Source organism: Coregonus clupeaformis, chromosome 17, assembly GCF_020615455.1.
Source record: "Coregonus clupeaformis isolate EN_2021a chromosome 17, ASM2061545v1, whole genome shotgun sequence".
Lineage (NCBI taxonomy): Eukaryota > Metazoa > Chordata > Actinopteri > Salmoniformes > Salmonidae > Coregonus > Coregonus clupeaformis.
In genome coordinates this window covers 7,522,403-7,594,491 of record NC_059208.1, presented here as the reverse complement: position 1 = coordinate 7,594,491, position 72,089 = coordinate 7,522,403, and the positions used below count along the sequence as shown (strand labels likewise).

The 72,089-nt window shown below is 43.4% G+C and overlaps 1 protein-coding gene across 1 annotated transcript; it reads left to right on the top strand.

Moving 5' to 3' along the window:
• The first annotated feature begins 32,208 nt into the window (after positions 1 to 32,208).
• Positions 32,209 to 57,478, top strand: phactr4a (phosphatase and actin regulator 4a). The gene is made up of 15 exons (XM_045226703.1): positions 32,209 to 32,545; positions 43,725 to 43,895; positions 44,062 to 44,142; positions 44,451 to 44,848; positions 45,413 to 45,872; positions 46,358 to 46,780; positions 48,941 to 49,084; positions 49,868 to 50,471; positions 50,680 to 50,939; positions 51,414 to 51,579; positions 53,229 to 53,284; positions 54,107 to 54,168; positions 54,424 to 54,561; positions 55,458 to 55,534; positions 55,766 to 57,478. Exons 1-15 carry the CDS (start codon positions 32,473 to 32,475, stop codon positions 55,779 to 55,781), a joined length of 3,129 nt encoding a protein of 1,042 aa, XP_045082638.1. The 5' UTR covers positions 32,209 to 32,472; the 3' UTR covers positions 55,782 to 57,478.
• The last annotated feature ends 14,611 nt before the right edge of the window (positions 57,479 to 72,089 follow it).

Here is a 72,089-nt window from a genome sequence, read left to right as displayed (position 1 = left end):
TAAAAACTGTAACATAGAGGCTCAGAATAAATTAGAGGAAAAACAAAAATAAATGGAAAAACTTATTCAAGAAAGATCAAGTGTAATATATTATAAAAATAAAGCAAACTGGATGGAATATGGGGAAAAATGCACAAAATTCTTTTTTAATCTTCAACATAGGAATGCTACCAAAAAGAACTTAATGAAACTGGTTACAATTGACGGAGTCACCCATAATTCACCTAATGATATTTTGAAGGAAGAAACAAAGTATTTTAAGCATATGTTTTCTTTTCAGTCGCCTCCATCTCCTCTAACTGAAGCTAATTGTAGAGATTTTTTTTCTATTGATAATGTCAAATTAACAGCCACACAGAAAGACTCATGTGAAGGTGAAATTACAGAGGAGGAACTTCTGGATGCAATTAAAGACTTTAAGTCCGGGAAAACTCCAGGGTTGGATGGCATACCAATCGAGGTATACCAAACCTTTTTTGATATACTAAGAGGACCGTTATTAGCATGTTTTAACCACTCCTATGTAAATGGTAGATTATCTGACACTCAAGAAGAAGGTCTGATCTCATTATTACTGAAACAGGATACAAGTGGAAAATATAAAGATCCAGTCCATTTACAAAATTGGAGGCCCCTTACACTTCAGTGTTGTGATGCAAAAATCCTAGCAAAATGTATAGCGCATAGAATTAAAAAGGTATTGTCGGATATTATTCATTCTAATCAGACAGGTTTTTTACATGGAAGATACATTGGAGATAATATAAGGCAAGTATTGGAAACAATAGAACACTATGGAAAATATGGGAAACCAGGCCTGCTATTCATAGCAGACTTCGAAAAGGCATTTGATAAAGTTCGACTGGAATTTATATATAAATGCCTGGAGCATTTCAATTTTGGAGTATCTCTTATAAAATGGGTCAAAATCATGTATAGTAACCCTAGGTGTAAAATAGTAAATAATGGCTATTTCTCAGAAAGTTTTAAACTGTCAAGAGGAGTGAAACAAGGTTGTCCACTATTGGCATATCTATTTATTGTGGCCATCGAGATGTTAGCTATTAAAATCAGATCCAATAATAATATCAGAGGATTAGAAATACAGGGCTTAAAAACAAAGGTGTCATTGTACGCAGATGATTCATGTTTTCTTTTAGATCCACAACTAGAATCCCTCCACAGCCTCATAGAGGATCTAGATACATTTTCTAACCTCTCTGGATTAAAACCAAATTATGACAAATGTACTATATTACGTATTGGATCACTAAAAAATACAATTTTTACATTACCATGTAGTTTACCAATAAAATGGTCTGATGGTGATGTGGATATACTCGGAATACATATCCCAAAGGAAATAAATGATCTCACTTCAATAAATTTTAATAGAAAGTTAGCAAAAATAGATAAGATCTTACTACCATGGAAAGGAAAATACCTGTCAATTTGTGGAAAAATCACCCTGATTAACTCTTTAGTATTATCCCAGTTTACCTATTTGCTTATGGTCTTGCCTACGCCTAGCAAACAGTTTTTTAAATTATATGAGAAAAAAATATTCAATTTTATTTGGAACGGCAAGCCAGACAAAATTAAAAGAGCATATTTATATAATGAATATGAATTCGGAGGACAGAAATTATTAAATATTAAAGCATTAGACCTATCACTAAAATCTTCAGTCATCCAAAAGTTATACTTAAATCCGAACTGGTTCTCAAGCAAATTAGTAAGATTGTCTCACCCACTGTTCAAGAAAGGCCTTTTTCCCTTTATTCAGATTACAACCTCTCACTTTCAGTTATTTGAAAAGGAAATAATCTCCCAAATGTCACTATTTCTAAAACAAGCCATAGAAAGTTGGTTGCAATTTCAATTTAATCCTCCAGAAACGACAGAACAAATAATGCAACAAATATTGTGGTTAAATTCAAATATACTAATTGACAAAAAACCTTTATTTTCTGACAGAATGTTTAAAAAAGGTATAATCTTCGTAAATGATATCATCGGTAGGACTGGTGGAGTTATGTCGCACATGCAGCTAACAAAAACATATGGAAATGTCTGCTCTATCCAAAATTACAACCAAATAATTGCAGCCTTACCGCAAAAGTGGAAGAGGAAAGTTGAAGGGGGAGAAAGTAAGGAACTTGTCTGTCGGCCTTGCATTAAAGAACATAATTGGTTAAGGAAAACTGTGATACATAAAAAAGTATATCAGTTTCACTTAAGGACCAAAGGATTGACAGCCGTCCCATATAGATTGCAAAATAGTTGGGAAGAGATCTTTGACGTACCGATCCCATGGCATAGTGTTTATGAACTGACACGCAAAAACGACACCGGATTCAAAAATTAGAATCTTTCAATTTAAATTATTATATAAAATTCTTGCTACCAATAGAATGTTATTTATATGGGGGATACAATCTTCCCAGCTCTGCAGATTTTGCTGTGAAGAGATAGAATCATTAGATCATTTGTTTTGGTTCTGTCCATTTGTAGCTTGTTTTTGGACACAGGTCCAGGAATGGCTAAAGGATTGCAATATTTACCTGGAACTAACCTTGCAGATAGCATTACTGGGTGATCTGAAAAGTCATAGTCAATCAATCAATAATATAATAATACTTTTAGCAAAAATTTTTTATTTTTAATTCACAATCTGTAGAAGCAATGAGAATAGAAAGGTTCAGAACTTTTGTAAAACATCACAGTACGGTTGAAATATATATGGCAAATAGAAATCCTATATGGATGGTGTTAAGAGATAGATGGGAGGTATTGAATAGAGTTGAAGGATGGGACTAATAACAAATAACAACAAATAATAACAAAGATAGCTAATAATGTAAGCATACTGTGTCCATAATAAGTATATAGGTTGTATGTTGGGAGCTTTTGGGAAAGAGCACAGTTAGAAATATATGGCATTTAGAAGCAAACCGGATGGACATCATGAAAATGATCGGAGAGGTTGAGAGTAGAAGAGGTTCAGGAGCAAAAAAATAAATAAATATATATATAGAATTATTGTAAAATTAACTCTGTCCATAAGGTGTAGATAGTAAGTATAGACCGGAAGTAGAGGCCTGGGCGTTGTTGTTCACTAATTTACTCCAAGTAGGGAAAGGATGGTGGGGTTGAAAAGTAATAAAGGGGAATATATATATAAAAAATAAAAATAAACATGGGGGATTGGAAGTGATGCAGACAATTACATTGATAGAAGATACAATCTATCTGCAATATTAAGCTGATCCATCCCCCCCCCAAAAAAAATAATAATAATAATAATAGAACTAAAAATAATAATGTGCAAATATTGTACAATCCAGGTGTGCAAAGCTCTTAGAGACTCACCCAGAAAGACTCACAGCTGTAATCGCTGCCAAAGGTGATTCTAACATGTATTGACTCAGGGGTGTGAATACTTATGTAAATTAGATACTTCTGTATTTCATTTTCAATTAATTTGCAAAAAAACAAAAAAACAAACATGTTATGGGGTATTGTGTGTATCCATTTTGAATTCAGGTGTCACCTCTACCCCCGCTCCCCCACTCCGGCACTCGATGTCACCGGTTTACTAACCGCCGGTCCTGGCCACCTATCATTAGGCACACCTGGACTTCATTACTACCCTGATTTCTCCCCCTTTATCTAGAACTCCCTAGCATTACTCTTCAGGCAGTACTGGTTCTGTCTTCATGTCCAGACGCTTCTCTTGTTTTGTATCGCTCTATGTTGTTTATTATTAAACTCACCAACTGCACCTGCTTCCTGACTCACAGCGTCATTGCTACAGAATAATGCCTCTACAAATGGAAGCAGCAGGGAATCAAGACATCTCCCAGATGGTTGGCGAACAGGGACACCTACTTGGCCAACACCATGACCAGCTGGCGCAACTGGGAACGGCTCTGGATGAGGTCCTCCGCGTTCTTCAACGTCTCAACATTACCCGAGGGGCGTCACATCCAACGAGCGGAGGATTCTCTACCACAAGTCGACCCAGCGAGCCAGCATCCCAGCCCATCCAGTAGTCCGCCCAGGTCAGCGATGCCCGTTTGTCCCTCCCGGACAAATAGGACGGGACTCCATCCAAATGCTGTGGCTTCCTACTCCAGTGCTCCCTCTATTTCGCTCATCAGAAGAGAGCCCCCACCACCGAGAGGTCCAAGGTTGCCAGGTTGCCATGGTTATTTCCCTGCTGACAGGACGGGCGTTGGAGGGCAGAGAGGGGGGTGAGTGCCTACCACAACTACGACAGGATGGCCAGACCGCTGCAGAGTACACCCTCACCTTCCGGACAGTGCCAGCATTCAGTGGAAGGAATGAGCCGGCGCTCCGCACCTCATTCAGAAGAGGACTGCACGAAGAGGTCCAGGCGGAGTTGGCATGCCGAAACGACACCCTCTCCTTGGACGCACTCTTCACGAGGTCCATGAGAGCAGAGGGACGGCCCCGTGATCATCCGTCTCCTGGGTTAGGCGTGAGTATTCCATCATCATCACTTTCCGCCAAATTATATTAATTATTGTATTGTTTCTACAGCTCTAGTGGATTCCAGTGCCGCAGGGAATTTTATTGACCAGTACCTTGATTCCTCCCTCAACATCACCTCATACCCGCTCTCCTCTCCGTTTCCAGTTCAAGCTCTGGATAATCGACCACTGGGATCCCGGACTATCACACACATCACAACACCACTCACCCTCACCGTGGAGTCCATACATCAAGAAAGCCTTCCCTTCCTCATCATCAGTGCACCCGTACACAAGATCATCCTTGGCCTCCCATGGCTCCAACGCCATAACCCCACCATTTCATGGTCGAGGATGACAATCACGGACTGGATACCCGAATGCCAGAGGATCTGCTTTCCCTTCCCCTGTGGTTCCACATCGGTTGAGAGTCCTGTGGTTGCCCTTCAGCCCAACATCCCGGAGGGATATCAAGACCTGCGGGAGGTTTTTACCAAGACCCGCGCCACCTTTCTCCCTCCTCATCGCCCCTGAGACTGTGCCATCGACCTGCTTGCAGGCTCTGCACATCCGCATCTACCCTCTGTCGTTGGCTGAAACCAAGGCTATGGAGGAGTACTTCCATGAGGCACTCCAACAGGGTTTCAGCCGCACGTCCACCTCCCCTGCGTTGGCAGGCTTCTTCTTCATGGCAAAGAAGGATGTAGGGTTACGTCTGTGCATTGATTACAGAGGTTTGAATTCCATCACCACTACATACCGCTACCCTCTCCCGTTGGTGCCAACAGCGATTGAACAGCTTCTTTACCAAATTGGACCTGCGGAATGCCTACAATCTTATCCGCATCCGGGAGGGGGATGAATGGAAAACAGCTTTCAGCACGGTGTCTGGTCACTACAAGTGCTTGGTGATGCCTCATGGATTAGCCAATGCTCCGTTAGTGTTCGAGGCATTCGTTAACGAAGTGTTCCGGACATGCTCAGACACCAGGTGGTCGTGTATATAGATGATATCCTGGTCTACTTGGCTACCTTGAATGATCACATCGCTCACGTCCGAGTAGTGCTGGAACGCCTACTGGCTAACCAGCTATATGTCAAAGCGGAGGAGTGCCAATTCCATCAGGAGGCTGTTTCCTTTTTAGGTTACCAGATCGGCCAACAAGAAGTGAGGATGGACGGTAAGAAGGTAGCCACCATAAAGGGGTTACAACTTTTTTGGGGGGGTTTGCCAACTTCTACCGCCGTTTCATCAAGAACTTTAGCTCTATCGCCTTTCCTCTCACCTCTCTCCTCAAGGGTGGTCCCCATAAATTGGGGTGGAGTCCTGCAGCTGACGAAGCCTTCTGCCTACTGAAGGAATGTTTCATCTCCACCCCGTTGCTCAAACACCCAGATCCTACACTGCCCTTTGTGGTGGAGGTGGACGCTTCAGAAGTGGGTGTGGGGGCTGTCCTGTCCCAACGACAAGGTCATCCTCAGAAATTGTATCCATGTGCATATTACTCAAAGAAACTGTTTCCTGCAGAGAGGAACTATGATATCGGCGATCGGGAGCTCCTGGTGGTGAAGTTGGCATTAGAGGAGTGGAGACACTTTCTCATCCTCACTGACCATCGGAACCTGGAGTACATATGGACAGTGAGGCGGCTGAACCCGCTCCAAGCAAGGTGGGCCCTTTTTTTTCACTAGATTCGATTTTACTCTGACATGTCGCCCAGGTTTAAAGAACACCAAAGCCAATGCCCTGTCCTGTCTCTACGACTCAGGAGAGGTTCCTGTCCTGAGTGCACCCATAATTCCGCCCTCTCGAGTTGTAGCCCCTGTGCTCTGGGACGTAGATGTGGACATTCGCCAGGCCCAGGAGAGGGAACCTGCACCTGCTACCTGTCCTCCTGAGCACACCTACATTCCCACGGGGATAAGGGATCGGCTGCTGACCTGGGTGCACACTGCTGTCGTCGCTGGACATCCAAGTGTCAACTGCACTATTCAATCCATCTCTGGAAAGTACTGGTGGCCCACCTTGGCGCAGGACGTCACTCGCTACGTCAACTCCTGTTCCGTATGTGCCCAAACTAAATCTCCCCGGCACACTCCATCAGGGAAACTCCTTCCCCTTCCCGTGCCTCAGTGTCCCTGGTCTCATCTGTCCATTGATTTTGTCACTGATCTTTCCATCGCTGATGGTTTCACCACCATTTTGGTGGTTGTGGACAGATTCTCTAAATCCTGCCATTTTATCCCTCTCTCTGGTCTCCCTACCACTCACCAGGTCGCTGAGGCACTGTTCCAGCAGGTCTTCCGGCACTATGGCCTTCCGGGGGACATCGTCTCCGACCGTGGGCCCCAATTCACCTCACGGGTATAGAAAGCCTTCACGGAGAAGCTGGGGGTCACGGTCAGCCTCACTTCCAGGCCTCAGTCTAACGGGCAGGTGGAGAGGATGAACCAAGAGCTGGGACGATTCCTGAGGAGTCAATGCCAGGACCGGCAGGGAGAGTGGGCCCGATTCCTTCCCTGGGCAGAGTACGCTAAGAATTCATTGCGTCACTCCTCCACCGGGATGACTCCCTTCTAGTGTGTTCTGGGTTATCAGCAAGCCCTGGCTACATAGACCCCAAGCCAGACCGAAGCTCCTGCGGTGGACAAGTGGTTCAGGTGCGGAGAAGAGGTTTGGAACGATGCCCACGTGAGGCTCCAGTGCGCCGTCTGCCGCCAGAAGGAGCAGGCAGATCACCACCGCAGTGAGGCTTCTGTGTTCCATCCTAGTGATCGCATCTGGCTCTCCACCAGGAACCTCCCACTCCGCCTGCCCTGTAAGAAGCTGAGCCCCCAGTTTGTGGGGCCATTCAAGGTCCTCCGGAGGGTCAACGAGGTGACATATAGATTACAGCCCCCCACTAACTACCGAATCTCACCCTCTTTTCATGTTTCCCTCCTCAGGCCGGGGGTTCCTGGTCCCCTGGCTGAAGCCGTCCCCCACGACACCCCTCCGCCTCCCCTGGTCATCGAGGGAATCCCTGCCTATGACGTCAGATCCCTCCTGGACTCCAGACGTCGTTGGGATCGGCTCCAGTACCTGGTGGACTGGGAGGGGAACGGTCCAGAGGAGTGGTGTTGGGCTCCGGTGGACGACATTCTAGATCCCAACATCATCCGAGATTTCCACCTTCGCCGTCCGGACCGGCCCGCTCCTCGCCCCCGGGGCCATCCCCCTGGCCAGCGTCGTCCTGCGGCTGGGGCCGCGTGTCAGGGGTGGATACTGTCACATCTACTCCCGCTCCCCAGCTCCGGTGCTCGACATCATTGGTTTACTAACCACCGGTCCGGGCAACCCATCCTTAGGCACACCTGGACTTCATTACTACCCTGATTACTCCCCCTTTATCTGGCACTCCCTAGCATTACTCTTCAGGCAGTACTGGTTCTGTCTTGTTTTGTATCGCTCTATGTTCTTTATTATTAAACTCACCAACTGCACCTGCTTCCTGACTCTCAGAGTCATTGTTACATCAGGCTGTAACAGAACAAAATGTCGAATAAGTCAAGGGGTATGAATACTTTCTGAAGACACTGTAAATGATGAAGTGTGATGGATTAAAGCTTTGGATTACTTTAAATGAAGTTATGGGTAGAAAACTCATTCAACCCTATCTTTCATTGAATCAAATGGCTCATTTTCACAAAACGTTTTGATGTTGCTAATTATTTAAATGGCAATTTCATTGGCAAAGTGGGCAAACTCAGGCATGAAATGCCAACAACAAACTGTGAGCTGTCACATTCATGCATAAAATACCTAATAAAGAAAGAAAAGCATTGTAATTTTGAATTGTGTAGTTAGTGTGGGAGAGGTGGGGAAATTATTGTTGTCCATTAATAAAGAGTGTGGGAGAGGTTTTTTTTTTGCTCACCGTTCTTGTGATCATTTTGATCCCACGGGGTGAGATCTTGCGTGGAGCTTCAGATCGAGGGAGATTATCAGTGGTCTTGTATGTCTTCCATTTCCTAATAATTGCTCCCACAGTTGATTTCTTCAAACCAAGCTGCTTACCTATTGCAGATTCAGTCTTCCCAGCCTGGTGCAGGTCTACAATTTTGTTTCTGGTGTCCTTTGACAGCTCTTTGGTCTTGGCCATAGTGGAGTTTGGAGTGTGACTGTTTGAGGTTGTGGACAGGTGTCTTTTATACTGATAACAAGTTCAAACAGGTGCCATTAATACAGGTAACGAGTGGAGGACAGAGGAGCCTCTTAAAGAAGAAGTTACAGATCTGTGAGAGCCAGAAATCTTGCTTGTTTGTAGGTGACCAAATACTTATTTTCCACCATAATTTGCAAATAAATTCATTAAAAATCCTACAATGTGATTTTCTGGAGAAAATAAATTCTCAATTTGTCTGTCATAGTACGTGTACCTATGATGAAAATTACAGGCCTCTCTCATCATTTTAAGTGGGAGAACTTGCACAATTGGTGGCTGACTAAATACTTTTTTCCCCCACTGTATCATGAGTAAGTATATCATTTGTATCTATTATTTGTTATTTGCAAACTTTGCCATGAAATGAGCAGCAGCAGTACAGAAGCATCGCTAGACTGGCACAATAAAATAGCACATTCCTCACTTGCTAGATGCGCAATTAAAGGGCCAGACGTGCAATTAAAGGAGAATTACACAAAGAAATCCAAATTTGTTTGTTTTCTTCCAGACCAACAAAGAGAGAAAATAATCACTGATTTTACAGGGCCCGCCTTAAAGTTGTTTATTAACCATTATTTTACCTGGTACATTGACAGAAAACATAGTGAGCTACTTTCTCTTGTACACTAAGGACCCGGGAAAGAGTTGCAGGGGAGAGGAGAAGAGAAGACCGTGCCTATTTGAAAGCTAGTCAAAAATGTGTAGCTCGCAACATCTTAGAATTTTTTGAAGTAGCTCTGATGCTAGAAAAGATTGGAGACCCCTGGTATAGAACCATAGTTACATGGAACGCCCTTCCATCACAAAAGACCCAAGCAATCAGCAAAATCAGCTTTAAAAAACAAATAAAACAACCTCTCACGGCTCAGGGGTTCTCAAACTGTTTGACCCCTTTTGTGACAGCAAATTCATCAGGGACCCCCTCATAACTTCAGTGAGATAAAAATAGCATACAAGGAGTTTTACTATGACTTCGACAGTGCATGGCCAAACGAACCAAGTCTCAGGCCCTGGGAAATAACATTTTAAAGGCCCACCTCTTGGAATCGGAGTGAAGATTTAGCCATTTTCAAGCTAATTTCCTGCAATTCTACACGCCTCTGTTTTGGTAAAAAGGGGTTGGGCCAAGAGAAACGAACCACTCTCAAATTCATAGACAGAGCTATGGATGCAAGGACTGACCATCCATGATATCAACATTATAGTTTTAACAATGTGTTGATGCTATGCAGTGTTTGTTTACATTTACATTGCTTACAAACATTGGAGTAAAACAAGCTTATATTTTGGGTTCTGATGGGGGTACGACAGTTGAACTAAACTCATGAGGCATTTATAAATGATATTCTTCAAGAATCAATGGGTATATCATGGCATTCCATACCAAAAATGGATGTAGCAAAAAAGGATTGTAGCTTGAAATTACATTGAATTTACAGTACCAGTCAAAAGTTTGGACAAACCTACTCATTCCAGGGTTTTCTTTAATTTTACTATTTTCTACATTGTAGAATAATAGTGAAGACATCAAAACTATGAAATAACACATATGGAATCATGTAGTAACCAAAAAAGTGTTAAACAAATCAAAATATATTTTATATTTCAGATCTCAGATTTTTAAAATAGCCACCCTTTGCCTTGATGACAGCTTTGCACACTCTTTGCATTCTCTCAACCAGCTTCACCTGGAATGCTTTTCCAACAGTCTTGAAGGAGGTCCCACATATGCTGAGCATTTGTTGGCTGCTTTTCCTTCACTCTGCGGCCCGACTCATCACAAATCATCTCAATTGGGTTGAGGTCGGGGGATTGTGGCGGCCAGGTCATTTGATGCAGCACTCCATCATTCTACTTATTGGTAAAATAGCCCTTACACAGCCTGGAGGTGTTTCGGGTCATTGTCCTGTTGAAAAACAAATGATAGTCGCACTCAGCCCAAACCAGATGCGATGGCGTATCTCTGCAGAATGCTGTGGTAGCCATGCTGGTTAAGTGAGCCTTGAATTCTAAATAAATCACAGACAGTGTCACCAGCAAAGCACCCCCACACCATAACACCTCCTCCTCCATGCTTTAGATGGGAACTACACATGCGGAGATCATCCGTTCACCCACACCGTATCTCACAAAGTCACAGCGTTTGGAACCAAAAATCTCAAATTTGGACTCCAAAGCAAAGGGCACATTTCCACCGGTCTAATGTCCATTGCTTGTGTTTCTTGGCCCAAGCAAGTCTCTTCTTATTATTGGTGTCCTTTAGTAGTGTTTTCTTTGCAGCAATTCATATAAAGTCAAATACAATTTTTTGGTCACATACACGTGTTTAGCAGATGTTATTGCGGGTGTAGCGAAATGCTTGTGCTTCTAGCTCCGACAGTGCAGTAATATCTAACAAGGAATATCTAACAATTTCAAAACATATACCCAATACACACAAATCTAAGTAAGGAATGAACTAAGAATACACTACCGTTCAAAAGTTTGGGGTCACTTAGAAAAGTGTCACGACTTCCTCCGAAGCTGCCTCCTCTCCTTTTATTTTTTTATTTTATTTTTTATTTCACCTTTATTTAACCAGGTAAGCCAGTTGAGAACAAGTTCTCATTTACAACTGCGACCTGGCCAAGATAAAGCAAAGCAGTGCGATAAAAACAACAACACAGAGTTACATATGGGGTAAAACAAAACAAAGTAAAAAATACAACAGAAATAAATATATATACAGTGTGTGCAAATGTAGCAAGTTAAATCAAATCAAATCAAATCAAATTCTATTGGTCACATGCGCCGAATACAACAGGTGCAGACATCACAGTGAAATGCTTACTTACAGCCCTTAACCAACAGTGCATTTATTTTTTACAAAAAAAGTAAAAATAAAACAACAACAAAAAAAGTGTTGAGAGAAAAATGAGCAGAAGTAAAATAAAGTGACAGTAGGGAGGCTATACAGGGGGGTACCGTTGCAGAGTCAATGTGCGGGGGCACCGGCTAGTTGAGGTAGTTGAGGTAATATGTACATGTGGGTAGAGTTAAAGTGACTATGCATAAATAATTAACAGAGTAGCAGCAGCGTAAAAAGGATGGGGTGGGGGGGCAGTGCAAATAGTCCGGGTAGCCATGATTAGCTGTTCAGGAGTCTTATGGCTTGGGGGTAGAAGCTGTTGAGAAGTCTTTTGGACCTAGACTTGGCACTCCGGTACCGCTTGCCGTGCGGTAGCAGAGAGAACAGTCTATGACTAGGGTGGCTGGAGTCTTTGACAATTTTGAGGGCCTTCCTCTGACATCGCCTGGTATAGAGGTCCTGGATGGCAGGAAGCTTGGCCCCAGTGATGTACTGGGCCGTACGCACTACCCTCTGTAGTGCCTTGCGGTCGGAGGCCAAGCAGTTGCCATACCAGGCGGTGATGCAACCAGTCAGGATGCTCTCGATGGTGCAGCTGTAGAATTTTTTGAGGATCTGAGGACCCATGCCAAATCTTTTCAGTCTCCTGAGGGGGAATAGGCTTTGTCGTGCCCTCTTCACGACTGTCTTGGTGTGTTTGGACCATGATAGTTCGTTGGTGATGTGGACACCAAGGAACTTGAAGCTCTCAACCTGTTCCACTACAGCCCCGTCGATGAGTTATGGTCAATAAAAATAAAGATAGCTGATGCTCCAGATACTCAACTAGTCTCAAGAAGGCCAGTTTTATTGCTACTTTAATCAGCACAACAGATTTCAGCTGTGCTAACATAATTGCAAAATGGTTTTCTAATGCTCAATTAGCCTTTAAAATGATAAACTTGGATTAGCAAACACAACGTGCCATTGGAACACAGGCTGATAATGGACCTCTGTACGCCTATGTAGATATTCCATTAAAAATCTGCCGTTTCCAGCTACAATAGCCATTTACAACATTAACAATGTCTACACTGTATTTCTGATCAATTTGATGCTATTTTAATGGACAGAAAACTGCTTTTCTTTCGAAAACATTTCTAAGTGACCCCAAACTTTTGAACGGTAGTGTATATACATATATGGACGAGCGATGTCAGAGCAGCATGGACTAAGATACAGTAGAACAGTATAGAATACAGTATATACATATGAGATGAGTAATGCAAGATATGTAAACATTATTAAAGTGGCTAGTGTTCCATTTCTTAAAGTGGCCAGTGATTTCTAGTCTATGTCTATAGGCAGCAGCCTTTAATGTGCTAGTGATGGCTGTTTAACAGTCTGAAGGCCTTGAGATAGAAACTGTTTTTCAGTCTGTCACACACACGCACATGCATGCCACTTCTTTCATTGGAGAGTAGATAAGACATATGAGATAATACATCACTATTTATATTTCATGATAATAAATACATTTGTTGTTGTATAATAAATAGCCAAGCCTTTTTGTGAAATAGCACAAAGGTCTTTACACTCCCTTCATACTCTCAATATTATGTTTGTCCCAAATGGCACCCTAGTCTCTATATAGTACACTACTTTTGAGCAGGGCTGTCTCTGCCTCCCTCCCTCCTCCCCTCTCTTGTTTCCCTCAGCTAGATAGTGCTGGTGTTTCTAAATAATCCAGTAGGTTGCAGCACAAGTAAGGCGTGGCCTTACATTTACCCTGCAATTAGACATTATGACCAGCAGAGATCAGCGTACTCAAACTTTTGACATAGTCCTACAGCTGCACAACAAGCATTATTGTAGCTTCAACAATGCAATCATATCACATTAAGATAAAGATAACTTTATCGGTGAATTGCACACAAGGTCCAACAGAAATGTGACTTCTGCTTTTAACCCAACCCCCTTCGAAATACACATACATACACATAATATTGGAGGGGGGGTATGGATGTGGGAAGACCCGCGAGCAACAATGGCCCCTCATGATGAGTTCAGATTTTTTTTGTGGCCCCTACCCCATCAAAGTTGCCCATCCCTCGCTTAGCTAGAGATAGGCCTATCTCTACAGTTATCTATAATTTTGATATCAAACTTCAATCATTTGGAGAGGGGAAGGGATCTTATTTTCCGTTTAACTTATTTAAGCAGCACATTCTTTCTTCTGCAACTTCTTTTGTTAATCAAAATGTTTGGAGCGCACTTCTAGTGGGCCACAAAGTAAGTACAGTGTCACGTCACTGAAAATGTGGGACGCTTCATCTTGCACCTTCATTACGCCTGTGCAGACTAATCTCCGTACACCTTCGACAGCGATTTCTGGGCACGGTATTCAAATTGTAGCTAGATAGCTACGTAAGCTAATATTGATCTAAACAGTCTAGCTATGTACAAATTAAAATGTATTCAATATAGTAACCTGATAATAGTTGTTGCCTGAGTTTTGGCACTTTAGGTAGCTAAATTAGCTGGTTAGTTTAGCTAGTTCCGCCTTCAGTTGTGTGATTGAACGACGTAGCTAGCTAACAAGATATTTAAAGTCGAGTGACCCAGCTTTTGGAGCAATATTTCAAAGGTAAGTGCAGCTAGCTATTATATCTTATTTCTCAAGATACACAACTGTGTCAGTGAGAATGTAAATTATTGTGTTCATTTTTAGGTCAGGAAAGTTGTAACTGGTTAGCGAATAGCTAGCTACAGTAGTGATGAATTAGCCAGAACTCTGAAAACTAGCCACCTGTTGCTAGCTAGCTATTTTGCTTGTAAGCTCCAGTACTGTACTGTAACTCATCTATCATATCACATCACTTTTTGGTATCAATAAGCTAGCTAGATTTGTCAATAACGTTATAATTAAAAGTACATCTTTATCTGTTTGAGTAAATGTTCCTATTTTAGTTAACCATCTAGCTAGCTGATAAGCTAGTGCAACTAGCTAGCTATCCAGGCAGGTCAAGTCAGGTGCAGTGCACAACCCCATTTTCCATAAGTCGTTTGGCTATTCTTTTGTGCCACTATAACGTTAATGACATAGTAGTTAGTCGGCAAAATGTTGGTTAAATTGATGGTAAGTTATTTAGTTGGCACATTAGTTATTGCTGTTTGGTGATACACAGCCAGTGCCCTGCTGGTTTGGCCCCATGCAATGCCAAGTGCCAGAACAACAATATTGTGTACATAATTAAAGGTAATTGAAGTAGACTTGACTTTTCCCACAATTTCAGACTACATCTGTATGACATCAAATAGGCCTAAAAGCAGTTCAGCAGACACACACACAAAAGTACCAGCAAGGCATTTTTAAGTAGGCTAGATCTATTTTGTCTAGTACAGTCATCAGTTGGATTGTTTTCAGGACATTGTGTGTCATCGTATCAGCAGGTCAGCAAAAAACCCTGTAGATAGACCCATACAGTAACCTTGCTTCATCCAGCAACGAGCCATTGTTTACAGATGTCTCGTTGCGGAAGCTTCTGTAGCCTGGCATCCTTGATCAACCAAACCTGAACTATTGTCCCGCCTAGCTACCTTAAGATGAATGCACTAACTGTAAGTCGCTCTGGATAAGAGTATCTGCTAAATTACTAAAATGTAAATGTCGGGTTGAATGTGTCCTTTACTATCACATAAGTGTTTAAAAACCGTTTTTATCCAGGGTCACCTGTAGAGATTACGTGGTAGCTTACTTTCACGTCACTGTGTGGTCTGGAATGGACTACAATGGCAGCCCACATGCGGAAAATGGGTTTCATTAGTTCAGTTTCATCTCTCTGGTTTCATTGTGTGTAACTATGTAAATCATGTTACTGCACATTTATTTTCCACTCATTTAGAGAGTAGAGGAGCAAATACTTCTCAGGCATTCCATTGCATTCCTTTTCTGCTTGTTCCAACAAGTGTACATTGCCTTTAGTGCTGACTGGATGTGGTAAAAAGCTCTGTAGAATAGGAGACCTCAGGGTTTATCTGATTTGCCAGGTTCTTCTAGAGAGAAGACGAAAGAGAAGGATTGTTTTTCTATGGTTTTATCAGATTGTTGGTTGTTTTAAAGGTAAGGCTTTGTTTCTATAGGCTGCTTTAACACTTCACTGCAGAAGGTGATGGAAATCTGTAGTCTGGGTTCAAGTCCATGGTTTTAGGGAGGAGATTGGAATGTAATTTTTCTGAACAGAAAATTATGGATTTCTTCACTTTCCAATTCAGTGCATGTCATCACATCTAGGCTACCCGGTAATATGCTTTATTTAGTTAATTAGGGCCTATTTGTTTGAAATGGAAAGTGAATGATATGTGGTTAAATATTGTTTCAGACCTATAATGGTTATTGCACTGCTGTCAGTAGGCTATATGAATAAATTAGACCAAGGGCTAAACCCCCCCCCAGTGCTGCAGAATTAACTTGTGCCCACCCAGCTCTTCCAAGATCTTCCCAGCCTTGCGGCATGATGCTTTACTCTGCTCAAGGAACAAGCCGTTAATCAGATGTCAGGGAGTACAGAACAGGCTACACTGGTTGTCGCTCTCTACAATATTTATAAAAGCTATCAAACAATTAAAGTGGAGAGCAGCTGATTTAGCACCAGAAGGCATTTTTTGGCTGATGCAGGTGTTATATCGCATCAGTTATTGCCCTCCTACATTTCAGTTTGAGAAGTTACTTTTCAAATGCCAAGTACCGGTGTCATTACTAATCTATAGCCTAATAAGTAATACATTAATAATTTGTTGGGTGCCTATATTTGGCCTATCTCACATGTACAAGTGTGTATTAATACGCATGTGTGAATTGGAAATGTGTTTTTTGCTTATCCAACTCCCCCTTAGACACCCTTGGAGAGTGGGGTCACGGCCAGGGTCTGGCATTATCAACGGCGACCCTGAAACAATTATGGTTAGTTACCTTGCTCAAGGGCACATCAACAGATTCTTCACCTTGTCAGCTCAGGGATTCGAACTAGCGACCTTTCATTAACTGGCCCAGTGCTCTAACTGCTAGGCTAGGTGTGTATGTAATTGGCACAGTCAAGGAAGCATCCAAACCGTCACACACGCTTTCATTTCAATGAAAGTACATACAATACTCATACCTTACCAAACCTGGAAATATGGCTTCCTTCATCTGTGTTACTTTATTCCTTTCTGTGTCATGTTCTGGTTTCCTGATACAAGAGAGAGGCCATAGGACTCTAAAACAGTCACTTATGTATGCAAACAACCTAAACATACCAGTAAGCGCAGAGAAACATGTCGTCACCTGCTCTGCTCGCTTACCCTGTGAAGCGATGTAAAATGGCAGTAGACAAAGGTGTGTGCGTGTAACTATGTGTTGTTTGTTCAAGTGTTCAGGCCAGGACCTGTTGTGGTGTATTATGGAGCCCCCCCCTTTGCACTCAGAATAGCCTCAATTCGTCGGGGCATGGACTCTACAAGGTGTCGTAAGCATTCCACAGGGATGCTGGCCCATGTTGACCTCAATGCTTCCCACAGTTGTCAAGTTGGCTGGATGTCCTTTGGGTGGTGGACCATTCTTGATACACACAGGAAACTGTTGAGTGTGAAAAACCCAGCAGCGTTGCAGTTCTTCACACAAATCGGTGCGCCTGGCACGTACTACCATAACCTGTTCAAAGGCACTTCAATATTTTGTCTTGCCCATTCACCCTCTGAATGACACACATACACAATCCATGTCTCAATTGTCCCAAGGCTTAGAAATCCTTCTTTAACCTGTCTCCTCCCCTTCATCTACACTGATTTTGAAGTGGATTTAACAATTGGCATCAATAAGGGATCATAGCGTTCTCCTGGATTCACCTGGTCAGTCTATGTCATGGAAAGAGCAGGTGTTCTTAATGTTTTGTACACTCCGTTTACATGTAGGCCTACAAATAAATAGCCTATTGATTATGCCATTCAGTATAAGAAAAGCAGAATAACCAGGGCCAGGAAGTCACTTGGCAGGTTCTGTCTAGTTCCACCAAGTGCCTGATGATCCGGCTGCCCTGGCTGGCAGTGGGGATTAGTTGGGCTAATTTAAGTGGCGTACAGACGGACACTGCTACAGCTACTGCTGAGAGGAATGACATCGTGTGTCTGTGTACACTACAGTAACACTGGACTAGTCGCCAAACCGGTTAGACAGAGAAAAGCTGACCAGGTGTGAGATTGCTGCTGCTGAAACAGGACAACCTATTAGTTTGTGACTGTTCTATTAGTTAGTTATTTCTCCAATGTGCAGCAGCTAAATGAGTGTGTAGGTTAAGCAGTTCAAGCGGTGTGTTTTTCATGTCACTTTTCATGATCAGGGCTGTGACTGTAATTGAATAACCGTGTAACTGACGGTTATGGATGAAGACTGCCATTAACATTAAATAACTGTTTAAATAGGCCTACATTTTTTTTTTTTGTATTAACTTTATTTTCATGTAGATATACCTAATAGTGGGATTGTTCACTAATGATTTATAAGCAATTGTTATGCTAACTTAAACTGTTTACATCTCCTCTTTCCAACTGTCGTTTGATGCTCGAGCAGCTAATCCGCTAGATGCGCATGGGTGTAGAAGCGCTAGCCTATAGGATGTGTGGACTTTTTTTTAATACAATGCACATTTTCATTGCTTGCTAGTAAATAAATCGGTCTTCTTTTAAAACAGGTTGGATGTGTCTGACTATTCATGAATTATTCAACAGCAGTCGACAAGGTTGTTCTGGCTCTGAGGCCAATAATGTGCTAATGTTGTGTCAAATGGACAATGCGTCAATCCTATCCAACCTGGCATGGTATAATTTGATACGGAACCTTTTCATAATTTATAGACTAATCAACGCTGATAAATAGGCTATTTACATGTTGTGTGTATTTGTTTCTATTTTAAAGATACTATCGCATAGCTGTCTCTCTCCCCTTCATACTTTCCTTGTCAATTCATTATCATATAGCCTACTTTCGGAAAGCCTAAGGTAGGCCTAGGTTTTTTAATACTTTTTAAGGAAATGAGAAATATTTGCTCTTGTCAGACATATGCTGGTGGCTTTGATTGACAGGTCCTTTTACAGGAGTGTGTGTGTGAGAGTTTGCTGATTCTCACTCTAGGCCTAATGTCCATTCAGAAAGTTTCCTAAAGTAGCCTGTCTGACTATCTCTTTAATAAGAATCAAACGCACCCTTCATGATTTAATCTAGCAAAAGGCCTATTTTCAGAAAAGGCCCTTTCTTCATCAATTTTGTTATTTTCGTCCGAATAATTAGGAAGAAAAAACAAATACGAGCACTTCTTTTTTTATTACCCAGTTCACACCAGTTGCGAAATATCGTCCTGCCACAATCCGTCAATTATTTATTCGGAACAGGTTAGATTTTTGCGTCTTTTCGCATGCGAAAATAAGCTGTTGGCCAATAGAAATTATCTGAGACACTGCCACTGACAGGCCGAGCACTGCCACTGACAGGTCTGTGGGTTTGTTGTGTGAATTTAAATAATTTATCTCTGCTTGTTTGTTTTTTTACATTTGCAATGCATCAGTGCAGCAAGGTATCAATTTAGCCAATGTGATCATATTACACCAGTGCTAGGCTACACGTCGCTCTCACCATTCAAGCTTCCCCACCAGTTCATTGCCAACGCTGTAGCCTATTTTATAGACATTCAGCAAGCAAGAGGTTTGATCGATGCTTCTCTCCTCGAATAGGCCTAGGTCTATTAGTTTAAAAACTTTTTTTGAAATAAGTTTCAAACTACAGTACCAGTCAAAGTTTAGACACACCTACTCATTCAAGGGTTTTTCTTTATTTTTTAAACTATTTTTTACATTGTAGAATAATAGTGAAGACATCAAAACTATGAAATAACACATATGGAATCAAAAAGGTGTTGACCAAATCAAAATATATTTTATATTTGAGGTTCTTCAAATAGCCACCCTTTGCCTTGATGACAGCTTTGCACACTCTTGACATTCACTCAACCAGCTTCACCTGGAATGGTTTTCCAACAATCTTGAAGGACTTCCCACATATGCTGAGCACTTTTTTCCTTCACTCTGCTGTCCGACTCATCCCAAACCATCTCAATTGGGTTGAGGTCGGGGGATTGTGGAGGCCAGGTCATCTGATGCAGCACTCAACACTCTCCTTCTTGGTAAAATAGCCCTTACACAGCCTGGAGGTGTGTTGGGTCATTGTCCTGTTGAAAAAAAAATGATAGTCCCACTAAGCCCAAACCAGATGGGATGGTGCATCGCTGCAGAATGCTGTGGTAGCCATGCAGGTTAAGTGTCACCAGCAAAGCACCCCCACACCATAACACCTCCTCCATGCTTTACGGTGGGAACTACACATGCGGAGATCATCCGTTCACCCATGCCGCGGCTCACAAAGACACAGCGGTTTGAACCAAAAACTCAAATTTAGACTCCAGACCAAAGGACACATTTCCACCAGTCTAATGTCCATTGCTCGTGATTCTTGGCCCAAGCAGGTATTTTCTTCTTATTGGTGTTCTTTAGTAGTGGTTTCTTTGCAGCAATTCGACCACGAAGGCCTGATTCACACAGTCCCCTCTGAACAGTTGATGTTGATGTGTCTGTTACTTGAACTCTGTGAAGCATTTATTTAGGCTGCAATTTCTGAGGCTGGTAACTCTAATGAACTCATCCTCTGCAGCAGAGTTAACTCTGGGTCTTCCATTCCTGTGGCGGTCTTCATGAGAGCCAGTTTCATCATAGCGCTTGATGGTTTTTGCGACTGCACTTGAAGAAATGTTCTGGATTGACTGACCTTCATGTCGTAAACTCCTGAGTGGCGCAGTGGTCTAAGGCACTGCATCGCAGTGCTAACTGTGCCACTAGAGATCCTGGTTCGAATCCAGGCTCTGTCGCCGCCGGCCGCGACCGGGAGACTCATGGGTGGCGCACAATTGGCCCAGCGTCGTCCAGGGTAGGGGAGGGAATGGCCGGCAGGGATGTAGCTCAGTTGATAGAGCATGGCGTTTGCAACGCCAGGGTTGTGGGTTCGATTCCCACGGGGGGCCAGTATAAAAAAAATATGTATTCACTAACTGTAAGTCGCTCTGGATAAGAGCGTCTGCTAAATGACTAAAATGTAAAATGTAAATGTAAAGTAATTATGGACTGTTGTTTCTCTTTGCTTATTTGAGCTGTTCTTGCCATAATATGGACTTGGTCTTTTACCAAATAAGGCTATCTTCTGTATACCCCTACCCCCTACCTTGTCACAACACAACTGATTGGCTCAAATGCATTAAGAAGGAAAGAAATTCCACAAATTAACTTTTAAGAAAGCACACCTGTTAATTTAAATGCATTCCAGGTGTCTACCTCATGAAGCTGGTTAAGAGTATGCCAAGAGTGTGCAAAGCTGTCATCAAGGCAAGGGGTGGCTATTTGAAGAATCTCAAATATAAAATATATTTTGATTTGTTTAACATGTTTTTGGTTACTACATGATTCCATTTGTTATTTCATAGTTTTGATGTATTCACTATTATTCTACAATGTAAACCATTTTTAATAAAGAAAAACCCTTGAATGAGTAGGTGTGTCCAAACTTTTGACTGGTAGTGTATATTGCTGGTCATTGTCTATATATAAGCTACTCGTTCAAGAGCTAGAGTGAGAGGGAAGCGAGAGGCCAGTGGATTTGCCAGCAGAGATGCGTGATTTGTGCAAGAATGGAACAGTGAAGAAGACAGAAAGATGTGTAAGTTAAGTTAATTAATATATTAATGCATCATTCATATAGCCTATATATTATAGGCCTGCAAAAGTTAATCTAGGTGACCACCTGTGCTATAGGCAGATTCTAACAGACATACTGTCTTTTGATACCCTACCAAAAGGATTTGAAGCTAAGGTTAGGTTTTTTAAATGTTTTTGGGAAAGGACAAATGTGATTTGCTTATGTGTCTGAGTGAGATGCGTTGTAGGCAGCTTTGATTGATTGGTCTTTTTTAGGTGGGTGGGTGTGTGTATGAGTTCACTAATTCTCTATGTCCATTCAGAAAGTTTCCTAAAATAGGCCTGTCTGGACTTCATCTCTTTAATCAGATGGAAGAAAAAAATAATCTGTCTTGTTGCAGGGTCAGCATATGTGCAAGGAATGATGACAGGTGCCAATTTTGCGCTTCCTCTCCTGTTAAATGGGATGCAACGGAATGAAACGTAGCCAAGTGCCTTTAATGATTCATCCTATAGGATGCATAGCCTATATCCTAATATTTTCAGTAGCATATTATTTTTCCATTAGTATACGATTTTTCTCTCATTACTGTATCCTCTGGCCTCTGAACAACATATTGCCACAGAAAATGACCTCAGCAGCATTGGTGACATTATCCGAATTGTTCAGAGGGAAAGACTTGATGATAATGGTTTATTGCGTCAATTGGAATCAGTATTTTTTAGGAATTCCTCTCCAATCGGACATTTCATAATTCGTATGCTAGACTAATATTTTGATGTAATAACGTTAATAATAATAATGAAATGCTACTGATAATAACGAAGTGTAATGGTAATAGTGAAGTTGCAGAGAAAAGCCACGTGTTTCTTTTGAGTGTGATGTGCGCCAACCCCCCCCCCCCCCCCCCCCCCCCCTCCCCCCAATTACCGTAACCTCAAATTCCAAGACCGTCACAGCCCTAGTCATGATGTGTCTGGATGTATTAGTCCCTAGTGACCGTCCCTGTCCTTCTCCTTGGCAGAGATATTGATCTGTGTCCCAGAGCACATAAGCCCTGTGTTGTCAGCACTCTGTAGTAAAGTACAACGCTCTACAAATCTGCAGTAATAGTCGCACCTCAACAGTCTGTCAGGCTGTTTTCCATGAGGGGTATGTTTTGTTTGACCTAGACTGACTTTGTTTTCTCTCTTTATAGACAGACACTATTTGGCTCCAATCACAGGAATCCCAGCTGCTACTACTGACTGGGGACGTTACAAGGCCAATGGTCTTCTGAAGTGAGTAAGTTACCTAGCTGTTGGCCCAGAACTGGCTCTACTCAGTCCAATTCATGCTCACTGGGCACTTTGCCAGGGTTGGTAACTTCTGATTGATATGTAGGTCAAATACTTGACTTCCTGTTTGAGCTCTGGTCCACGTTCACAAGGCAAATGTTGACAAATGTTGCAGATAGAAATGGCATAAATAGAGCCGACATGAGTCCTTATTCTACATTTCAGAGAGGCATGTTTGTTCTACATAACATATTTCTATTTGGACGTTCCACAACATTGCACCAAGCTGAACGCAGCCCTGCCTTTTTTCTGCTCAGGTTAGTCACATGGGCAGCAGGGAGGGATTCCATTTGTTTTGGTAAGGGACTACTACATTCCAAAGTGCAGCAACGGGCCGATACTGTACCTACCACTAACTGCCCCGCCCATTTCCTGCCACGACAGACCAGGGCTGCACCTCACAATCAAATCACAAACTGGGTGACCACAGCATTCTGTGTTGCTGTGGTGACCGTTCAACTCAGTAGCGATCGGCCGTTTGTGGTGAACAACTTTGTCAGATTCTGATCCAGCCCTGGGTCTGGGTGCGTCTGCCTCAACGAACAAACACTCCCACTGACTGTCTCTCTCTCAGTTCAAAGAGCAGCTCTGAGCCTCCCTGCATACCCACTAAAGCTGTCCTTAGGTGTGATTACAGGAAAGGTACCTGATCGCTTGAAGAGGTGAATGTTCCTGCGGGCCACATACACAGACAGTAGGCTTCCATTTAATGCAATAAATAACTGGCTGCACTTGTCCTGTCCCATCGTCCAGAATAGAAAAGAAAATAACTAACTAGTGTTTTGTTATACATTGTTTGCATCATGTAGAAGGCTATAGCTTAGTAGTAAAGAAGCTAGGGCTGTCCCCGAAAAAAGTGATCTTCGTTGACTGAGAGTAATCTGTTCTTTTGACCAATCGATTGATGGAAATTTAAAAACGTGTATTTTAACATATCTATCTATTTGTTTTTATATACAGTGGGGGAAAAAAGTATTTAGTCAGCCACCAATTGTGCAAGTTCTCCCACTTAAAAAGATGAGAGGCCTGTAATTTTCATCATAGGTACACGTCAACTATGACAGACAAAATGAGGAAAAAAAATCCAGAAAATAATATAATAATAAAATCACATTGTAGGATTTTTTATCAATTTATTTGCAAATTATGGTGGAAAATTCTTACCTGTAACAAGCTCCCTTTAAGAGTGTGCTCCTAATCTCAGCTCGTTACCTGTATAAAAGACACCTGGGAGCCAGAAATCTTTCTGATTGAGAGGGGGTCAAATACTTATTTCCGTCATTAAAAATGCAAATCAATTTATAACATTTTGACATGTGTTTTTCTTGATTTTTTTGTTGTTATTCTGTCTCTCACTGTTCAAATAAACCTACCATTAAAATTATAGACTGATCATTTCTTTGTCAGTGGGCAAACGTACAAAATCAGCAGGGGATCAAATACTTTTTTCCCTCACTGTATATACACCTGTTCTGAAAGGCCCCAGGGTCTGCAACACCACTAAGTAAGGGGCACAACCAATCAAGCGGCACCATGAAGACCAAGGAGCTCTCCAAACAGGTCAGGGACAAAGTTGTGGAGAAGTACAGATCAGGGTTGGGTTATAAAAAATTATCCGAAACTTTTAACATCCCACGGAGCACCATTTTAAAATCCATTATTAAAAAATGGAAAGAAAATGGCACCACAACAAACCTGCCAAGAGAGGGCCACCCACCAAAACTCACGGACCAGGCAAGGAGGGCATTAATCAGAGAGGCAACAGAGACCAAAGATAACCCTGAAGGAGCTGCAAAGCTCCACAGCTGAGATTGGAGTATCTGTCCATAGGACCACTTTAAGCCGTACACTCCACAGAAGTGGGCTTTACGGAAGAGTGGCCAGAAAAAAGCCATTGCTTGAAGAAAAAAATGGTGTTTGCCAAAAGGCATGTGGGAGACTCCCCAAACATATGGAAGAAGGTACTCTGGTCAGATGAGACTAAAATTGAGCTTTTTGGCCATCAAGGAAAACACTATGTCTGGCGCAAACCCAACACCTCTCATCACCCCTAGAACACCATCCCCACAATGAAGCATGGTGGTGGCAGCATCATGCTGTGGTAGGGACTGGGAAACTGGTCAGAATTGAAGGAATGATGGATGGCGCTAAATACAGGGAAATTCTTGAGGGAAACCTGTTTCAGTCTTCCAGAGATTTGAGACTGGAACAGAGGTTCACCTTCCAGCAGGACAATGACCTTAAGCATACTGCTAAAGCAACACTTGAGTGGTTTAAGGGGAAACATTTAAATGTCTTGGAATGGCCTAGTCAAAGCCCAGACCTCAATCCAATTGAGAATCTGTGGTATGACTTAAAGATTGCTGTACACCAGCGGAACCCATCCAACTTGAAGGAGCTGGAGCAGTTTTGCCTTGAAGAATTGGCAAAATCCCAGTGGCTAGATGTGCCAAGCTTATAGAGACATACCCCAAGAAACTTGCAGCTGTAATTGCTGCAAAAGGTGGCTCTACAAAGTATTGACTTTGGGGGGGTGAATAGTTATGCACGCTCAAGTTTTCTGTTTTTTTGTTTTATTTCTTGTTTGTTTCACCCCAAAAAAGATGTATCTTCAAATTGGTAGGCATTTTGTGTAAATCAAATGATACAAACCCCCCAAAAAATCTAATTTAATTCTAGGTTATAAGGCAACAAAATAGGAAAAATGCCAAGGGTGGTGAATGCTTTCGGAAGGCACTGTACAATTTCAGTAGCACATGCCTTAGAGTGATGTTCTGTGCCATCCTCACGGCTTCCTCCAATGGATTAGTCCACTCAGACAGGTGTGAATCAGATGGGTGTCTTGTGCACCATAAAAAATGTAATGAAAACATTTGTGACTGACTGCTCGACTAAAGAAATCTTGGTCGACCAACATCCTATCGACCAAACAATCGACCAGTTGACTAAATGGGGTCAGCCCTAAAAGAAACCCTACGTGATATTGCCTCCACACATGTTGCTGTTAATAACCAGAACTTGTGCAGCTGGTACTGTGGTTGTAGTTGATAGTACTGTGGTTGTAAATTAGCTGGTTGTAATTGGCTAACACGCATTGATGACCTGTGACGCAACCCTGCTTGGATCTGTTCCCTAAAAGCTTACCTTGAACACATCAGGAAGACTGGGCAATAGATAAGTCAGCCACTGAATGCTTTTGGCTGTGTTAGCAAATAAAAAAAATTAAAAATACCAGATAGACATTCACATGATACTGGTTCATTCCTCCATCACCTGGGTCTCTTTCATATGGCCACAAACTTCATATCTGGCTCAGACAAAGTAATTGCTTGTTAGCGACAGGTGTTTACATTTGCCAGTGTAATGAAATTCGTTTTTGGCTTGGCCCAGCTTCACCTGCCTGGCTCATGGCTAGGCTGATTAATGCACAATTATGTCACAGCTGCTGGCTCAGGCTGGTCTTTTAGAAGTCCTCTTTCACTTCCATCTGCTCTCTGACTCAGTGTAAATTATCAATATGAGTCTGGAAAAGCTTGTGGCCTGGAACACTCTACATCAATTTGCTACTGTCCTAAATGAATATGGTGTGTGTGAAGGCGAGAGATTGATTTCTAAGCTCCATATATATATATATTAGAGACTCAAACCGTTTTGAATATGGGTCTAAAGCTATTAATTTTACAGTAACTAAACTGCTTCTTCCTGGCTCTAAGGCCTGTCGGGTGTCTGTTGGGGAGATGAGAGGAAAGCATCACTTTGCTACTCTCTCCTCTCCCCCTTTTACAGACTGAATGCTCTGCCTCCTGGAAAGATGATCTAATGTGGTGTCAATTATTATTTTTACACCAACGCTCTTATCTGAGGGATAATGACCTCTGTTGATAGTCTCCTATGAGACACACACACAGTCATGTAGGATGAGGCTGGCTAGGTCAAACAAGTGTCTAATTAGGCTATGTCATTTATTTGTGTCTGGTGCCGATTTTAATCTGTTGTTAGTTCTACTTCCTCATTTGCTCTGTTTCTTCCTTGTTTTGTCTGACTAAGGAGCTGCTGACTGCTGGGCTTTGGACAGATGGAAAATCAGGGTAAGAAAAGTATGATTTCTATTTAGGCCTAAATCCTATTCTATCCTAGCCTACTGCTTAATGAAAATTGATTTAGCCTAGCTGTAATAGCATGTCATGCCTTTTGTGTAAATGGCTTAGGCTTTATTGTCTAGGAAAATGTGTTTTTGTATGTGGTGGTCTTAGCTTTTGCCCTCAGTCAAAACATTTGAAAACCCACACTTAAGACTGTTCTAACCTAGCTAGATGTTATAAGTGTTGCATACAATGGTGTTGTGCTTTGGAGATTACCATCAGGAATGGTATCAGAAAAGCCGAAAGTGGTGAGTCAACACTAACAGTGTAAAGTGCCAAGTTGCCTGTGCTGCGCAAGCGATACTAGCCTGTCCTTCCATTAGGGGTTGGGTGCAGCGTGACGCATGGCTCTGTTGACAGGGGCTATCTGGTTGGGCCTCTCTCCCAGCAGAGGACACACCTGTAAAGGTTAGGAAGCAGCTCAGTGTTGTTCTCTGCTGGCCCCACACGGCATTGGCTCTAGTCTCTAGTTTCAACTGCAGAAGAACCTCCATGTGAGTCCATGGAAGAGGAGACTGTACTTGATACTGTCTCGCTAGTTGCTCCCTGCCCTATCGCAGACTGATCTGTTGAGTTCTATCGTTGGATATATTGTTCAAATCTGTTTATTGATCTCTGAAAGGAATGGCTGTACGACGTGAGTCAAATTCTGTTTCTGTTGGTGATTTTGTGATTTCTCTGTTCCGTTCTTGTGTTGAATAGTTTTTTTGTTTGTTTGAAACTGGTGAACAATGTCAAAGTAATTTGTGAGGCCATTTTATCAAGCAGAGTCTAAAAGACTGAACTTGATAACTGAATGAGGGAGCGGTGTGATTGTTTGTACTGTAAACTGGCTGAGATCATGTGATATGTGCTATGTGTGTGGCCTCCCCTGGTCTTCCTAAGCCAGGCATTGAAAGACGTGGGGGCTGGTCTGGTGCAGTTCTGGATTGGTCAGGGCACTGTCCTGGTTGACCAACACACACACACACACACACACACAAAAAAGAGATGTTATGTTGTCACAATGCAGTGAAATTTGTTGTTTTAAGGGGTCAGCCAAAGTACTACGGTGCCCCTGGAGCAAATTAGGTTTAAGTGCCTTGCTCAAGGGCACGTCGGCAGATTTCCAGCTTGTCAGTTCGGGTATTCGAACCAGCAATTTTTCGGTTACCAGCCCAACGCTCTAACCGCTAGGCTACCTGCCACCCTATTACACCTAGAGGAACAGAGTCACAGTCCACCAGCTAGGACAGATTAGAAGGCCAGATCCACTGAACCCTGACCCTGGCTGGCTTCCTGACCCTGGCTGGCCAAGTGGCCCAGCTCAGTATAAATACACCTCACTGATTTGATTTCCTCCCTGTCTCTTGAACTGTTTTCAACGGAGGTGTTTAAACCGGCCTGATTCCTTCCCTGTCATAGTGCCCAGAGCTGTATAGGGCTCTGATGGGGCCTTTTATCTCAATGATGGTGGTTTTGGCAGTGACTGGAGTGACATACACTACCGGTCAAAAGTGAAGTCATTAAACTATGAAATAACACACATGGAATTATGTAGTAACCAAAAAAGTGTTAAACAAATCAAAATACATTTTATATTTGAGATTCTTCAAATAGCCACGCTTTGCCTTGATGACAGCTTTGCACACTCTTGGCATTCTCTCAACCAGTTTCACCTGGAATGCTTTTCCAACAGTCTTGAAGGAGTTCACACATATGCTGAGCACTTGTTGGCTTCTTTTCCTTCATTCTGTGGTCCGACTCATCCCAAACCATCTCAATTTGGTTGAGGTCGGGGGATTGTGGAGGCCAGGTCATCTGATGCAGCACTCATCACTCTCCTTCTTGGTAAAATATCCCTTACACAGCCAGCTATGGTTCCCAGGGTAGTGGGCCTGATTAGGACCTTTTATCAAAAAGCTGACCTATAGCCTCACATTCTTAACATTCCTGCATGTAATTTCCCCTTGAGAGAGGTCAGTTTTGTGTCATTACCTGGTTCCACCTCTAGAGAGAGCTACAGTGTTCTGCACTGTGACTCAACAGAGGCAAACAGGTTTTTGAATTGAGTGGTGTCAGATTTGAAAAGACGCACACACTCAATCTTTTTTATTTTTAAGTCAAGGTCATTCACAGTAGACATTCACACACTGACTACTTCATTCAGAGCAATAAACAGTTGGCTACTTTTATAGGTTACACACTGTATTCAAAATAGCTACTGTTTGAAACATTGACAGGTTTGAACTAGTGTCAAGTAAGTTATCGAACCAAGAATTGTGCCACCTGTAACTGAACGGTTTAGGAACGTGTGCCGTGTCAACAAACAAACTGCACATTCCCACAGTCAATTAGTCATTGGTTATGGTGGACCTTTTGTAGCTCAGTTGGTAGAGCATGGCACTTGTAATGCCAGTGTAGTGGGGTTCAATTCCCAGGACCACCCATACGTAAAAAAAAAATGATGCACGCATGACTAAGTCATTTTGGATAAAAGCATCTGCTATTATTATTCATATACACTCGGTGGACAGTTTATTAGGTACACCCATCTAGTTTCAGGTGGGACCCCCCTTTGCCTCCAGAACAGCCTGAATTCTTCGGGGAATGGAAACGTTACTCAATTGGTATCAAGGGACCTAACGTGTGCTAGGAAAAAAATCCCCACATCATTACACCACCACCAGCCTGTACCAATGACACCAGACATATCCTGACTCTACCATCAGCGTGAGGCAACAGGAACTGGGATTCGTCAGACCAGGCAATGTTTTTCCACTCATCAATTGTCCAGTGTTGGTGATCACGTGCCCACTGGAGTAGCTTCTTCTTGTTTTTAGCTGATAGGAGTGGAACCTGGTGTGGTCGTCTGCTGCAATAGCCCATCCGTGACAAGGATCAACGAGTTGTGCGTTCCGAGATGCCGTTCTGCGCACCACTGTTCTACTGCGCCGTTATTTGCCTGTTTGTGGCCTGCCTGTTAGCTTGTACGATTCTTGCCATTCTCTTTTGACCTCTCATCAACAAGCTATTAGCGCCCACAGGACTGCCGCTAACTGGATGTTTTTTGTTTGTCACACCATTCTCGGTAAACCCTAGACACTGTCATGCTTGAAAAGCCCAGGAGGCCGGTCATTTCTGAGATACTGGAACCGGCGCGCCTAGCACCGACGAGGATACCACGCTCAAAGTCGATTAGGTCACTTGTTTTGTCCATTCTAACGTTCAATCGAACAGTAACTGATTGCTTTGTTGCCTGTCTGCCTGCTTTATATAGCAAGCCACAGTGGCTGTGGTGACTCACTGTCCGTAGGTGCAAACCATTTTTGTAAACAGGGTGGTGTACGTAATAAACTGGCGACTGAGTATATATTATATTGAGCTTGACTAGGTTTATTCACACAGTTACTCTCAGGCTATGTGAGTTTGTTGTCTTTTAATGAGCTACATTTCCCAATTTAGTTTATTTACCTTCTGTTTACTGTCAATATTGTAGGCTAGTCTCTAAAGGTTGAGTATATGCAGTTCTGTGACTGCCTAGGTTCATTGGGCTACTAGTTCACTTAGACTTAGACTATTATAGCTAGGCTAGGGGAAGAAGCAACTGTTGATTCCTTTATGCTCTGCAGTCATAGTTTGAGATGGACTTTCTGCACGTTGCTATTTGCGTTATTTGAGAAAACATCTCTCATCCAGCAGGTCTTACTGTATATCATAACAGTTTATCACATTTTTAGGTAGGCTAATCTACTGTTTTATGTATTGGCACAGACTGAGTTTGAGTGTAGGCATTTATACAGCTCCACAAGCTTTCTTGTCCACTCCATGGAACAGGAGTGATTTAAGATCAATAATAGTTTGTTAGGCTATAGGCCTAGCTATTCACAAATTTGCCTCAGTCATCCAGGCAATGCTGACTGGTCTGGCAATTGTCAAATCTGCTCTTGATAAGATTCTCAGTAAATGGAATGTGTTTGTGGACTCTGGGTTGTATCTTCTTGTAGACTTGAAAGGGTTGTATCCCTAGTGTAGTGCACAGCCCGCTCGGTCTGATTGGCAGTAGGAAAGAAATGCCTTCCTCTCCAACCCCCTCCTTACCTCCCTCCAGGAGCTATTTCTCCTCTCCCCCTCTCAGCCTAAACAGAGTGATTACATGTAACAACACCACTCACTGCTAACATTCAGTACAGCAGGGCTGAAGGAACATTGCTGTTCAACAGGGATTTCTGACTGACACATTAAACACTCACTGAAAGACCTGCTCCTTTTGTCAGTTCACTTCCCCCAATAGTCCCACTGTGAAAGAAAGACCAATAGAAAGCAGAAACACCTCTTGAGGGGGTGTAGCTCAGTTGGTAGAGCATGGCGTTTGCAACGCCAGGGTTGTGGGTTCGATTCCTAAGGGGGGCCAGTATGAAAAATATAAAATAATGTATGCACTCACTAACTGTAAGTCGCTCTGGATAAGAGCGTCTGCTAAATTACTAAAATGTAAATGTAAATGTGTTCTGTAGAATTCAGTGTGCCCTGAGATATTGTGGTGGTGTTGATTTTAGCTGTGTGTTGACGTTGGGGCATCTTAGGTGAGCTGTTATGCAATTATGTCTTCTCTCTTCCTCAACAGTTGGGCTTTTTCAAAACTATCCATCCAAACTAAACTATCCATAAAATAAGAAAGGAGTGTTTTGATTAACCTGTAAGCAACAACTCTACCATTCAGCTGTCCTTCTGCACAACAACACACCCTTCACTCATGAGTGGTGCACTACACATTATAGGCTATGTAGTTGACTCCGGGAGTGTAATACGACAACTCAGTGACATCACTTCCTCTTTGCATGGTGTGGAGCTCCACCCTCCACCTAGAACCATCTCACCTTCTACCACTTCTCACGTTACCAACCTCAACCTCTCCCCAGCAGACCTGGGTTCAAATACTATTTTAATTCTCTCAAATACTGTTAGCTTTTGCTCTAGTCTGCCTGTAGTACCAGATGGGTGGTGTTTGCACTATTGCACATATTCTATTGATCCCATTGTGCCAGGCAAGATCAATCAACCCCATATAAAATATCTGAAATTATTTTGAATAATATTTGAACCCAGGTCTGTTATCCAGCGAGCAGAGAGCCCTCCCATTGCCATTGTGCCTGGGTGCTGCTCTCTCTGCTCTGCTGGAGGGGACCCACTCTGACTGAAACCTCTCTGGGCTTGACTACACTGGACTGGCCTACCCTCCACCCCTCTCCTACCCCCCACCACTACCAAGCCCTCTCTCTCACCTCCCGTATACTTTGCCCCTGAAAAATCTGCGGTGAGGAATGACAGGCATCTGAGTCTTCCGGAATGCCGCTGCCTTATAACTGGCGTACCTTATTTATGAAGTCAGCTAGACAGACAGGAAGGAAGGGAGGAGGGACTTGGCAAACTGAGTGAGTAAGCAAGTGTGTGTGTGTGTGTGTGTGTGAGAGCGAGAGCGAGACCAAAACACACACAGTAATAGACGGAAGGGCAGGGCGAGACTAGAAAGAAAGAGAGAAAAAGAGAGGGGTAGGGAACGACATGAACTGAGGGAGTAGAAGAGTCTTGGGTTACAGGAGCGTTAAGGTGGTTGGGTTTGTTGGCGAGGATCATAGCTGGGGATCTATTTTTCCTCCCTGCCGTGGACCCGAGGAGAGGTAGGAGCCGGTGGGACAGGGGCGTGGGGTAGCATGGGACAGAGTGCCAGCAATGCTGAGACAGTGCCCCAGCAACACCAACAGCAACCTGCTCAACACAACACTGGTGAGTCCAAGGACAGAACAGGACAGGAAGCATGTACAGAACCTGAGGACATGAGCTTTTGTATTTGACTTTGTATTTGTTTTTGGAAGAGGAGTTTTTCTGTGAAGTAGCCTACTCAGCATAACGCTGTTTGTTTGTGTTGGCGTGGGAGAACAGAGGACCTAACAGGACCTAAGGACCTGCTTTTGTATTGGTTTCTTTGGAAGAGGAGTTTGTTTGTGGAATGTTTTGTAGAGAAGTGTTTGTGTTAGCATGGAACAGAGAGGGTAGGCGGATATGGAGGAGATATAGTGCAGGTGTATTTGTGTTGGAAACAGAGACCGAGAGAGAGAGCGGAGGCAGAGAAGTGCAGGCACAGACCGGTATCAGGGAATTAATGTATGTTGATGGAATGTGGTGACTGTGTAATACACCAACCTCACTGACCACTCTGCTGTCTAAACTACACCAACCTCACTGACCACTCTGCTGTCTAAACTACACCAACCTCACTGACCACTCTGCTGTCTAAACTACACCAACCTCACTGACCACTCTGCTGTCTAAACTACACCAACCCTACTGACCACTCTGCTGTCTAAACTACACCAACCTCACTGACCACTCTGCTGTCTAAACTACACCAACCTCACTGACCACTCTGCTGTCTAAACTACACCAACCCTACTGACCACTCTGCTGTCTAAACTACACCAACCTCACTGACCACTCTGCTGTCTCTGTGTGTGTGTCAGGATTCCATCTCTTATTATGGTGTTGTACAGTTTGCCTAGCCTAAAGCCCCCATCGGTCCTCTCTAATACACAGAGACAAACACAGAAACCTGTTTTTGCTGCTGTGTCTGTCAGAGGGCGGAACACATAACTGTTGAATTTAGACTGTTCCTCTGTGTGCAGAGAGAGATCTCCAGTCTCCGCTTGATAGGGTGGTGGCTCTGTATAGTTGAGCTCCAGTCTATTAGGCTTGGATTGTGAGTTGTAGTCAGTGAGAAGAACACGTTACAGTTGGATTTAGGCCTAATTGTCTCAATCTCTGTACCGTGCAGCGTTTTGGTGGGGTGGTGGCTCATCCGAGATTGTCTTAGAGGCATTGGAATGAAGCAGAATGCTAATTTCTGTGGACAACGGACAATAAAGTAATCTCCTTATTATCCCACTACTTCTTGTGCTCAAGTTTGTTGGGCTTGTATTGTGAGTTTCTAATCCAACTAATGTGAACCGCATGACATGGTCTGGTCAGTCAGTGTTTGCTGTGTGATGTTGTGGACTTTGATAGGTTGGCATTGTTTTGTTGTGACCTTCGAACTCTTTAAAAAGGTAAAGAAATTGCATGCCTTGGTTTAGGTATTTTATCTGTACAATGTGGGTTTTATATTAGAGCCTGTTGGGGAATGTTAATGTAGTGTAAGCCTAGTAGGCATTGTGTACTTTAAACTGAGTTGGTAATGTTATGTAATGTAGTTATTGCAAACAATAAACTTGTAACACATGTTGACTCATACAGTGCAGTACATACATACAGTGAGGGGAAAAAAGTATTTGATCCCCTGCTGATTTTGTACGTTTGCCCACTGACAAAGACATGATCATTCTATAATTTTAATGGTATGTTTATTTGAACAGTGAGAGACAGAATAACAACAAAAAAACGCTTGACAAAAATGTTATAAATTGATTTGCATTTTAATGAGGGAAATAAGTATTTGACCCCTCTGCAAAACATGACTTAGTACTTGGTGGCAAAACCCTTGTTGGCAATCACAGAGGTCAGACGTTTCTTGTAGTTGGCCACCAGGTTTGCACACATCTCAGGAGGGATTTTGTTCCACTCCTCTTTGCAGATCTTCTCCAAGTCATTAAGGTTTCAAGGCTGACGTTTGGCAACTCGAACCTTCAGCTCCCTCCACAGATTTTCTATTGGATTAAGGTCTGGAGACTGGCTAGGCCACTCCAGGACCTTAATGTGCTTCTTCTTGAGCCACTCCTTTGTTGCCTTGGCCGTGTGTTTTGGGTCATTGTCATGCTGGAATACCCATCTACGACCCATTTTCAATGCCCTGGCTGAGGGAAGGAGGTTCTCACCCAAGATTTGACGGTACATGGCCCCGTCCATCGTCCCTTTGATGCGGTGAAGTTGTCCCGTCCCCTTAGCAGAGAAATACCCCCAAAGCATAATGTTTCCACCTCCAAGTTTGACGGTGGGGATGGTGTTCTTGGGGTCATAAGCAGCATTCCTCCTCCTCCAAACACGGCGAGTTGAGTTGATGCCAAAGAGCTCGATTTTGGTCTCATCTGACCACAACACTTTCACCCAGTTCTCCTCTGAATCGTTCAGATGTTCATTAGCAAACTTCCGACGGGCCTGTATATGTGCTTTCTTGAGCAGGGGGACCTTGCAGGCGCTGCAGGATTTCAGTCCTTCACGGCGTAGTATGTTACCAATTGTTTTCTTGGTGACTATGGTCTCAGCTGCCTTGAGATCATTGACAAGATCCTCCCGTGTAGTTCTGGGCTGATTCCTCACCATTCTCATGATCATTGCAACTCCACGAGGTGAGATCTTGCATGGAGCCCGAGGCCGAGGGAGATTTACAGTTATTTTGTGTTTCTTCCATTTGCGAATAATCGCACCAACTGTTGTCACCTTCTCACCAAGCTGTTTGGCAATGGTCTTGTAGCCCATTCCAGCCTTGTGTAGGTCTACAATCTTGTCCCTGACATCCTTGGAGAGCTCTTTGGTCTTGGCCATGGTGGAGAGTTTGGAATCTGATAGATTGATTGCTTCTGTGGACAGGTGTCTTTTATACAGGTAACAAGCTGAGATTAGGAGCACTCCCTTTAAGAGTGTGCTCCTAATCTCAGCTCATTACCTCCCTCATTAAAATGCAAATCAATTTATAACATTTTGACATGCGTTTTTCTGGAATTTATTTTGTTCAAGTTCAAATGAAGTTCAAATAAACCTACCATTAAAATTGTAGACTGATCATTTCTTTGTCAGTGGGCAAACGTACAAAATCAGCAGGGGATCAAATACTTTTTTCCCACACTGTATAATTGTATTTCTTATGTACAGTTCTCTCCTGTGTATACTTCCACTGCATGCATGCATGGTATACCACCACAGTGCTACGCTCATAGGAATAGAATGTCATTCCAACTTTATGGCTACGTTACTCCATGCAGTTATCAGAAGCTATGTTGACTCAGTGCGTGTCATGGCATTGGTATGGGTCATTTACCGTATGGAGCCTTCAGTATTACTGCTGGTTGCGTAAGAGCAAGCCAAGGATTAGGCTACTCTAGCAGCTGTCTCTGCTTCTCTCTGCTTGTCATGTTAACACAGTAATGGCAGCAGGTGGATTTTCTAAGCCGGGAAACAATGAGTACATTCACCTTGACAATATTGTCGCAGTTTTCGGTTCAAACAAGACGTGTGTGCGCAGGTTTGTTGTAATATACGTAGCTTGCATGCCAGTAAGACAGTGCTCAACCTGTGGATGGATGTCAAGCTCTCTCTCTCTTTGTGATGGCCTATCAGTCTCTGTAGCAGTGGCCTCTCTCTCTCTCTCTCTTTGTGATGGCCTATCAGTCTCTGTGTAGCAGTGGCCTCTCTCTCTTTGTGATGGCCTATCAGTCTCTGTAGCAGTGGCCTCTCTCTCAGACAGACAGACACCAACCCCCTCTCCGTCCCCTCCCAGAACCTATTTAGTCTGTCTGTCCAGGATATAGTATGTGGCAGTGTGAGACAGCTGTGAGGCCAATGTGTTTGACAGAGTAAATGTTCACCGCCCACCACTGCACCCTGTCCCCTGCATCGCTGCAGTGCCATACAGTTCAGGTTAGGACCTCTCCGCGGTCAACCGGAGATCACACGAGACCCATATAGGAACTGAACCGAACCGACAAACACTTGTTTATCTCATAGAAATACATGCACCTGACAACAGTGTTCTGAATTTAAAGGGACATGAAAAGGAGCACTCATTTGAATGAGGTGTATCATTCACAGCAACGTAAACTCAGGCTTAGACTTAATCCGAAATGATTTAATATAGGATACAGTATAGCTAGGCTAACAGTTATGGTGACTTGGCATGGTGATTGCTGGTGTTTGAAGTTCAGTTGGTATTGCCAGTTCTGGTGACCATGATAAAGTATGATTCCTCAGTTGTTCCTGTATGGAACTGTCTGTACCCAAATGAAATATAATGTCCTGAGCTTTGCTGCTGATACATTTAGCCTAGACTAACCTTGAGAAGATGTACAGTACTGCAGGGAACTTCATCTCTGAGTGTTGACTGTTTCCAGACCAGCACAGTTGTCATGTGGCCTGGATGTGGAACTATTTACAGTACATATTATGCATACTAGATGCATGTTTTAAGATGCATATTGGCATTAGGTCTGATGTAATCTTCAGGCTAGAACAGTAGTTCCCAAACTATGGGTCGCGACCCCATGTTTGTCACCTGATATGAAAATGGGGTCGCGGGAGAATTTCAAAAATCCTTAAAACAAAAACAAACAAACCAAAAAATATATATACACTACTGTTCAAAAGTTTGGGGTCACTTAGAAATGTCCTTGTTTTTTTGTCCATTTAAAATAACATCAAATTGATCAGAAATACAGTGTAGACATTGTAAATGTTGTAAATGGCTATTGTAGCTGGAAACGGCTGATTATTTTAAATCGAATATCTACATAGGCGTACAGAGGCCCATTATCAGCAACCATCAGTCCTGTGTTCCTATGGCACGTTGTGTTTGCTAATCCAAGTTTATCATTTTAAAAGGCTAATTGATCATTAGAAAACCATTTTGCAATTATGTTAGCACAGCTGAAAACTGTTGTGCTGATTAAGGAAGCAATAGAACTGGCCTTCTTGAGACTACTTGAGTATCTGGAGCATCAGCAATTGTGGGTTCGATTACAGAATCAAAATGGTCATAAACAAATAACTTTCTTCTGAAACTCGTCAGTCTATTCTTGTTCTGAGAAATGAAGGCTATTCCATGCGAGAAATTTCCAAGAAACTGAAGATCTCGTACAACGCTGTGTACTACTCCCTTCACAGAACAGCGCAAACTGGCTCTAACCAGAATAGAAAGAGGAGTGGGAGGCCCCAGTGCACAACTGAGCAAGAGTACAAATACATTAAGTGTGTCTAGTTTGAGAAACAGACGCCTCACAGGTCCTCAACTGGCAGCTTCATTAAAAAGTACCCGCAAAACACCAGTCTCAACGTCAACAGTGAAGAGGCGACTCTGGGATGCTGACCAAGGCAGAGTTGCAAAGAAAAAGTCCAGTGTCTGTGTTCTTTTGCCCATCTTAATATTTTATTTTTATTGGCCAGTCTGAGATTTGGCTTTTTCTTTGCAACTCTGCCTAGGTCAGCCTCCCGGAGTCGCCTCGTCACTGTTGACGTTGAGACTGGTGTTTTGCAGGTACTTTTTAATGAAGCTGCCAGTTGAGGACTCATGTTGTTGGTCCCATGTTTCATGAGCTGAAATTAAAGATCCCAGAAATGTTTCATATGCACAAAAAGCTTATTTCTCTCACATTTTGTGCACACATTTGTTTACATCCCTGTTAGAGAGCATTTCTCCTTTGCCAAGAAAATCCATCCACCTGACAGGTGTGGCATATCAAGAAGCTGATTAAACAGCGCAATCATTACACAGTTGCACCTTGGGCTGGGGACAATAAAAGGCCACTCTAAAATGTGCTGTTTTGTCACACAACACAATGCCACAGATGTCTCAAGTTTCCAGGGTGCGGTCAAATGGCATGCTGACTGCAGGAATGTCCACCAGAGCTATTGCCAGATAATTTAATGTTAATTTCTCTACCGTAAGCCGCCTCCCAACATCGTTTTAGAGAATTTAGCAGTACGTCCAACCAGCCTCTCAACCGTAGACCACATGAATGGCGTCGTGTGTGCGAGCGGTTTGCTGATATCAATGTTGTGAACAGAATGCTCCATGGTGGCAGTGGGGTTACGGTATGGGCAGGCATAAGCTACGGACAATGAACACAATTGCATTTTATCGATGGCAGTTTGAATGCATAGAAATACCGTGACGAGATCCATTTTTTTAAAAGGCTTCTGTGACCAACAGATACATACAGTGCATTTGGAATGTTTTCATACCCCTTGACTTTTACAGCCTTATTCTAAAATGGATTAAATTGTTGTTTTTCTCATCAATTTACCCACAATACCCCATAATGACAAAGCAAAAACAGTTTTTTAGAAATGTTTGCAAATTTAAAACATCACATTTACAAACGTTTTCAGACTCTTTACTTAGTACTTGGTTGAAGCACCTTTGGCAGCGATTACAGCCTAGAATCTTCTTGGGTATGACGCTACATGCTTGGCACAACTGTATTTGGGGAGTTTCTCCCATTCTTCTCTGCAGATCCTCTCAAGCTCTGTCAGGTTGGATGGGGAGCGTCGCTGCACAGCTATTTTCAGGTCTTTCCAGAGATGTTCGATCGGGTTCAAGTCCGGGCACAGGCTGGGCCACTCGAGTACATTCAGAGACTTGTCTCGAAGCTACTCCTGTGCTGTCTTGGCTGTGTGCTTAGGGTCGTTGTCCTGTTGTAAGGTGAACCTTCGACCCAGTCTGAGGTCCTGAGCGCTCTGTAGCAGGTTTTCATCAATGATATCTCAGTACTTTGTTCCGTTCATCTTTCGCTCGATCCTGACTAGTCTCCCAGTCCCTGCCGCTGAAAAACATTCCCACAGCACGATGCTGCCACCACCCTGCTTCACCATAGGGTGGTGCCATGTTTCCTCCAGACGTGACGCTTGGCATTCAGGCCAAAGAGTTCAATCTTGGTTTCATCAGACCAGAGAATCTTGTTTCTCATGGTCTGAGAGTCCTTTAGGTACCTTTTGGCAAACTCCAAGCAGGCTGTCATGTGCCTTTTACTAAGGAGTGGCTTCCGTCTGGCCACTTTACCATAAAGGCCTGATTGCTGAAGTGCTGCAGAGATGGTTGTCCTTCTGGCAGGTTCTCCCATCTCCACAAAGGAACTCTGAAGCTCTGTCAGAGTGACCATTGGTTTCTTGGTCACCTCCCTGACCAAGGCCCTTCTTCCCCGATTGCTCAGTTTGGCCGAGCGGCCAGCTCTAGGAAGAGCCTTGGTGTTTCCAAACTTCTTCCATTTAAGAATGATGGAGGCCACTGTGTTCTTGGGGACCTTCAGTGCTGCAGAAATGTTTTGTTACCCTTCCCCAGACCATCCCTACAGTGAAGCATGGTAGTGGCAGCATCATGCTGTGAGGAGGTTTTCAGTGGCAGGGACTGGGAGACTAGTCAGGATCGAGGGAAAGTTGAACGGAGCAAAGTACAGAGAGATTCTCTGTTTTGTTTTTGCTGGCACTGACTGGCTTCTCTGTCTCTTTCGGTCTCTCTCAAACAGTGTTCTGTGGAACTGAGGTGCGCCTGGCGCCTGCCTGCCGCAGGGATATCAGCACTCCCATCTTCCCCTCCTGAATCTTGGCCCCGTCTCGCACATCTTGCCATGTCTTGTCTCCCAACCTCTCTCTTTTTGCCGTCTCTCTCTCTTTCCTCTGCTCGTCTTTTATAACATTATTATTTTGTTTAGCAGACACCCTTGCCTGTAGTGAATTGCACCTCTATCCTGTTTTTAGCATTCTTTTATCTATTCATACTATTTAGTCTGTCACAACTGAGCGAGGACAGAGTTGTACTTTTGCCTGAGGGCACGATATGCCTTCTCTCTCCCTCTAGCTCTTTGAATCTGTCAAATTGCCAATCGAGAGAATTCGATCTGTTGCTTTCCACTTACCTTTCATCCCTCTTTCTCATTCCAGGGTGTCTGCTAAGAGTCAGAATAGAGGAGGATGAGGGAGAGATGGGTGGAGGAGTGAATTGAGGATGACGTTGCAAATTGGCTCTGTCCTAAAGTGTGACCCATAGACTGGATTGGTGTGACCTCAGTAATATAAGGCAGATGACTGTAACATATGTCTGCCGTTTTATATAGAACTCAATGTGAACTGGGTGTGTGGGAACCTCATGCTATTCACAGCTTCCTGGCAGGTTCCTTAGGTAGTGCATTTGATTCAGTCAGTCAACCATCAGTCTGCTGTTTGTCCTAAGCACCGTTGTCTTATGCAACAAGTCGACTCATCACCTAAGAATAGGTGGATATTTCACACCCAGTCTTCCTGGATCTGTTACATGGTTTGCAGCAGCATGTGATGTCATCAGCTGGAGACCAGTTATGAGTCATGGTTTCTGGGAGAGTAACCTAACCCTGTCCTCTCTAACGTGTTGCTTGTTTGTATATTATGCTCTTTGAATGCAGTTTCTGTGGTAATTATGTGTGTAACTCTTGACTGTGTGACTCTTGACTTATGTTTGTATTGAAACCATCCTACTCCGACTTCTCACCACCAGAATGAAACGACGGTCTCAGTTCAATGTTAGAAACTCTTGAGTTGGAGCAGCAGCCAAAGACGTATTATCAACATACCAACATAAGAATCTCTGCCAACTGGTACAACTCAGCAGCCAATAAGAATGTAATTCAGACCAGCCTTCAGCTTTAAGCCTGGCTCAGAGTCTGTACTGTGGTCTAGTATGACACCGACACTCTGTACTCTAAGATGGCAGTGGAATGTAGCACCAACTAGCTCAAGCCTAGTTCATAGTCTTGCAGGCTCTAGTTTTGTCTTGTTTATTATCCAGTCGTGTGGTCAAGTGCTGCAAGGAAAGACCTAGTTAAGCTGCAGCTGGCCCAGAACAGAGCGGCACGTCTTGCTCTTCATTGTAATCAGAGGGCTAATATAAATACTATGCATGCCAGTCTCTCTTGGCTAAGAGTTGAGGAGAGACTGACTGCATCACTTCTTCTTTTTATAAGAAACACTAATGTGTTGAAAATCCCATATTGTTTGCATAGTCAATTTACACACAGCTCTGACACACACACTTAACCCACCAGACATGCCACCAGGGGTGTTTTCACAGTCCCCAAATCCAGAACAAATTCAAGAAAGCGTAGTGTTATATAGAGCCATTATTGCATGGAACTCCCTTCCATCTCATATTGCTCAAATGAACAGCAAATCTGGTTTAAAAAACCCCCAGATAAATTAACCCCTCACGGCACAACGCCTCTCCCCTATTTGACCTAGATAGTTTGTGTACAGTGGGGGGGAAAAAGTATTTAGTCAGCCACCAATTGTGCAAGTTCTCCCACTTAAAAAGATGAGAGAGGCCTGTAATTTTCATCATAGGTACACGTCAACTATGACAGACAAATTGAGAAAAAAATTCCAGAAAATCACATTGTAGGATTTTTAATGAATTTATTTGCAAATTATGGTGGAAAATAAGTATTTGGTCACCTACAAACAAGCAAGATTTCTGGCTCTCACAGACCTGTAACTTCTTCTTTAAGAGGCTCCTCTGTCCTCCACTCATTACCTGTATTAATGGCACCTGTTTGAACTTGTTATCAGTATAAAAGACACCTGTCCACAACCTCAAACAGTCACACTCCAAACTCCACTATGGCCAAGACCAAAGAGCTGTCAAAGGACACCAGAAACAAAATTGTAGACCTGAACCAGGCTGGGAAGACTGATTCTGCAATAGGTAAGCAGCTTGGTTTGAAGAAATCAACTGTGGGAGCAATTATTAGGAAATGGAAGACATACAAAACCACTGATAATCTCCCTCGATCTGGGGCTCCACGCAAGATCTCACCCTGTGGGGTCAAAATGATCACAAGAACGGTGAGCAAAAATCCCAGAAGCACACGGGGGACCTAGTGAATGACCTGCAGAGAGCTGGGACCAAAGTAACAAAGCCTACCATCAGTAACACACTACGCCGCCAGGGACTCAAATCCTGCAGTGCCAGACGTGTCCCCCTGCTTAAGCCAGTACATGTCCAGGCCCGTCTGAAGTTTGCTAGAGTGCATTTGGATGATCCAGAAGAGGATTGGGAGAATGTCATATGGTCAGATGAAACCAAAATATAACTTTTTGGTAAAAACTCAACTCAGTCGTGTTTGGAGGACAAAGAATGCTGAGTTGCATCCAAAGAACACCATACCTACTGTGAAGCATGGGGGTGGAAACATCATGCTTTGGGGCTGTTTTTTCTGCAAAGGGACCAGGACGACTGATCCGTGTAAAGGAAAGAATGAATGGGGCCATGTATCGTGAGATTTTGAGTGAAAACCTCCTTCCATCAGCAAGGGCATTGAAGATGAAACGTGGCTGGGTCTTTCAGCATGACAATGATCCCAAACACACCGCCCGGGCAACGAAGGAGTGGCTTCGTAAGAAGCATTTCAAGGTCCTGGAGTGGCCTAGCCAGTCTCCAGATCTCAACCCCATAGAAAATCTTTGGAGGGAGTTGAAAGTCTGTGTTGCCCAGCGACAGCCCCAAAACATCACTGCTCTAGAGGAGATCTGCATGGAGGAATGGGCCAAAATACCAGCAACAGTGTGTGAAAACCTTGTGAAGACTTACAGAAAACGTTTGACCCGTGTCATTGCCAACAAAGGGTATATAACAAAGTATTGAGAAACTTTTGTTATTGACCAAATACTTATTTTCCACCATAATTTGCAAATAAATTCATAAAAAATCCTACAATGTGATTTTCTGAAAAAAAAAATCTCATTTTGTCTGTCATAGTTGATGTGTACATATGATGAAAATTACAGGCCTCTCTCATCTTTTTAAGTGGGAGAACTTGCACAATTGGTGGCTGACTAAAATTTTTTTCCCCCACTGTATATATTGATATGTAGGCTACGTGTTCCTTTTTATAATTGATGTAGTTCTGTCCTTGAGCTGTTCTTGTCTATTAATTTTCTGTATTATGTCATGTTTCATGCTTTGTGTGGACCCCAGGAAGAGTAGCTGCTGCTTTCGCAACAGCTAATCGGGATCCTAATATAATACCACATTCTGTAACGTTACTGTTGGAGACATACTGTAGCACTGTAGAGTTAGTTAGGGCCTAGTCTATATGTGAAATGGATCCCTTTTTTACGAATAGGGCTGCACGTTCAGTAGGCCTATTTTATACTTTTCTATCCGCCCATGCCTTCATTTTATGTCTTGTAATAAGTGTCATGACCCTCCCTCTCTCTCCCTCTTTCCCTCCTTCTCCAGATGATGAGGTGGACTTGCAGCAGAGTACAACAGGGAGTGAGGGAGGGAACTCATCAGGCGGAACCCCTCCCTCCAAACGCAAGGGCAAGTTCTCCAGCTTTGGTAATATGTTCAAGCCCTGGAAGTGGAGGAAGAAGAAGAGCAGTGAGACGTTTATCGAAACCTCAATAGGTACCTACCCTTTATAAGTAGGCAAATTTATGTATGGATTTATTGTAAGGACGTGTTGAAGTTGAACTTCTATCTTAAGTCAGCTCAAGTCTTCATGGTGTCAGACACGGTTACTCATCAAGCCACCTCTGTTAAGGGAAAAAATTTAGCATTTGTTTACTTTCAGTGTTGGAGAGGAAGATCTCAGTAAGGAGACCTCGTCAGGAGCTGATCGACAGAGGAGTGCTGAAAGAACTCCCAGAGAATGGTATGCAGACTAGGGCCTATCCACAAAGCCTCTCCGAGTAGGGTGCTGGTCTAGGATCAGGCCTTTTTGATCATAATAAATAAGATTATATGGACAGATCCTAAATCTGCACTCCCTACTCGGAGATGCTTTGTGGCTACAGGCCCTGATCATTGTGGAGTAGGCAAAGGACCTAAAGAGATACTAGAGCCTATATTTTATCAACGAGAAACAAAACTATAGTAGGGTAACACTTTTAGAGAATGTTGAGATGTAGAGAATATCTTTGCTGACCTCAAATTCCATCATTATGCGTTTCTGTGTCACAGAGGGCAACAATGTGAACCATTCCAAAGATTCGGTGTTGAAGAATGGCCAGCCAGTGCCCACGGATGTTGACCGGGTCTCAGAGTCAGGGGTCAGGGTGTCCCGGGGGGAGGCAGGCCCAGGGCTCAACCCCACCTGGCTGCCCCAGGGAGAGGACCCACGCCGGGGCAGCGTCCCTTCAGATGACCCCCGGAGCAGGAGCAGGGTGCCCTCTGACGCCTCGCGCTCCAACCGAGCCCCACTGGATGTAGACTCACACGCCAGGCTATCGGCCATAGATCTGGAGAGACGGAGCAGACTGCCGTCTGACGTGTCAGAGAGGAGAGGAGGGTCACTACCGAGAGGACCTGCTCCAGAGGAGGGGAGGCACCGGAGAGAGGAGAGGAGAGACGGGAAAGAGGTCAAGAGAGAGGAGAGGAGAGACGGAAAGGAGGAAAGGAAAGAGGAGAGGAGAGAGGGGAAGGATGAGAGGAGAGAGGGGAAGGATGAGAGGAGAGATGGGAAGGAGGAGAGGAGAGATGGGAAGGAGGAGAGGAGAGATGGGAAGGAGGAGAGGAGAGATGGGAAGGAGGAGAGGAGAGATGGGAAGGAGGAGAGGAGAGATGGGAAAGAGGAGAGGAGAGATGGGAAGGAGGAGAGGAGAGATGGGAAAGAGGAGAGGAGAGATCCTCGTGATGACAGGGAGGAGAGAGAAAGAAAGGATCGGAGGGAGAGGGAGGAGAGAGACAGGGAGGGAGGCGAACGAAGGGATGAGAAAGACAACAGGGAAAAGAGAGACCGGAGAGATGACAGGGAGAGGAGAGATGATAGAGTAGTGAGAGAGGAGAGGGACAGAGATGATCGAGAGAGGAGAGAAGAGGGGGGGAAGGAGGACAAGGAGAAGAGAGGAGAAAAAGATGACAGAAGAGAGGGAAAAGAGAGAAGAGATGATCGTGAGAAAAGAGACGACAGGAGAGACGAGAAGAGAGAGGATCGAGAGAGGAGGGATGACAGGAGAGACGAGAAGAGAGAGGATCGAGAGAGGAGGGATGACAGGAGAGACGAGAAGAGAGAGGATCGAGAGAGGAGAGATGACCGGGAAAGAAAAGATGACCGGTACAAGAGAATCGATCGTGAAAAGCCAGACGAAACGAGAGATGATCGTGATCGCAGAGACGATGGGGAAAAGAGGGGGGAAGAGAGGGATCGGAGAAGGAGTCCTCCTAGGGCTGGGAAACCAGAGCCCCTCTTGAAACCTATAGAAGAGGGTCGTCCTGTGGTCAGACCCCACTCTGAGATGGAGCTAAGGCAGAGTCTCCAGAAGACCTCCTCAGAGGACCTCCGTAGCAGGGTCCGCCCTGCCTCCGAGTCTTACAGCGGGAGCACCCTGCCCAGGTACATGCCATCTGAGGAGACCAAAGGAGGGGAGACCCGCGGACGAGCAGGTAAGAAACAGCCTGGGGCGTAAAATAAATGCACTTGCTTGTATGTCTGAAGGTTGCTCTGCAGTTGTTGGAGAAGTTCAACAATTTTTAGTGGAAATGAGCACTTCAATGCACCACCAACCCCAGTTTATTGGGCACTTTGCAAGTGCAATGTGTTACTGTCTGCTAGTTGAGTGTCTAGGAGATTCTGTGTTGTATATCTGGTAACTCTGTGATTCTCCTTGTTCTCACCCCTGTGAGAGGACTTGACCAGAATCCGTCTTTACTTAGTTAATCTGTTATAAAGCTGCTTATTGTCCAACGTTGTGTTGCAGCTCATCTCAGCTCTGTGTTCTATGTGCTCAGCACTGTACAGTAACAGTGTGTTTGTTGTGGTTGCGCTTTGAGCCCCAGGGACCATGGGGGAATAGAAACGTATTGTCCTCCTGACCTCTCCCTCTCTGTGTGTGTGTGTGTGTGTCTCCATGTCCTGTCCCTGTCTGTAGAGTCCACTGGTGTCCGCTTCGCCCCTAGCCACACCCCAGACCCTGACTCCACCCGTGACTCCTCCTCCTCCCGGAGAGAGCCGCCTCCTACCAAACAGGCCATGCTTCCTCCTAAGAGCCACCCCACTATCACCTCCTCCACGGAACCTGGCCAGACCTCCACTCCACACTCCTCCTCCTTTATCTCCTCTACCTCCCCTACTATAGCGGTGGCCAAGCCACCCAGGACTGTCTCCCTGGTCATCAGTGATGACCCTCCTCCCACGCACTCCAACCCCGTCCCCCCTGCACGGTCCAGCCAGGTACCCCCCTCCTCCACCACGGGGGAATCGGCTGCTCCTCCCCATGTACCCCCCCATGCCAAGCAGCCACCTGTACCCCCACCCAAACCCACCAACCGCAACAGCAACCCCACTCTGCTTGGTGAGTTTACCCTGCCTCTTCTCCCTGTTTGTACAGTTGTTTCACTCCATAATGTACTGATTATAATTGTACTACATACAGTGAGGGGAAAAAAATATTTGATCCCCTGCTGATTTTGTACGTTTGCCCACTGACAAAGACATGATCAGTCTATAATTTGAACGGTAGGTTTATTTGAACAGTGAGAGACAGAATAACAACAAAAAAATCCAGAAAAACAAATGTAAAAAATGTTATAAATTGATTTGCATTTTAATGAGAGAAGTAAGTATTTGACCCCCTCTCAATCAGAAAGATTTCAATACTCTTTCGCAAAGGACTCCAGTAGGAGACACTTGTGCTTCCTCGCCAAAAGGAGGCTATCGAGGAAGGGAGGACCGTCTTCCATTTGCCTATTAACAAATTGACACTCCTCGAAGACTCTTCTGTTTCTGGCTCAAACGAGAAAAGGCCCTAGTCTGCAGTTTCAGTGTACAGCGAGACAGTCTCTTAAGAGAGGGCTCGTCTTTGCCGCGTTTATGCAAGCACAACATACTCACACACAACGCCATACTGGCACTCCTCTGACAGGCTGGGAGCGACTCCAGAGCGTCCAGGGCTCTGATTGGCTGCCTCAGTGTTCCGTGTCCTCTGACCCAGCATGCCGCAGCTGCTCTAGGTCGGAGCCCATCCCAACAGTCTGTATAGTAACAGTTGTTGTGACGCAATTAGAAAATTCCTATGCCATTCTGAAGGCGTGGTCCTCATAGATACTTTACTCCATTTCACACTCACTCAGTATTCATACAGTGGACATCTGGCTAACGTTGTTGTCATGCTGAACATAGAGTTGTGTACAACAGAAATGATAGTACTCATAATTTGGACCTGATAGGCTTTCCGAGTCTGTATTCTGATTGGCTGCTACATTGACACACACACCTCACGGTTCACTTCTGCACACTCAGCAAGTCTTAAATCCTGCAGCTGCTGTTATTTTCCCTCCATGTCTCCTGGCTAATCCCAGGGCTCAATGGTTAAATCATATACACTGAGTGTACAAAACATTAGGAACACCTGCTCATTCCATGACACATACTGACCAGGTGAATCCAGGTGAAATCTATGATCCCTTATTGATGTCACATGTTAAATCCACTTCAATCAGTGTAGATGAAGAGGAGGAGTCAGGTTAAATAAGGATTTTTAAGCCTTGAGAAAATTGAGACATGGATTGTGTATGTGTGCCATTCAGAGGGTGAATGGGCAAGACAAAATATTTAAGTGCATTTGAACAGGTTATGGTAGTAGGTGCTAAGGGCACCAGTTTGAGCGTGTCAAGAACTGCAACGTTCCTGGGTTTTTCATGCTCAACAGTTTTCCGTGTGTATCAAGAATGGTCCACCACCCAAAAGACATCCAGCCAACATGACACAACTGTGGGAAGCGTTGGAATCAACATGGGCCTCCATCCCTGTGGCACGCTTTCGACACCTTGTAGAGTCCATGCCCAGACTAATTGAGGTTGTTCTGAGGGCAAAAGAGGATGCAACTCAATATTAGGAAGGTGTTCCTAATGTTTTGTACACTCAGTGTATATAACCCTGTCATTGGTCATATACCATAAGGGATCCACAGAATGCAAACATCCATTCTCTCTCTGCAAGAGAGCAGCGGTTTATGTATCATCACAATATGTACATACAATAGGCCTACATCCTCACCAGTCTGTAAACAGACAATCATGTGTTTTCCTGACAGCTTTCTATCCAAAGTCTATCCTTATGCTAGATATTAGATTTAGTAAGATTAGATATTAGGTTACTTCTTAATTGGGCTCCTGAGTGGCGCAGCAGACTAAGGCACTGCATCTCAGTGCTTGAGGCATCACTACAGACCCTGGTTTGATTCCAGGCTGTATCACAATCCGGCTGTGATTGGGAGTCCCATAGGGCGGCGTACAATTGGCCCAGCGTCGTCCGGGTTTGGCCGGGTTAGGCCGTCATTGTAAATAAGAATTTGTTCTTAACTGACTTGTCTAGTTAAATAAAGGTTAAATAAATAAATAAACAATTAATTGAGGTAACAATCTGCCTAGCTGGGCGGCAGTGGCCAGATATTGTGTCCCGCACCTTCAAGCAGCCTGCTGAAGGCCTTGACCTCTGACCTCATCTCTGGCAGTGTCCACATTGAACAGGGCCTCCAGGGTCCACGGTCCCCCTCCTCCTCACTACTGGACTAGCTGGAGAATGCAGGGGGAGCTGGGCCTCTACCTTTCCCTGCCCACCTACCTCCACCGCCGACAGGCTGAACAAGCCTGCTCAGGTACCCTGCCCTGAGGGGCACAACCCAAACCTGCCATGCCACGCTATGTCGCTGTCATTCTGATTAACCATAATCGCTCCACAGCATGTGTTGTGGCACATCACCAAGTCTAATGCCTGACCTATAACAACTGAATAACTGTTCCCCATTCTGCCCATAGCGCGAAGTGTGATGCACCACCAGCATAGATCGATCGTCCCACACTACTTCATTCATTGCATGTGGATTGAGTTGTGGCTGAACTGACGGAACTAACTTGACTTGGCTGGAATGAAAACAATGCATGGAAGTTAGGATAACTGCCAGGCAGTGTGCCCCAGCTTGTTGGTTGTGTCTTCTTTGACTTCGAAGAAAGATCAAGAGAGACTGCGGAGAAGTGTGAAATGTCTTCAAAATAATGTATTCAGACTAATAAAATGCTTTTCTGGTTGTTTTCAAATGATTCAGGCTTTAATACTGCACAAAATGATTTCCATCTAAACCATAGGGTAAGATGTGTACCGTTCATATCCAGGCCTGATATCATCATGCTTTTTAAATATTCTCCATCCATCCACTGGTTAAACGTGCATTGTGCCTTCTTGAAACTAAACGAGTCATCAGAATCCTTTAACCAGTTTGCTTGAGTGTGAATGTGATGCATTGATTGATGCATTTTATATTTCAGATTAGTAATACTCTTTTTCCCTCTTTCTTTCTCTGTCTGTTCTGTCCTCTGTGTCTACTGCATGTCAGTCCTTGTAAATGACTAGTATTCATTCTGTTGTGTGTTTTGTTCCATAGCGGAACTCTCTCAGGCTGGCAGTGGTGTCATCGTTGTTCCTGCCCCCACCAGGCGCTCTCCTCCCACTCCGCCCAAGAGGATGACCCCCGTCACCAAGCACCACTCTGGCGACCCGTCCCCTGAGCCAGAGACCACCGGCCCCTCTGGTTTTGTCCCAGTCCCCATACCTACTGTCCCCGTACCCCCCAGCACAGACCGAGACGACACCAGGGACACCCTCAGGGCAGTAGGGTTCCAACTACCCACCTCTGACCCTGCACCAGCACCCCGACCTCTGTCCCATATACCCACGTCCACTCCCAGGTCCCACCCCCACTTACCGCTCCCCAACCCTGCCTCCACCCCCCTCCCAGTCCCCCTCCCCATCCCTCAGAAGGACCCTCCCAGCCCCACCACAGAGCCGCCCAGCCACCCCCCAGCCTCAGTCCCAGCCATCCCCCTTCACATCCTGATCCAGCGGGCCCTGTGCTCCCCCAGCCCGGCCCAGGCTAACCCAGACGGATCCCAGAGAGCCCATTCCATGCTGTTTGAGTCCCCTCCAGAGTTCCTCACTGAGGCTGGAGGCCGACACTCCCTACCCGTCACCATAGAACCCCTCAGACTGTGAGTACACTACTTATTATACTTCCATAATGTCACAGCATGTCTATTAACCACAGTTCAAACGGGAACAATATTTACGCTAAGCTAGAAATGTGACTTAGATCATTGCAATAGAAAAAGACAAGTATATTCATACTTCATATGACTTGATCACACTCTATTCAACAGAGTCAGACTCAGTTGTTGACATTTCTCCCTCTCTCTCCAGACCTGATGACGATGACTTTGACATGGAGGAGGAGTTGGAGAAGCTTCACCCCAGGCGGATGCTGCCCCCCCAGCCCCCCAGGCAGCCTGAGCTGGAGCCCAGGAGCAGGAGGGGTCTGGTGGTTGACCCCAGGGTCAGTGTGATCCCAGAGGGCCGGGGGCCCGGAGACAGCAGTGAGGAGGATGAGGATGAGGAGACGGACTCTGATGGACCCATCCTCTACAGAGACGACGATGAAGACGAGGACGACAATCCACCAAGTTAGTAGATCTGAAGTCTGTTGATAATATCACATGGGTCTGGTGTTGATTTAGTAAGCAGATCTGAAGTCTGTTGATAATATCACATGGGTCTTGTGTTGATTTAGTAAGCAGATCTGAAGTCTGTTGATAATATCACATGGGTCTGGTGTTGATTTAGTAAGCAGATCTGAAGTCTGTTGATAATATCACATGGGTCTGGTGTTGATTTCAATCTCAGAAGTCAAACTGAAAGAATGAAAGAAAGTACAGTACTATCAAGGAAGGCCGTTTCATTATTAGTAAAAACAGTATCAATAAGGGAAATTCCATATCTGTCTTTCTGTTTTCTTCCTTCATTTTATTTATTTTACTACTTGCAGGTAAAGCTAAATCAAATGAGTCGTGTAAACTGAGTAGTTTATAATGTGCAAATGTGATGTAGAGCAAAAGTATAGTCCCATGTTACTGGAACTGTTTGTCGGTACCACCCAGGTGCCTTGGCCAGCCGTGTGACCAGGAAGGACACCCTGGCCCTGAAGCTGGAGAGACAGCAGGAGAGAGAGGAGCAGGAGGGAGGAGAGGGACAGGACGGAGTCGGCTGGCAGAGCAAGGAGCAGTGGGAGACACTCAAGAACAAGATCGGTACCACGCTCAACAGGTAACTACATCTACAGTCGTGGTCAAAAGTTTTGAGAATGACACAAGTATTGGTCTTCACAAAGTTCGCTGCTTCAGTATTATGAGATATTTTTGTCAGATGTTACTATGGTATACTGAAGTATAATTACAAGCATTCCATAAGTGTCAAAGGCTTTTATTGACAATTACATAAAGTTTATGCAAAGAGTTAATATTTGCAGTGTTGACCCTTCTTTTTCAAGACCTCTGCAATCCGCCCTGGCATGCTGTCAATTAACTTCTGGGCCACATCCTGACTGATGGCAGCCCATTCTTGCATAATCAATGCTTGGAGTTTGTCAGAGTTTGAGGGTTTTTGTTTGTCCACCCGCCTCTTGAGGATCGACCACAAGTTCTCAATGGGATTAAGGTCTGGGGAGTTTCCTGGCCATGGACCCAAAATGTCGATGTTTTGTTCCTCGAGCCACTTAGATATCACTTTTTCCTTATGGCAAGGTGCTCCATCATGCTGGAAAAGGAATTGGTCGTCACCAAACTGTTCTTGGATGGTTGGGAGAAGTTGCTCTCGGAGGATGTGTTGGTACCATTCTTTATTCATGGCTGTGTTCTTAGGCAAAATTGTGAGTGAGCCCACTCCCTTGCCTGAGAAGCAACCCCACACACGAATGGTCTCAGGATGCTTTACTGTTGGCATGACACAGGACTGATGGTAGCGCTCACCTTGTCTTCTCCGGACAAGGTGTTTTCCGGATGCCCCAAACAATCGGAAAGGGGATTCATCAGAGAAAATGACTTTACCCCAGTCCTCAGCATTCCAATCCCTGTACCTTTTGCAGAATATCAGTCTGTCCCTGATGTTTTTCCTGAAGAGAAGTGGCTTCTTTGCTGCCCTTCTTGACACCAGGCCATCCTCCAAAAGTCTTCGCCTCACTGTGCGTGCAGATGCACTCACACCTGCCTGCTGCCATTCCTGAGCAAGCTCTGCACTGGTGTTGCCCCGATCCCGCAGCTGAATCAACTTTAGGAGACGGTCCTGGAGCTTGCTGGACTTTCTTGGGCGCCCTGACACCTTCTTCACAACAATTAAACCTCTCTCCTTGAAGTTCTTGATGATCCGAAAAATTGTTGATTTAGGTGCAATCTTACTAGCAGCAATATCCTTGCCTGCGAAGCCCTTTTTTGTGCAAAGCAATGATGACGGCATGTGTTTCCTTGCAGGTAGCCATGGTTAACAGAGGAAGAACAATGATTTCAAGCACCACCCTCCTTTTAAAGCTTCCAGTCTGTTATTCTAACTCAATCAGCATGACAGAGTGATCTCCAGCCTTGTCCTCGTCAACACTCTCACCTTTGTTAACGAGAGAATCACTGACATGATGGCAGCTGGTCCTTTTGTGGCAGGGCTGAAATGCAGTGGAAATGTTTTTTGGGGATTAAGTTCATTTTCATGGCAAAAAGGGACTTTGCAATTAATTGCAATTCATCTGATCACTCTTCATGACATTCTGGAGTATATGCAAATTGCCATCATCAAAACTGAGGCAGCAGACTTTGTGAAAATTAGTATTTGTGTCATTCTCAAAACTTTTGACCACGACTGTAGAGATCGGTGTGTGTTGGGGGGGGGGGGGGTGTTCCCCTATTCTAAACGTGTGTTTCTCTAATCAGGAGGTTGAGTCAGAGACCCACAGCAGAGGAGTTGGAGCAGAGAAACATCCTTCCAGGTAACGCTCGCTCTCTTTCTCTGTCAATTCTATTTTGTCTACATTTTTATGTCTGATTTAATATCATTTTTTCTGTCAATATCAACTTCATGCTTCATTAATCTCCCCTCGCAGTTGCTTTAATGTCCTTTACCTCTAGATAGACAAGCATCTCTCTGGTTTTACTAGTAACCCAAAACGATCTAATACAGTGGGAAATGTCAGTGTGTTGTAGACATCTGCCATACATCAGTCTGTCTACCCTATAGATGCCCCCTTGTGGTCTGTAGGAGTAATTCCATACAATAAAAGCTATGGCTTGCTTCATGCACTTGTTTGTTCTTGAGTTCCAAAATGGTAGTGCCAACACTAAGAATTTTAGATCATATTGTCTAAAACGTATTTTCACTCATATATCCATAATGTAAAGTTTTCACGTGTCTTGTGGTTATCCTCAGACTACTCTGAAAGCACTACTTAAAAGCTTTGTCCTTAGACAAAAAATGACTACATAATGTTCAGACTGCAGTGTATCTAAGACAATGCACTTCCTTGTCCCAGAGAGGGTAAAGACTGTGATTAAAACGACTCCTGTTACTCCTGTGCTGTGTAGGCACCAAGAAAAGCTCAGGGCCCGGAGTGCTGGTCTAGGATCAGGTCCCCCCGACCATATAATCATAATCATATTCATTATGATCTAAAAGGAAAAACGGATTCTAGATCAGCACTCCTATTCTGATACGCTTAGTGAATATGGGCCCTGGTCCAGTCTGCCTTTCTCTCTCTCTGACTAGCAGCAGTGTTTCTGTTCTGCCTCTGATGGAATGTCTTGTCTTATTGTAGCCAGGAACGAAGCTGATATCAGGGCAGAGAGGAGCGAGATCAAACGCAGACTCACCAGAAAGGTTAGCCTGACTCACACACACACACACACACACACACACACACACACACACACACACACAATGCAGAATTAAAACACATAAAGATATATAGTACACTAACCTTCATACACACACACACACACACTCCGGTGACAAAGCAATCATACACGGATATACAAATAAAACACTCAAATTTAACTAACCACCATAAACTCTTAACTTATCATTTTAGTTCCAGACGTTCACTCTGTGTGTTTCCTCTATACCTCCCCCCAGCTGTCCCAGAGGCCCACCATAGCAGAGCTTCAGGCCAGGAAGATCCTGCGTTTCCATGAGTACGTAGAGTGTACCACGACTCAAGACTACGACCGCCGTGCAGACAAACCCTGGACCAAGCTCACTCCCTCCGACAAGGTGAGTCGCAGTTAAGCGACTAACCAAATACATTGTAGATTGTAAAAGATTGGTATAAAATGGTAAGATTGCTCATCAACTATAGTATAGAGTGACAGTAATAAGAGACTGCCACACACTTTTAAATCTTTGTACCTTTATTTATACTAGGAAGTCCTCTGAGGTTGAAACCTCTTTTCAGACCGAGAGATTCTTTACTTTACTATTTCAGCAGTGTTTTGAATTCCAGACATACTCTGTCAAACAAAAATCCCAAGAATGCAATATAACCGCTGCTTAATGTCTGTGCTGAGATGTCCCCAGAGTATTACCTGGACCAGTGAAGCTAGGAGAAGAGGTTGAAACAGAAATTATTGCATACTTTCTATTATTCAGAGATTTAAAATCCCTGAGGAAAAAGATAGTTTGACCATTTTTTTGATGAAAACTGAGGTCTTATAACATTTGCTGTTTTGTTTTTAAATTTGCAGAACTTTTATTGACAAGTTAAAATCTTGAGAGGTTTATATTTATGAAGTTTTGAGGTTCCAGGATTTGGATATGAGGCAGGAAACTGTGTGGAAACTCATTATACCCAGATGAAGACAGCTTGTCTGTCGAAACAGTGGTTATTAGGTTATTAAATGATTGCATCTCAGCTCCTAGAGTCTTTCCTTTTTCAAGGAAACTGTGTGCCATCGCAAATACGTCTGACAGCTGGAGAGAAGAGCAGACACTGTGGCTCCATTGTCATTTTATTCTCTTAGAAAAAAGCTGGAATTCTGAAGTGTAGGCACTGGTCGTTTTGATCTGTCTGTACTGTACAGTATTAAAGAGTAGACCTGCTCTAGGATGTTGCTGCCTGTACAGTGCATCACACCTGACTCAATCTTTGCTCTCTATTCTATTCAATCTAGGCTGCCATCCGCAAGGAACTGAACGAGTTCAAGAGCTCTGAGATGGAGGTTCACGAAGAGAGCAGGATCTATACCAGGTTAGTGTCCTATACGACACCAATATCAATAAATTATCTTATCAATTATCAAAATGACTCCTCAGATTTTGCTGAACAAGAGGAGAGCAAATCCTGGTCTTTTCTTCCCACTTCAACATTTCTTCCAACTTTATGATGAACTCGGGAACTGTGTTTGAATTTTTGCAAGTTGAAACCCTATATCTTCTTAGCCAGTGCACATTATGACTTTCCTCCATCCCCACTCCTCAGATTCCATCGGCCTTAGCTGTTCTCCTTGGCCTGGCTGCAGAACAAGCACTTAAATGCAATACTGAGCCAGGGGGTTGCAGGACTTCAATACGGAGCACACAGACCCCTGTTGACTGCAATATCCACAGCCCCCTGTCCTGGAACAAGCCTGTTCCTCCCCTGTAAGGCATACTATTGATGGCTGCATCTGAAACTATGGACTAGAGGAATGGGCTGTCTGTAACCATGGACTATGGATCTATGGATGTGGCCCCCCAGTCCATCCAGTCATTGTTAAAACCACAGACTAGAACTGTGGCCTATAGATAAACCACTCGCATCTAAAACCATGGACTAGGGATTTGGCCTCTCGGTCAAAACACTTACTGTTAAAACCATGGACTAGAGTTGACGCCCATCGGTCCAACCCCTCGCATATGAAACCATGGGACTACTGGTACTACTGTACTCCAACGTTTATCTGCCTGACAAGACGACCCACAGGGGGAGCAGGAGAAGAAGAACAACTAGCTGGAGGAGGTGGAGTGGTTTAGGCTTATTTCAGCTAACATTTTGTAGGTTTCCTGTGCCAACACTGTGACTATTACAATAGGAAGGACAAGAGGGACAGATGGAGATTGTGACAGAGAATGTCCTGTTTTGTTCCTCACATCACCTCCATTCTCTCTGTCGTTTCCTAAGGCAAGAATGTTCCCAAGAGGCCTTTACTGTACCTGCTTTTTAGAGTTCCCTCAACACTTTGCCTATTTTTGAGAACAGGAAAGAATTGTATACGTATTGATTGTTGATCATGATGATGGTCAACATTAGTACACGGTGGTACTAATGATTTAATGTTCAACTAAATGTGATACAGAACTTTGTTAGACTACATGACACTGGTGAAACCCTCCAGTGTGTGTGTGTGTGTATGGGTACCCACTGGTACCGGCCTTATCTCTGATGGAACAATACATGGATTGGTACGGAAACTGTACGGAGGAAATGTGAAATGGCTATAGCTAGCCTACATATCGGTGACGGGTTTAGTTTTCCAACCACAAGACATTAGTTAAAGTGAAACTCAAATGTAGCTTCTACTAGTCAGCTATCTAGCTGTGTTACATAGACCTTATTCAACATTGCTCCATTTTCCCCATACTCAATGATGTGCATTTTTACTGTATTCTGTTGATTATGTAAGTGGTTTTGTGACAGCCCATAATATAAGCTGACTAATCATTTGTTCAGCGTAGTAATAAGGAACCATATTGTTTAAAATTGACATTTAAAGTAAAAAAAGAAAATACAATTTGAAACGTTAGAAATAATTTAATAGGACACAACTTAAAGCTTACATACACTATAATTATTGAATGGTTGGTGTTGAAAGACTGCGGCAGGAACATGGATATATTTTTACTTCACAAATTGTTTTATTATGTTACTTTGTGTATGTAGGCCAGTGGTTGGCCTCAGCTGTATAGACTTATCCTGTAGATTGATTTAATTGACTTTATATTATATATGTCTTCCTAATATTAACAAAAAATTGTTTTAAATGTAATTAAAGTATTACAACAGTGCTATTTTCTAATAATGATCTAAAAATGTTACAGAAAGAGGGTTACCTTATTTTACAGATGTTTTGAGATCTTTAAAATTACTTGCAAACCTACTGTATAAATGAATGGTCAACTCGCACTCAAATTTAAATAAATGGTTTATCATAAAGCATGTTGTCAACTTGTCATTATCACAATCACTTACTTGCCTTTTGAAAAATACTCCAGGTGAGGGCAGTATTACAGAAACTGTATTGTTTGGCTGCATCTTGAAACTCTTCTATTCTGGGTGGAAAATACAGGGACATTTTGTGTTGTATGGGTCAACAATAGCCTTCAAACTATTATGAATATTTCCTATCGTCATACATGCAGATGAGAAGTGTAGCCTAACTCTGGCAATAGAGTATTCTTGTATTCTTCTTCGCCTGTTGGTGCATGGGATAAATAGCCTTCCTTGATCAGGCATGTTATATCATACTGCACCTAAAGCCCCAAGTTAAATCAGGTCCTATTTGCTCCTCTCTTCACAGCCTTTGAAATGCTAATTATCGAGCCACGTAATAGAAACACATTAATTGTGCCCACTCGACCTCATGTTAGTTCTTCTTAGCCAATTAGCCGGAGAAAATTGTTATGCAAGTTTTTTAGCAAAGTGAATTAATATCTAATACTCTTCTACTCTTTCTTACTTTATTGCCTTTCATCTTTGCTGATGTATTCTGTTTTTATTGTTCAATTTTTTCCTTTCGTTGAGTCCTTGGACTATTAATTGTGGACAATGTGTTCCACCCACAATAGCCATCAGTGGGTACTCTCCTTACTGATAACAATGTCATTCAGAACAGCTGCACCATCGAGAGCATCTCGACTGGCTGCATCACTGCATGGTATGGCAAATGCACCGCCCTCGATCGCAAAGCACTACAGAGGGTGGTGCGGATGGCCCAGTACATCACTGGGGTCGAGCTCCCTGCCATCCAGGACCTCTATATCAGGCGGTGTCAGAGGAAGGCCCGGCAACCCAAGCCTGTTCACTCTGCTACCATCCGGCAAACGGTACTGGAGCATCGGTTCTTCGACCAACAGGCTCCGAGACCGCTTCTACCCCCAAGCAATAAGATTGCTAAATAGTTCATTAAATGGATACCCGGACTAGCTGCATTGACCCTATCTTGCACAGACTCTATGCACACTTTAGACGGGTTGGCTGACAATGTCACAAATGATGCGAGCGCATCGATGAGGCCGTGTGGTGTTATGATTCGGAATGGTCAGATAGTTGGCAACATTGGCAAGAAGCTGCCATGTGGGTAATCGTAGGTGGCTCGTATCTTGTTACTGATACGTATGTTTTGAGTTGTTTTGACTCGTGTCATGTCTATGCTAATATGGCAAAAATTAGCTAGCTAGCTAACCAACAACTGTAACCATGTACAGTATTTTGAGAGACAAGTGCTCATTGTGCAAATGTATTTGTTTTCAATAAACATTTGGACACTAAATATAGTTTACATTTTGTAAACAATCTAAGCCTACCCCATAGTTGTTTTGCCCAAAAGATGTGCATGCATCGGTTTTGTTGCAACCAACAAAAATGTAACTCTTTGGCCTGAATGCAAAGCGCTGTGTCTGGAGAACCAGGCACAGCTCATCACCCGTCGAACACCATCCCTACAGTGAAGCATGGTTGTGGCAACATCATGCTATGCGGATGCTTTGAATGGAGCCAAATATAGGGAAATCCTTGATGAGAACCTACCTGCTTCAGAGTGCTAACAACCTTAGACTTGGAAAGCTGCCGCGGTCATCCCCCTCTTTAAAGGGGGTGACACTCTAGATCCAAACTGTTACAGACCTATATCCATCCTGCCCTGCCTTTCGAAAGTATTTGAAAGCCAAGTTAACAAACAGATCACCGACCATTTCGAATCCCACCGTACCTTCTCCGCTATGCAATCCGGTTTCCGAGCTGGTCATGGGTGCACCTCAGCCACGCTCAAGGTCCTAAACGATATTATAAACGCGATCGATAAAAGACAGTATTGCGCAGCCGTCTTCATCAACCTGGCCAAGGCTTTCGACTCTGTCAACCACCGCATTCTTATTGGCAGACTAAATAGCCTTGATTTCTCTAATGACTGCCTTGCCTGGTTCACCAACTACTTCTCAGATAGAGTTCAATGTGTCAAATCAGAGGGCCTGTTGTCTGGACCTCTGGCCGTCTCTATGGGCGTGCCACAGGGTTCAATTCTCGGGCCGACTCTATTCTCTGTGTATATCAATGATGTCGCTCTTGCTGCTGGTGACGCTCGGATCCACCTCTATGCGGACGACACCATTTTGTATACATCTGCCCCTTCATTGGACACTGTGTTAACAAACCTCCAAACGAGCTTCAATGCCATACATCCGTAGCCTCCAACTGCTCTTAAACACTAGTAAAACTAAATGCATGCTCTTCAACCGAACGCTGCTTGCACCCGCCCACCCGACTAGAATCACTACTCTTGGCGGGTCTGACTTAGAGTATGTGGACAACTACAAATACCTAGGTGTCTGGTTAGACTGTAAACTCTCCTTCCAGACTCACATTAAGCATCTCCAATCAAAAGTTAGATCTAGAATCGGCTTCCTATTTCGCAACAAAGCCTCCTTCACTCATGCTGCCAAACATGCTCTCGTAAAACTGACTATCCTACTGATCCTTGACTTCGGCGATGTCATTTACAAATAGCCTCCAACACCCTACTCAGCAAATTGGATGTAGTCTATCACAGTGCCATCCGTTTTGTCACCAAAGCCCCATATACTACCCACCATTGTGACCTGTACACTCTTGTTGGCTGGCCCTCACTACATATTCGTCGCCAAACCCACTGGCTCCAGGTCATCTATAAATCACTGCTAGGCAAATCCCCGTCTTATCTTAGCTCACTGGTCACCATAGCAACACCCACCCGTAGTCTGCGCTCCAGCAGGTATATCTCACTGGTCATCCCCAAAGCCAACAACTCCTTTAGCCGCCATTCCTTCCAGTTCTCTGCTGCCAATGACTGGAACGAACTGCAAAAATCTCTGAAGCTGGAGACTCTTATCTCCATCACTAACTTTAAGCGTCAGTTGTCAGAGCAGCTTACCGATCACTGCACCTGTACACAGCCTTTCTGAAATTAGCCCACCCAACTACCTCATCCCCATATTGTTATTTATTTTTGCTAATTTGCACCCCAGTATCTCTATTTGCACATCATCTTTTGCACATCTATCATTCCAGTATTATACGAAATTGTAACTATTTTGCACTATGGCCTATTTATTACCTTACCTCCATAACATTTGAACACACTGTATACATATTTTCTGTTGTATTTTTGACTTTATGTTTTGTTTACCCCATATGTAACTCTGTGTTGTTGTTTTTATCGCACTGCTTTGCTTTATCTTGGCCAGGTCGCAGTTGTAAATGAGAACTTGTTCTCAACTGGCTTACCTGGTTAAATAAAGGTGAAATAAAAACATTAAAAAAGACTGGGGCGAAGATTTACATTCCAACAGAACAATGACCCCAAGCATACATCCAAAGCAATGCTGGAATGGCTTTAGAACAAGAATGTGAAAGTCCTTGAGTGGGCCAACAAAAGCCCAGACTTGAATCCCATTTTAAAGTCTTTGGAAAGACTTGAAGATTGCTGTTCACCGTTGCTCCCCATCTAACTTAACAGAGCTTCAGAATCTGAAAGGAGGAATGGGACAAAATCCCCAAATCCAGATGTGCAAGGCTGATACAGACATACCCAAGACGACTCAAAGCTGTAATTGGCCAAACACAACTCCAACACCATCATTACGTTTGCTGATGGCACAACAGTGGTAGGCCTGATCACCAACAACGATGAGACAGCGTATAGGGAGGAGGTCAGAGACCTGGCAGTGTGGTGCCAGGACAACAACCTCTCCCTCAATGTGAGCAAGACAAAGGAGCTGATTGTGGACTACTGGAAAAGGCGGGCCGAACAGGCCCCCATTAACATCGACGGGGCTGTAGTGGACCGGGTCGAGAGTTTCAAGTTCCTTGGTGTCCACATCACCAACAAACTATCATGGTCCAAACACACCAAGACAGTTGTGAAGAGGGCACGACAACAACTTTTCCCCTCAGGAGTCTGAAAAGATTTGGCATGGGTCCCCAGATCCTCAAAAAGTTCTACAGCTGCACCATCGAGAGCATCTTGACCGGTTGCATCACCGCTTGGTATGGCAACTGCCCGGCATCTGATCGCAAGGCGCTACAGAGGGTAGTGTGTACGGCCCAGTACATCACTGGGGCCAAGCTTCCTGCCATCCAGGACCTATATACTAGGCGTTGTCAGAGGAAGGCCCAAAAATGGTCAAAGACTCTATTCATCCAAGTCATAGACTGTTCTCTCTGCTACCGCACGGCAAGCGGTACCAGAGCACCAAGTCTAGGACCAAAAGGCTCCTTAACAGCTTCTACCCCCAAGCCCATAAGACTGCTGAACAATTAATCAAATGGCCACCCGGACTATTTACATTGACACCTCCCACCCCCTTCCCTTTGTTTTTACACTGCTGCTACTCTCTGTTTATTATCTATGCAGAGTCACTTTACCCCTACCTGTACAAATTACCTCGACCAACCTGTACCACCGCACATTGACTCTGTACCGTTACCCCCTGTATATAGCCTCATTATTATTTTATTGTGTTCCTTTTTATTATATATATATATATATATATATATATTATTTACTTTAGTTTATTTAGTAAATATTTTCTTAACTCTATTTCTTGAACTGCATTGTTGGTTAAGGGCTTGTAAGTAAGCATGTCACGGTATTCGGCGCATGTGACAACATTTCATTTCATTTGATCTGGTACTCCCTGTATATACACTACCGGTCAAAAGTTTTAGAACACCTACTCATTCAAGGGTTTTTCTTTATTTTTACTATTTTCTACATTGTAGAATAATAGTGAAGACATCAAAACTATGAAATAACACATATGGAATCATGTAGTAACCAAAAAAGTGTTAAACAAATCAAAATATATTTCATATTTGAGATTCTTCAATAGGCACCATTTGGCTTGATGACAGCTTTGCACACTCTTGGCATTCTCTCAACCAGCTTCATGAGGTAGTCACCTGGAATGCATTTCAATTAACAGGTGTGCCGCCTTAAAAGTTAATTTGTGGAATTTCTTTCCTTCTTAATGCATTTGAGCCAATCAGTTGTGATGTGACAAGGTAGGGGGGGTATACAGAAGATAGCCCTATTTGGTAAAATACCAAGTCCATATTATGGCAAGAACAGCTCAAATAAGCAAAGAGAAATGACAGTCCATCGTTACTTTAAGACATGAAGGTCAGTCAATCCGGAAAATTTCAAGAAATTTGAACGTTTTTTCAAGTGCAGTCGCAAAAACCATCAAGCGCTATGATGAAACTGGCTCTCATGAGGACCGCCACAGGAAAGGAAGACCCAGAGTTACCTCTGCTGCAGAGGATAAGTTCATTAGAGTTACCAGCATCAGAAATTGCAGCACAAATAAATGCTTCACGGAGTTCAAGTAACAGACACATCTCAACATCAACTGTTCAGAGGAGACTGTGTGAATCAGGTCTTCATGGTCGAATTGCTGCAAAGAAACCACTACTAAAGGACACCAATAAGAAGAAGAGACTTGCTTGGGCCAAGAAACACGAGCAATGGACATTAGACCGGTGGAAATTTGTCCTTTGGTCTGGAGTGGAAATTGGAGATTTTTGGTTCCAACCGCCGTGTCTTTGTGAGATGCGGTGTGGGTGAACGGATGATCTCCGCATGTGTATTTCCCACCTGTAAAGCATGGAGGAGGAGGTGTTATGGTGGGGGTGCTTTGCTGGTGACACTGTCTGTGATTTATTTAGAATTCAAGGCATGGCTACCACAGCATTCTGCAACGTTACGCCATCCCATCTGGTTTGGGCTTAGTGGGACTATCATTTGTTTTTCAACAGGACAATGACCCAACACACCTCCAGGCTGTGTAAGGGCTATTTTACCAAGGAGGAGAGTGTTGGAGTGCTGCATCAGATAACCTGGCCTCCACAATCCCCGACCTTAACCCAATTGAGATGGTTTGGGATGAGTCGGACCGCAGAGTGAAGGAAAAGCAGCCAACAAGTGCTCAGCATATGTGGGAACTCCTTCAAGACTGTTGGAAAAGCATTCCAGGTGAAGCTGGTTGAGAGAGTGCCAAGAGTGTGCAAAGCTGTCATCAAGGCAAAGGGTGGCTATTTGAAGAATCTCAAGTATAAAATATTTTTTGATTTGTTTAACATGTTTTTGGTTACAACATGATTCCATATATGTTATTTCATAGTTTTGATGTCTTCACTATTATTCTAAAATGTAGAAAATAGTATAAATAAAGAAAAACCCTTGAATTAGTAGGTGTTTGACCGGTAGTGTAGCTTCATTCTTTTGTATTTTATTCAGTTTGTGTTACATTTTTATGTTTGCATTGTTTTAGCTCTGCATTGTTGGGAAGGGCTTGTAAGCAAACATTTCACGGTAAAGTCTACACCCATTGTATTCGCTGCATGTGACAAAATGTAATTTGATTTGAAACAGCAGGTTCTAGAGAAGACCATGTTTTTCACAGATTGGTAAGGCTTTGTGATTCTGTTCGTGTTATGTTACTTCCATTGAGTCGCCTTGTAGAGCGTAAAGGAGGAATCCTACAGCACATCTTAGTTGATAAACCGATCTACCAGAGGTAATCAAACAGCTTCAGGCTCCGAGACAGTCAGTGCTAGCGATAGCTCTGTAATAGTGATTGCAACCTGGTATGCCCCCTTCTTCAAAAAATTAGTTAAAAGGATGAATAGCTGAATTATAGGCTCTGTCCCAAATGGCACCCAATTACCTACATATTCATTACTTTTGACCATTTGGGACTCTGCCAGAGACTGGTCTATAAAATGGAGCGTAGAGTACTTATCTGGGCAGATGCAACACAATACGATTGTGGCTCGCTCTTCAGCAGTAACCTACATTGCTATCTTATTTATAATGTAGATTGGAGATCCATCTATATGCCCCTGTAGTTTTGTATTTGATCTCAAAGCATTTAGCCCATGGGGCCTCCCTGGTCTGCCTTATTCAAGTTGCCATTGGCAACAATATGGCCCTGTTGAAAAAGTGCTTCATGGCGTTTCCTCTGAAACAGATGATTAAAATCCTGTTAGCCCTATCAAATGCTGAAACAAAAAAATTTATATTTAATGTACCTTCTTGGCTCCTGGAATTGGTGGACCTTTCCAAGCTCCTAAAACAGTAAGCCTGATGTTCTGTGAGATTTATTTCTGGGTTCTGAGATTTAACAAACCAATCCCTACGATACACTGACCCTACCTTTCCCTATTCAATGGACTGACAGATGCAGGGATCTCTCTCTCTACCATGTAATTGTTGTTGTCATGTAGACTACCTTAGGCTTAGTTTCCCGTGACAGATGTTTGATTCTGGGTAACGAGACTACCTCAGCCTTGACTTACTCTTCATGTGGTTGACAGGCACATTGAATACTGTGTTGTCCAACAGGTAAATGGAAAGTTGTGGAATGTAATGACAGTTATTCTACTGAGCTGAATGTCAACTGGCACTTTGCCGCTACTTACTTGATCACAAAACACCCACTTATCTACCCATCTATCTATTTCTGTCTATGTATTTGTTCACTTTAGTAAATTCTACTATACAGGACAATATTGATCATGGATCTGAATTTGGGGTCATTCTGCTCCAACATATAGTTTAAAAAAAATCTGTAATATGCTTTTGGAACACAGTTGCCTTGGTAACTAGGTACAAATCTGATATATGGATGGAATCATGATGGTGTTGTCTATCTGGTTCTTACAGTAATGAGATTTAAATCATCTCTCATACAGTTCTTCTCTCAGATTTGTTATACTGTATACAGGTATGTGAAGTGATACAAGCTATGAAAGTGACACTTCCTGTATCCTCATTTAACCCATTTAATCCCATCAGTCACAATAGTGCTTTCATTTTCAATACATTGAATCCATGATGCTCGTGGTATATACATTTGTGACCAATGGGAAAATGCAGTGGCTCTAACTTATTATATTTAATCATAGCAGATCATAAAAATGTTCAGTAGATTGAAGTTGAGATGGATTATGGATATTCTTGATCAAGATGATTTTAAAGATGATTTTACCATTAGCCTTTACATACAGTATGTTTAAATCAGTGATTTTGACTGTAAAACGTCATACTTTGTTATTTCAGGGGGAATTGGCCATGTATAGACCCATAAATTGAATTAGTGTAATAACAAATAGGTTTGGTTAGGGTAGACAGTTTATCAGAGCATTGGGGCATAGCCACAGGTGTAAACCTGGTTTGTATGGGTATTTGGGCTGAGATATGCAGGTGTAGATCTGGTTTATATTAGTATTGGGACTCAGTCAAAGGTGTAGATCTGGTTTAAAGTCGTACTGGAGCTGTGTTGCAGGGGTAGAACTGGTTTATAGTTTGAGAATTCAGGCTTTGTCACATTTAGACCTGGCTTAGTTGACTTGTTGGGTTCAACCACAGGTGTAGACCTATTTTAGTACAGGTGTAGACCAATCGTTATGAATATTGGGACTGAAATACAGAAGTACACCAATTTTTATGACATGGCTGACATGTGGCAGTAGAACACTTTAATACAATTATTCACGTGCAGTTGTTCGTAAGAATATTGAGGCTGAAGTACAAGTATAGACCTGATTTGTATGAATGTTGAGGCTTGGGTGCTGGGGTAGACCTGTTTTATATGAGTACGCCCATGGATTTACCTGGTTCATATGAGTAATGGGGTGTAGGGATACTCATACAGGTAATACAGGTAATGGTTCTGTATGGACGTCTGTTGCTCATTCAAATCCTTTCTGGCAACAAGTTTGTGGTAGGAAAAAAGTGAATGGGGCTGGGGCACATGTGTTATACCACAGTATTATGAGTTTAACTATGAAAGTATTTGCATATACAGGTCAGAGGTCACAGGACTAAGATATGCAAATAACAGGGTGTAGGTATGCAGCGAATAGCTGGATATAGGTTACTGTTTGTGACTTGGGGAATACAGGCCTAAGGAAAGTGGGTAACAGGGCTGAGATAGGCAAGTAACAGGGATGAGGAGTATTGGCAAAGGAACTGGGGTCTATGAGTAACAAATAGGGCATTTAGGGCTAGGATATGGGTGAATTGGTATTTGATTGTATCAATATTAGGGTATTGGCATGTGGGTTCTAGGGTTAGGGCATGGGGGTAACTGGGTTTATGTTTGTGGGTAAGTGGGCTGAGGTATATAGATATTAGGGCTGAGGAATATGGGTAAATGTCTGTTAGTTGTATTATAGGAAGAGCACTGTATGTCCCCATCGGTCATTGTGACTGAGACAAAAATATTATTTTTTACTCACTTTTCGATATATAAAAAAATCATTATGAATTACATGTTAGGGTTACTAATGGCATAATATTTGCATAGTGTAATGTCTGGGAAGAATTTGGGAACAAATGGGTTAAGATAAATATAAAAATATACAGTATCTCACAAAAGTGAGTACACCCCTCACATTGTTGTAAATATTTGAGTATATCTTTTCATATGACAACACTGAAGAAATGACACTTTGCTACAATGTAAAGTAGTGAGTGTACAGCTTGTATAACAGTGTAAATTTGCTGTCCCCTCAAAATAACACAACACATAGCCATTAATGTCTAAACCGCTGGCAACAAATGTGAGTACACCCCTAAGTGAAAATGTCCAGATTGGGCCCAATTAGCCATTTTCCCTCCCCGGTGTCATGTGACTCGTTAGTGTTTCAAGGTCTCAGGTGTGAATGGGGAGCAGGTGTGTTAGATTTGGTGTCATCGCTCTCACACTCCCTCATACTGGTCACTGGAAGTTCAACATGGCACGTCATGGCAAATAACTTTCTGAGGATCTGAAATAAAGAATTGTTGCTCTACATAAAGATGGCCTGGGTTATAAGAAGATTGCCAAGACCCTGAAACTGAGCTGCAGCACGGTGGCCAAGACCATACAGCGGTTTAACAGGACAGGTTCCACTCAGAACAGGCCTCGCCATGGTCGACCAAAGAAGTTGAGTTCACGTGTTCAGCGTCATATCCAGAGGTCGTCTTTGGGAAATAGACGTATGAGTGCTGCCAGCATTGCTGCAGAGGTAGAAGGGGTGGGGGGGTCAGCCTGTCAGTGCTCAGACCATACACCGCACACTGCATCAAATTGGTCTGCATGGCTGTCGTCCCAGAAGGAAGCCTCTTCTAAAGATGATGCACAAGAAAACCCGTTTGCTGAAGACAAGCAGACTAAGGACATGGATTACTGGAACCATGTCCTGTGGTCTGATGAGACCAAGATAAACTTATTTGGTTCAGATGGTGTCAAGCGTGTGTGGCGGCAACCAGGTGAGGAGTACAAAGACAAGTGTGTCTTGCCTACAGTCAAGCATGGTGGTGGGAGTGTCATGGTCTGGGGCTGCATGAGTGCTGCTGGCACTGGGGAGCTACAGTTCATTGAGGGAACCATGAATGCCAACATGTACTGTGACATACTGAAGCAGAGCATGATCCCCTCCCTTCGGAGACTAGGCCGCAGGGCAGTATTCCAACATGATAACGACCCCAAACACACCTCCAAGACGACCACTGCCTTGCTAAAGAAGCTGAGGGTAAAGGTGATGGACTGGCCAAGCATGTCTCCAGACCTAAACCGTATTGAGCATCAGTGGGGCATCCTCAAACGGAAGGTGGAGGAGTGCAAGGTCTCTAACATCCACCAGCTCCGTGATGTCGTCATGGAGGAGTGGAAGAGGACTCCAGTGGCAACCTGTGAAGCTCTGGTGAACTCCATGCCCAAGAGGGTTAAGGCAGTGCTGGAAAATGATGGTGGCCACACAAAATATTGACACTTTGGGCCCAATTTGGACATTTTCACTTAGGGGTGTACTCACTTTTGTTACCAGCGGTTTAGACATTAATGGCTGTGTGTTGTGTTATTTTGAGGGGACAGCAAATTTACACTGTTATACAATCTGTACACTCACTACTTTACATTGTAGCAAAGTGTCATTTCTTCAGTGTTGTCACATGAAAAGATACACTCAAATATTTACAAAAATGTGAGGGGTGGACTCACTTTTGTGAGATACTGTATATGTGCTTACCAGTACATTTACTTACCGTATGCCGTTTTCAATGTATTTGACAGCCAAGAAGAAGCCTGACCAAGAAGAAGCCTGAAGCCGAAGACTTTAACGGTTTCATTAGAACTACACACATGAACTACAACTCCCACCAGATGTATATGTCTCACTTTCGACAGCTTGCTGGCCTACAAAAAAAAACTTATTTTTTTGCATTTCCAAAAAGTACTGGCTGGCAAGGTTCAGTAAAAAAAGAAAAAGCGTAATCTAATATAAAACACATCAAACGACCTGTAACTAACGTGTTCTTACCGTCCTGTGAGTCACCAACTCGAGGCTGCAGAAGTTGTAGTTCAAAAGAGACTTTTCTTACATCTTGAGTGTAAAATATTTTTGATAAAAGCCATCGGGTAGAGCAAATCAATACAAAAATACGAATATAGTTTTATATATAGCTTAAATGACCTTGTTTTCGTCGAATTGATAATATAATCTTGAAGCCTAGTCAAGAGATTATGTGACACAACCAATGATTTATATACTGTATACACTAGATTAATGTTAGGGGGCGCTGTGTTGAAGCCACTGTGCCTCCATTTTGGCAGCTATAGAAATGCCTTTATAAATGTCTACATTCGTTTTTGCCACATTTATTCCATTACAGACACCTTAATGCATAGTTTTAAATTATCTGTGAGCTAAACAATCAAATAAAACATATAAAGAAATATAAAAATATTTTCCTTAAAGTATAATTTTTTTAGATTACTGATGTTACTGTCACCACTACAACAAGAACAATACTTAAATACATGTCATTTTGCCCTTTTAACATTTAATTGAAATACTGTAGAATTCCATTCATTCCTACGGAGGACCGCTCCTACTGGGGAGTGCCAATATGGCCGACCGGTGGCTTCAAAGCCTCTCAATGGCCAACATCATTGGACACGACCCGGAAGTATGCCATAGGAATGCGTTACTTTCCTATCGTATTAAACCCACACAATCTCCCTCCCCTCATTTAGTAGCTGATGAAAGGTCTTTGGAGATCCAACATGTTTTGATTAAGAAAAGCAATAACAAGCCTTTAGGGGAATATAGTATTGTGGCCTTCAATATGTTCCCACTGTATTATAGCAGCTCTGCAGTGACAGCCCAGTGTTTCTCCTTCTGCACCCTCTGTCCCTCCATCCCTCTCTCCCCCTCTCTTTCTCCCTCTGCCCCATCTCTCTTTCTTTCTCTCTCTCTTCCCCATCTCTTTTCTCCTTCTCTCCCTCTCTCTGCACTGTTCTCATTCCCGTATAATAGTATTTTCTCCATCTCATGGCTCTTAAGTGTATAGATAGAAGATTGAGTCTGCCTGATGCACTTTACTTTGCAGGGTTTTTACCCAGGGAGATTTCAGAAGCCACATGAAAGCTAGGGCGAATGGACCTCTCTCTCACCATGGAGACAGGGAATAGAATGCCTAAAATGTTTGATGGATCTGGACTTGTGGGACTCAGATGGGAGATCAGAAAGATGCCTACGGGCTTCCTTCCCTTGAAGCAGGGCTATAGGTTTTCAAACACCTCTCATATGTCTGCCTATAGAGGCACCCCCAAAAAACGTCTGTAGTTGAGAAGTTTCGTCTCTTGCAGCTGGGTTACAGGTGTACAAGACAACACCACACCCCTCTGTCTATTCATAGGTGTCCAAACAAAACCCTCTTCTTTCCAAATGAGAAGTTTAATGATTAATTGTTTCATTTCTAGATATCATATTTATTTTTCTGCAGAGGCTCAGGCAACAACAGAGAGTGATGAATATATAGGAGGCAACACTTCTAGCTTCATGTAATAAATGTTTTATATTATTAAATACAACCCTAGAGTAAGACTGTGAAGTCCAAGTATCCAGGTCAGCCTCGCTCTCAACACACACTCAAAGCCATGAGAGCACTGACAGCAGTGTGTGGAGAAGATACACTGAGTGTACAAACCATTAAGAACACCTTCCTAATATTGAGTTGAGTTACCCTGTTCAAGGGCACTTAAATATTTTGTCTTGCCCATTCACCCTCTGAATGGCAAACATACACAATCCATGTCTCAATTGTCTCAAGGCTTAAAAATCCCTCTTTTACCTCTTGAGGATCGTGCCCTTTTTTAAATATTTGCCTAAAATGACATACCCAAATCTAACTGCCTGTAGCTCAGGACCTGAAGCAAGGATATGCATATTCTTGGAACCATTTGAAAGGAAGCACTTTGAGGTTTGTGGAAATATGAAATTAATGTAGGATGATATAACACATTAGATCTTGTAAAAGATAATACAAACAAACAAACATGCATTTTTTTTTTTTGCATCATCTTCGAAATGCAAGAGAAGGCAAGGAATCTAGGTGTAATTTCGATTTGATCCACAAGATGGGAGCATTGTGTGTGCAAAGTTTCAGACTGATCCAGTGAAGAATTACATTACTACACAATATTTTGTATCAAGTCTGCCAGGAGTTTTCCCAAATTTTCCGAATTGGGGGATTGGAGCCAGATACAGCAGGGGATCAAACTGTAGAACCCAGTTCCTACATTTGAATATAAAAATTGATTTTATAAAACAAAACTATGCTACATTTTCAGAGGTGAATGTATCAAACCAGTTGCCATGACAAAAGTGTTTGGTTGTTGTGCACTATCCTCAAACAATAGCATGTTATTGTTTTTGCTTGAATAGCTACTGTAAATTGGACACTGCAGTAAGATTAACAGGAATTTAAGCTTTCTGCCCATATAAGACATGTAAGACATGTCTAAAGTTGGGGTTGTTTATTGAGCAGCAACCATCCCGGTATAGGGACACCGATCCCGTAGAGGTTAACCTGTCTCCTCCCCTTCATCTACACTGAAGTGGATTTAACAAGTGAGATCAATAAGATATCATAGCGTTCACCTGGATTCACCTGCAGTCTGTCATGGAAAGAGCAGGTGTTCATAATGTTTTGTATTGTACACTCAGTGTACAGTACAGTAATGTATAGGAGGAACTGAAGTGGACTATAGGCTGAGCCAGAGATTCATGGATGAAGCCTGGGTTGGTATGTGATTTTTATGACTGGAGGTGTAGAGTGGAGGAGAGGAGCTATTCTAAAACCTCCCTCACTAGGCTCTTGCATGAAGCATTACAATGCTCTTTGGGGCAACTGTAGGAGAATCACTATGCTGGGGCTTCCTTCCGGCCAAACAGAATATATACTGTATATTTTTTAGAGGACATTATGTGTGTATATCTCTCGTCCTCTCCCTGAAATATACCTCCACACAGCCTCTCCATTTCCATCTCTCCTCCTCGCTCTGAGCTATACCTCCACACAGTTTCTCCATCTCCCTCTCTCCATCCCTCTCTCTCTCTCCGTCTCTCTGAGGCTCCCCCTCCCCTGCCATGGTCTATTCTCCTGAGGTGTAGCCACCACAGGCCAAGAGCAGTGATCACCATTAGACAGCAATGCCGGAGAGAGGGAGTGTGTGTGAGA

What these genes read in the sequence shown, in the direction of transcription:
- phactr4a (XM_045226703.1), top strand. Translation starts at nt 32,473, where the DNA reads ATGGGACAGAGTGCCAGCAATGCTGAGACAGTGCCCCAGCAACACCAA. An exon ending in ACCATAGAACCCCTCAGACT is followed by an intron (nt 50,472 to 50,679) that starts GTGAGTACACTA and finishes CTCTCTCTCCAG; the next exon opens with ACCTGATGACGATGACTTTG. An exon ending in AGCTCACTCCCTCCGACAAG is followed by an intron (nt 54,562 to 55,457) that starts GTGAGTCGCAGT and finishes TATTCAATCTAG; the next exon opens with GCTGCCATCCGCAAGGAACT.